Here is a 70,396-nt window from a genome sequence, read left to right on the forward strand (position 1 = left end):
TGCCTTAGCGTAAAACTGAGAAAATTAAACCAGACCAATGGATGATGATGGAGAATAATTAGACTAAGAGTTAAACCACCTTTGTACTAGGGAACTCCATTTGAAAAGAGTCTGGAGTCAGTTAGCAAAGATTCCTCTGGAAAAGGAGTTTAAGCAGGAAAAACTGCTCTACCGAGGAATTGTGAAAGGTTGTACCCCTGAAGGGACCACGAGTAACAAAACCTTTGGAATAGCAAGAGAAAAATCCTTGCTTGCAAAAATTGCAGAGAAAGCGTTATCTTTTGTTCACCCATTAAAGTTCGCATAGTTAAATGGTAAATTCTCTCAGCTGAGATTTTTTCAGTTTGTTTTCTCAATTTAAAAAGACCTTTGAGGGAATTAGCATTACAATCACGGTTTTTTCCTAGCAACAGTTAATAGTTTACATCTGTGTTGGGCTCAGTCATTTAAAGAGCCCATACCTGGAATTCTGAACTCTGACAATTACCATCCTTTGCCTAGCAAGAAAAAGGGTAGACAACGGAAGCACTGCCCTTACCACATTAAAAATTATTTTGGTTGTACATAAAAAGGAGGGTAAAGGTAGCAGCCCACATAGCTTATGCTCATTGGAGTTCTTTTCACTCTCAGACAGAATGAAAGCCTGGTTATGTACTGCATTGGGGTCGAGGTTTTGCCCATATTATTACAGAACATCAAGAAAAGCAGTGGCTACCAGTCCCCTGGATTAAGCCTCAACACGAGCAGGAAACCTTACCAACACCTTAATAAATTTGTTTTCACTGACCTCTTGTCTATTCGCAGGACCTTAGCTTAGATAATTTCATAATGGAGAAATCCTGGATCAATCTCCTCTCTGGGAACTCTAGCTGCCTCTCCCATATCACTGTCCATTCTCAGCAAGAAGCAGTTAAGAGCGGTCAGCACCCCTATTCCCTAAGAGGCAGCGGGAACTTCTATGCAGAGTGGGAAGATTTATATAGGATTTCATTATTTGAGGCTGAATGTCAAGCCCCAGGTAAGCTTAGGATGCATCTTCTAAACCTCGGAAAAGTTATGGCAACAAAGACCTCAAACAGCAGGCTTAAAGGTTATTCTGGTATCAGCAAGGTAAGAGAATTTTACTTGTTGAATTTGTTTCTGTTTCAGGTGGGCACCTGATCTTTACTTAAAGTTATACTGCTCTTTGGGAAGGGTCTGAGTTTGCAGCCCTTTCCCCACCTAACTTACCTTTGAGTGATGCTTAACACTTCCCATGGAAGTGTCATGAGCCCAGTAGATCAGCCCATAGCACATAGTTGAGTGATGATTAGCACAGAGGGGACAAGTTTTCCCCTATGCCTAGTTTGGCTAAATAAGTTTCCTTCTTAACTGGATTAGTTCCGTTGGTGTATTTTTATTATTACTTATATACTTTTCTGTTTCTTAGCAGGAAGGCAAGCTCCTCAGTAAGGAGAATGGCAGCAATAACCAGCTATATAGACTTTCTCCCTTGCCCATCCAGAAATGTCTTTAATACACTAGAGGGGGGAAATGTAGGGGATGCTAATAGCCAGATGACATCTGAGCAAGATGATCTGCAGCTGAGGGGTGGACCCTCAGGCCATTCATCCACAGGAGCTCCTTCTGGAGAAAGAGCCCATGCCTTCAGCAGGCAGTCATTGTCAATTACTCCCCTCACCTGTATTATTCTGTCTCAATAAAAAGCTAGTGTGGAGGTTGCTTGGGGCTACCCTGCAAGTAAGGGCTAGCCCGTCTCCCACAAGCTTGTACTTCTAATCTGCCTCCTGCCTGGTTTCTTCCTGCAGTAACTGAGACCAGGGACATAGGGGCCTGATGGGTCACGACAGACCTCTATAAAGAAAATTATGAAACAGTAAGAAAAGAAATAGCGGAATATATTAACAAATGGAAGAATATATGATGCTCCTGGCTGGGAAGAATCAGTACTGTCAAAATGTCTGTACTTACTAAAGCAATCTACAGATTCATCCCTATTAAAATACTATCATCATACTTCAAGATTTGGAAAAAATAGTTCTTTGTTTTTTATGAAACCAGAAGAAACCCCATATAGCCAAGCCATTTCTTAGCAATAAAAAAAATCGAAGGTATCACCTTACCAGACTTTAGGCTATATTACAAGGCCATAGTGATCAAAACAGCTTGGTATTGGCACAAAAATAGAAACATTGACATTCAGAACCAAATAGAAAACCATGAGATGAAACTAACCTCTTACAGCCACCTGGTCTCTAATAAATCAAACAAGAAAATACAATTGGGAAAAGGGAAAAGAAATCCTATTCAATAAGTGGTGCTGGGAGAACTGGCTAACCACATGTAAAAGATTGAAACTGGACCCCCACCTCTCACCACTTACAAAAATTGACTCAAGATGGATAAAAGATTTAAATCTAAGGCATGAAACAATCAAAATTCTCAAAGAAAATCTGGGGAAAACATTTGAAGATATCATCTAGGGGAAAGATTTTATGAAGACTTCCATAGCAATTGGAACAACAAAAATAAACAAATGGGGCTCGGCGCCTATAGCTCAACCGGCTAAGGCGCCAGCCACGTACACCTAAGGTGGCGGGTTCGAATCCCCAGCCTGGACCCGCCAAACAACAATGACGGCTGCAACCAAAAAATAGCCGGGCGTTGTGGAGGGCGCCTGTGGTCCCAGCTACTTGGGAGGCGGAGGCAGGAGACTCGCTTGAGCCCAGGAGTTGGAGGTTGCTGTGAGCTGTAATGCCACGGCACTCTACCCAGGGGGACAGCTTGAGGCTCTGTCTCAAAAAAAAAAATAAACAAATGGGACTTAACTAAAAAGCTTCTGTGTAGCTAAGGAAACAACCAGAGAAAATAGATAACCTTTGGTGGGGAAAGATATTTGCATATTATGAACCTGAAAAAAGCTTGATAGCTAGGATCTATAAAGAACTCAAATTAATCAACAAAACAAATCCAAAAATCCCATATAACACTGGGCAAGAGAAATGAATAGAACCTTCTCTAAAGAAGAAAAAATGAATGGCTAACAAACCTGAAAAGATGTTCATCATCCCTAATCATCAGAGAAATGCAAATCAAAACTACCCTGAGATATCACCTGACTCCCGTGAGAATGGCTCACGTCACAAAGTCTCAAGGCTGCAGAGGCTGTCATGGATGTGGAGAGGAGGGAACACTTTTACCCTGCTGGTGGAACTGCAAATTAATACAACCTTTTTTGAAGGAAGTATGGAGAATCCCCAAAGAACTCAAATTAGACCTCCAATTTGATTCTGCAATTCTATTACTAGGCATCTACCCAGAAGAAAAAATTCCTTTTATCATAAGGACATTTAAACTAGACTGATTATCACAGCTCAATTTGCAATTGCCAAAAGGTGGAAACAACCTAAATAAATGCCCAACAACTCAGGAATGGATTAACATGCTGTAGTATATATAAAAACCATGGAATACTATTCAGCCATTAAAAGAGATGGTGACTTTACATCTTTTGTATTAACCTCAATGAAGGTGGAACACCATTCTTCTTAGTAAAACATCACAAGAATGGAAAAGCAAGAATCCAATGTACTCAATTCTAATATGAAGCCAGTAGATGAGCTAATACAAGTGGGGGGGGGTAGGGGAATGAGATAGCAGGGAGAGTAGAGGAAGGAGGGGGTTAGAGGGTTATGGTGTATGCACACCTCTTGGAGGAGTGACATAATTATAAAGGGAACTTTAACAAATGCAATCTGTGTAATCTAATTCTTTATACCCTCAATGAGTCCCAAACTATAATAAAAAAAGAAAATTGCAAATAGCCCCATTCATAATTGGGAAAGAAATAAACTTTTCTGAAGATGACAGATGAATGACCAACAAACACATGAAAAAATACTCATTATCCTGAATCATCAGAGAAATGCATATGAAAACCACTTTGAGATATCACCTAACCCCAGTGAGAATGGCCCACATCACAAAGTCACAAAGCTGCAGATGCTGGTATCGATTTGGAGAGAAGGGAACATTTTTACACTCTTGGTGGGACTGCAAAGTGATACAACCTCTCTGGAAAGAAGTATGGATAATCCTCAAAGAGCTAAAAAGTAGACTTCGATTTGATACCTCAATCCCATTACTAGGTATCTATGGAGAAGAAAAAAATCATAGTACCATAAGGACATTTGCACTAAAATGTTTATTGTAGCTTCAATTAATAATTGCAAAGTTGTGAAATCAACCCAAGTGCCCATCAATTCATGAACATATTAATAAACTGTGGTATATGTATACCATAGAATACTATTCAGCCACAAAAATGATGGAAATTTTACATCTTTTGTATTTACCTGGATGGGGTTGAAGCACATTCTTCTTGGTGAAGTGTCACAAGAATATGAAAGCAAGTATCCAGTGTACTCAATACTAATATGAAACAAACAGATAAACAACTACATACCCACATAAGAGAAAAACACAATAAAATTCAAATCAGGGAGAGGGTAGGAGGGATATGGAATCAGGGAGGCGGAATGGGTTTGGTAAGCTCTTACCTAGTGGGCATAACGTAAGGGTATACACCAGACCCCCTGGGTGAAGGGCTCAACTACAATTTGAACTTTACCTAACAAATGCAAACAACGTAACCTAATCATTTCTACCCTCACATTAATCTGAAATTAAAAAAAAATCAAAACGAGAAAAATTAATCAGTCACTGTGATAGGCACCTATACTACCAACTACTCAGACAGCTGAGGCAAGAGGGTCACTTGAGCCCAGGAGTCTGAGGTTGCTGTGTGCTAGGCTGATGCCACAGAATTCTAGCCTGGGCAACAGAGTGAGAATCTGTCTCAAAAAAAGAAAAAAAAAGTATGAAGAAGAAAATGACTTATCACATACAAGATAACTACAGTGAGATGAACATCTGACTGCTCATCAGAACCCATGGAAAGCAGAAGGTAGTGAGATGATATACAGAGAGTGTCAAAAAATGTATATACATTTTAAGAAAGGAAAAACTACTAAAATTGTAATATTTAAGTCACATTTACTAATGAAATTACAAAAGGTACACAATATGATATACAAGAATACAAACTACTGGCATATATTAAGTACAAAAAAAAATATTTTTTGAGACAGAGTCAACTCTGTCACCCTCAGTGAGTGCTGTTACATCATAGCTCACAGAAACCTCAAAATTCTCAGCTCAATGACCCTCTTGCCTCAGTCTAACAAGTAGCTGGGACTACAGGTGCCCGCCACAACACCCAGCTAATATTTCTATTTTTTTTTTAGGAAAGATGGGGGGTATGACTCTTGCTCAAGCTTGTCTTTAACTCCTCAGCTCAAGCAATCCACCAGGCTCAGCCTCCCAAAGTGCTAGGATTATAGGGATGACTAGTATTACAATTTTTAATACAATTTTTTTCCTTTTCTTACATTAGAAAATTTTATTGTACTACCAGTTTTCTTAGTACATACAAAACGTAATCTAAACAGTGAGTTCTTTTTGATGTTTTAAAGAATTTTTAGGACTCCGTAGAAAGTTGGGAAAAATATGAAGTCACTTGTATGTGTACTTACATAGACCAAAAGTTAAAAATTGTAGCTTTCTTGCTGACATGGAGCTAGGTTGAAATACTATATGTGTGTGGTCTTTTCTGGGCTGACTCCTTTGCATTGGACCCACAGCAGGTCTAGACCTGTTTGCTTTTATAGACATTTTTTTCTTTGCTGATAGAACTTTAAAAATTGCTTTGCTGGTAGAACTTCAAGTATTACTTTGCTGATAAAACTTCAAGAATTATACATTGTTAATTTTATCCTTAGGTATGGAGAGAAAAACAATGCATTCATTGTTGCTAGCTTTGAAAATAAAGATGCAAACAAGGACGTGATCGCCATGAAATTTACCAGGGCTGTTCATAGTTACCTCTGATTACTATTCAGGATCCTCTTCCTCAGACCAAGAAACAAGTAAGGAAGTGGAAGTGAAACCCAATTCATTGACTGCAACATGAAGCCCTGTGCAACAGGTAACCAGAAAATACCTTTGTATTGAAGAGCATAAGCAGAGCTTGCATGAATTATTCCAGGTATCCCTGCTCATGTTGTCCAATGTTTCTGATTTGAGATGCTGGATTACAGTTCTTGCCTTTCCCACATTAAGGGAAAGCTGCTTCTTTGAGATGTAAACAAGCATCCCGAGTCATTTTATCAAAGGTCTGCTTCACCATACAATAATTAGGGTAAATATATTTCAAAAAATGTGGCAAACAAAAGTCATGATGATAAAACATTCCTAATATTTTAAAATTTATTATTTTATTCAAAAATACAAATTTATTTTATGTAGTCTTCAACATTTATATTTTGTATCTTTGGGCTTAACTTTCTTCTACTCCCCCTTTCTATGATAAAGAGAAACTTCACTAAATTATATTTTGGTTAATTTTTTGCTCCAATTTGGCTAATTTTTGCTCAGTTGCAACAATGTCTCCCTGTTTGCTTTAATGGCTGAAGAGAATCAAAAGACTAATGAGGCTTGATGCCTATAGCTAAGTGGTTAGGGTGCCCGCCACATGCATTGAGGCTTGTGGGTTCGAACCCAGCCCAGGCCTGCTAAAAACAAAAAATAGCCAGGTGTCATGGAGGGCACCTGTAGTCCCAGCTACTCGAGAGGCTGAGGCAAGAGAATTGCTTGAGTCCACAAGTTTGTGGTTCCTATGAGCTATGATGCCATGGCACTCTACCAAGGGTGACATAGTAAGGCCGTCTCAAAAACTAATAAGCATGTATCCACAGATTTATTCACTTATTCATTATTTTGTCTGCCTATCAAAGAATGTTTAATATACTTTCAAAAATTCTTAACTAAACAGCATTCCTCAATACAAGAGGTATTTTAAAATCTAAATGATTTAAAGACGTCTTTTAAATTGAGCCTTATTCTGTACATACAGTTATCACAAATATTTAAAGTCACCTATTTTTATTAATTTGCTACCTGTTTTTATTAATTTACTTTAGTTATACATAATAAAACAGTATATTTATGAAAGAATTGAATAAATGATGGAAATTTAGACCTATTAAATAAGAAACAGAGTATTGGAGTTGTGAATATGAGAAACTAAACTTTTAAATTCAGCATGTATTAGTTTTTTCCTTTCTTAAAATATGCATATATATTTTTGGCATCCTATGTATTGAAAGTGCTGAAAGAAAAATACCCTGCCAATCAGGAATCTTACACCCAAAAAAGTTATCTTTAAAAATAAGGTGAAATTAAAGGCATTCTCAGGGTGGTGCCTGTGGCTCAAAGGAGTAGGGCCGCCAGCCCCAAATGCCAGAGGTGGCAGGTTCAAACAAGCACCAGCCAAAAACTGCAAAAAAATAAAAAATAAAATAAAAAATAAAAAACAATAAAGGCATTATCAAATAAACAAAAACTGAAAGAATTTGTTGCTAGCAGACCTGATTTACAAGAAATGCTAAGGGAAGTTCTCCAAGCTTGAGAGCAAGTGACTCCAAACAAAATTAACTGGTCTTAATACCCATTATAAATACAAACACAAAACTCTTCCATAAAATACTAGCAATCAGAGCCAGATTCACTGGTGCATCATGGTGAGACAGAGGATCACTTGAGCCCAGGAGTGAAACATCATCTCAAAAAACAAAAATCAAAAACCCTAGTAATATGGATCTAGCAGCATATAGAAAGCATTATATATGATAACATAGGGGAGCTTATCCTAAGAATACAAAAATTGTTTAAATATGAAAATTGATCAATGTAGTACATCTTATTAATAGAATAAAAGAAAAAAGCACATAACTCTCTCAAGAGAAGTAGAAAAGTATTTGAGAAAATCAAATATCCTTTAACAATAAAAAACACTCAATTCATCAGAAGTAGAAGGGAATTTACTCAATCCAATAAAAAGCATCTTAAAGAAAAAAAACAGGTACCATGTTAAATGTTGACAGACTGAAAGATGTTCCCCTAAAGTCAGAAACAAGATAAGGATTTCCCTTTCACCCTTTCTATGCACTATTATACTGAATGTTCTAGCCAGAACTACTAGGCAATAAAATGAAATAAAAGATATCAAAATTGAAAAGGTACAAGTGAAGCTATCTCTATTTGCAGGTGGCATGATCTTTTGTAAAGAAAATACTTGAAAATATTCCCAAAAAATCTCCTAGAACTGGCCTGGTACAGGGGCTCATGCCTGTGATCCCAACACTTCGTAAGCCCAAGCCTAGAGGATTGCTTGAGCCCAGAATTTAAGGCTACAGTGAGATATAATCACACCAACATACTCCAGCCTGAGAAACAAAGTGAGACCCAACTCTAAAACAACAACAATGAACCCTACAACCCCTAAAACTAGAGTTAATACATGAAATTAGCAAGGCTGCTTAATTGTGGAATTCCAGATCAATATATACAAATCAATTGTACTTCTCTTTTGTAGCAATGAATAATCTAAAAATGAAATTAAGAACATACTTCCTGTTTCAAGAGCATCAAAAAAATAAAATATTAGAGAATTGATTTAATAGAAGAAGATCAAGTCTTGTACATTGAAAACTGCAAAACACTGTTGAAAGAAATCAAAGAAAATAAGTGGAAAGACATTACATTTTCTTGTATCAAAAGACATATATTTTTAAGATGGCAATAATCCCCAAATTGACCACTGTTTCAACACATTAATCATCAAAATCCCAGCTTGCTCCTCTGAAGGAATTGACAAGTTAATCCTAAAAAACATATAGATATTCAAGGAATTCAGAATAGGAAAAAACATCTTGAAAAAAAGTACAAAGCTTGAGGAATCACATTTCCTAATTTCTAAACTAACTACAGACCCTACAGCTCAATAATTAAGACAGTGTGGTACTAGCATAAGAATAAGCATATAGATCAATGGAATAGAATTGAATGTCCAGAAATAAACCCTCAAATTTATGTTAAGTTGATTTTTGATAAGAAGGCCAAGACAATTCAACAGAAGAAAGTATGTTTCAAGAAAGACATGCCCTAGGACAGTTAGATATTCACAAGCAAAAGAATGAAATTGGAGCTTTTCCTTACAGTATACACAAAAATTAACTCAAAGTGGATCAAATACAATGACTAAAACTATAAGGCCTTTAGAGGAAAACACAGCAGAAAATCTTTGTCACATTGAATTAAATAATAGTTTCTTAGACTTGAAACCAAAAGTCCAAGCAACAACAACAAAAAGAATAAATTGGACTGCATCAAAATTTAAAACTTTTGTGCTTCAAAAAATGTCATCAAAAAATTTTAAAAACAATCCAGATAATGGGATAAAATGTTCACAAATTATATATCTGATAAGGGACTGTATCCAAAATATATAAAGAAACTCTAATAACTCAACAACAAAAGATAGGTAAGGTAACTCGATTTAAAACCAGACAAGTAGGCTCAGCACCAGTAGCTCAAGCAGCTAGGGCTCCAGCCACATACACCAGAGCCGGCAGGTTCGAATCCAGCCCAGGCCTGCCAAACAACAATGACAACTACATCCAAAAAATAGCTGGGCATTGTTGGCAGCATCTGTAGTCCCAGCTACTTGGGAGGCTGAGACAAGAGAATCACTTAAGCCCAGGAGTCAGAGGTTGCTGTAACCTGTGATACCACAGCACTCTACCCAGGGTAACAGCTTGAGGCTCTGTTTCAAAAAAAAAAAAAAAACAGGCAAGTAATTTGAATAGCTATTTCTCCAAATAGTATATATGTAAATGGCCAGTAAGCACATGAAAAGATGCTCAACATCTTTAGTCATCAGGGAAATGCTAATCAAACCCACAATGGGATACCATAGCCCACTCCCAAAAATGGCCATAGTAAAAAAAGATAAAAAGTGTTAGGGAGGATGTGTAGAAATCAGAAAATCAGAACCTTCATAAATTGCTGATGGAAATATAAAATGATACAACCACTTCAAAAACAATTTCATAGTTCCTCCAAAAGTTAAACTTATGACCCAACAATTCCAAGAGAAGTGAAATTCCAAGAGAAATTAAAATATATCCCATGCAAAAACCTGTGTACAGTGTTTTTAGCAGCATTATCAGTAATATCTAAAACGGTGGAAACAACACAATTGTCCATCAACTAATGGGTGGATATACCATATGTGATACATCTATACATAGGAAAATTATTCAGCCATAATAATGAATGAATTGCTGATGCATGCTTCAAATAGATGAACCTCAAGCACATTATGTCAAGGGAAAGAAGCCCTACACAAAAGATCACATATCATATGATTCCATTTATATTAAATAAGTAAACAAATCTGTGAAGAAAGATGGCAGATTAATAATTGCCTAGGGCTGTGAAAAGGGAGGAGGGAACAGGTAGTGATTGCTAATTAGCATGGGGTTTCTTATTGGAGTGATAAAAATGATCTGGAATCAGTGGTAATGGTTGTACAACACTGTGAATATAGTAAAAACCACTAAATGCTTTAAAGTGTAAATTATATGGCATATAAATTGTATCTCAAACTTTTAAAAACACACAATGAAATATCAATTATGATAAGCAAAATAATGCTTCCCCAAAATGTCTACATCCTAATCTCTGGAACCCATGAATATGTTACCATAAATTGTAAAAGGGGGATTTCTAGATATTACTACATCAAGGATATTGAGCTGGGGAGATTATCCTGGATTACCGGTATACAGTCAATATAATCAACATGGTACTTTTTATTTATTTATTTATTTTGATACAGAGGCTCACTCCATCACCCTCAGTAGACTGCCATGGCATCACAGCTAACAGCAACCTCAAAACTCTTGGGCTTAAGTGATTCTCTTGCCTCAGCCTCCCAAGTAGCTGGGATAAAAGGTGCCTGCTACAACGCCCAGCTATTTTTTTGTTATAGTTGTTTAGCTGGCCTGGGCTGGGTTTGAACCTGCCACCCTTGGTGTATGTGGCTGGTGCCATAACCACATCAAGCCCAGGGTACTTTTAAGATGGAGATAGGAGTCAAAAGTAGATGTTCTATGTTGAATAGAAACTCTTAATTTTAGCACATTGAAATTAACCAAAGATTTGCTTTATGTTTTGCTTTTGAGATTTTAAGTTCTTCCCCTAACCCATTCCTTCCTTAAACACAAATATAACTCAATTTATATTAACATATAATGTAACTTCTATTAAAGTTAGTGTTACTGCTATGGTTTGAATATTTTCCCAAAAGTTTCTGTGTTGGAAACTTAATCCCCAATGCAACCATGTTTAGAAGTGGGACTTTTAAGAAAGTGGGACTTTTTCTCATGAATGGACTAATGTTATTGCATGCTATTTGCACCAGAATGTTTACTGAAGCCCAATTCATAATTGCTAAGTCATGGAAGAAGCCAAGTGCCCATCGACTCATGAATGGATTAATAAATTATTGTATATGTATACCGTAGAATATTATGCACCCTTAAAAAAGACAGAGACTTCACCTCTTTTATGTTTACATGGATGGATCTGGAACACATTCTTCTTAGTAAAGTATCTCAATAATGGAAGAAAAAGTATCCAATGTACTCAGTTCTACTATGAAACCACACTTCCATGTAAAAGATATAACACAACTACAGCCTAAGATGAAGGGGGTAAGAGGAGGGGAAGAAGAAGGGAGGTCAGAGGATTGGTGGAAGGAAGGTAATCAGTGGGACCACATCTATGGTGCATTTTCCAAGGGTATGTGTCAAATCTATTAAATGTAGAGTATAAATGTCTTAACACAATAATTAAGAAAGTGAAATGAAGGCTATGTTAACCACTTTGATGTAAGCATTCCAAATTGTATATAAAACAAGCACATTATGCCTCATAAATGCATTAATGTATACAGCTATGATTTAATAAAATAAAATTTTAAAAACACAATAAAAAATAAAAGGAGCTGAGCATAAAAAATAATAATAACGTTATTGCAGGAGTGGCAATAGAAGCACAGATTTGCAGTGTTGTGCTTTGAAAGTGGAAGAAATGGTTACACATGAACTAAGGAATGTAGGTGAAAGATGAAAAAGTCAAGGAAGTAGAGTCTCCCATTCAGCCTCCAGAAGAAATGCAGTCCTGCCAGCACCTTGATTATAGCCCCATAAGACTCGTTTTGGACATCTTATTTCTAGACCTCTAAGACAGTACATTTGTTTTGTTTTAAGCCACTAAATAATTTATACAGCAGCAATAGGAAACTAGCATACCATTTCATATCCAATAAATAAATAAATGACTGAAACAAAATAAATTGACCATATTAAGTGCTGATGAAGTACGGCAACCAGGAAATGTAAACTAGTATAACCACTTGAAAAACAGTTTTGTAGTTTCTTAGAAAGGTAAAACATACATCTACCATATGACCCAGGTATTACTCCTAGATATTTACCAAAAAGAACTAGAAACATATGTTCATACAAAGACATATACAGAAATTTTCAAGCAGTATTATTCATAACAGCCAAAAAGTGAAATCAACCCAACTGTCCCTTAATATATTTGTGTATAAACAAAGCACGATATGCTTACTCAATGCTAAGTAAAACAAGTCAGAGAAAAGGAGTACTTACCTTTCATTCCATTTATATAAAACCCTCAGAAATGTAAAATAATCTAAAAGTGTGACAATGGTTGCCTATACACAGGGAATGTAGCAGTCAGGGGTTAGAAAGTGGGGAGAGTTGGGGTGATACCTGTAGCTCAGTGGGTAGGGCACTGGCCCATATACCAAGGGTGGCAAGTTCAAACCCAGCCCTGGCTGAACTGCAACCAAAAAATAGCCAGGCGTTGTGGCGGGTGCCTGTAGTCCCAGCTACTCAGGAGGCTGAGGCAAGACAATCACTTAAGCCCAGGAGTTGGAGGTTGCTGTGAGCCGTGTGAGGCCACGGCACTCTACCAAGGGGGATAAAGTGAGACTGTCTCTACCAAAAAAAAACAGTGGGGAGAGTTAAGAGGAAGTGATTTAAAAGCAGCATCAGGAAACTCTGGAGTTGATGGATATATACCTTACCTTGATTTTAGGGCTTTGACATATGAAGGTATACATATGTCAAAACTCATTTATATGGTAAATCAAATCTAAAGATAAAGCAAATCTTTAGCAAATTTCAAGAGATATATATATATATATATATATACACCTTCTCATGGGTATACAACAGTCAGAAGCCTAATTAATGCTTATAAAATCAATTAGTACCACATGAATTAAATAAAACTGAATCTCTAAGAAAAATTACATACAAAAGTGGACAACAGATAGATTAGAAAACTAAAAATGAAAGATCACTGTCTTAGTTAATTTTGTACTGCCATAACAGAATATCTGAGACTGGTTAATTTATAAAGAACATACAGGCTATCCATAAAGTTCATGTCATAAGCAATTTAAAATAGACAACTATTTAAATTGCATGGGAACTTTATGAACACACTGTATATTTCTCACAGTTCTTGAGGCTGGGAAGTCCAAGGTCGATGGGCCTGCATTTGGAGAGGGACTTCTTGCTGCATTATTCCATGACAGGTGGGAAAGCAAGACAGTACATGTGGGGTGGCAGCTATGATTCATCCACCTCTCACCCACTCTACAGAGGGTGACAAAGTGAGACTCTATATCTACAAAAAATAAAAAAAAGACAGTACATGTGTGCAAGAGAGAGGAGTGAGGGAGAGAGAGAGCATAAAAGGGTGCCTAAATTGGTTTTATAACAACCCATTCTTGAGTCGACAAACCCATTTGTTCAGTAACATTAATCCATTCATGAGGGTATAGCCTCTTAAAGCTCCTACTCCCAGCACTGTTGTATTGGGAAATAAGTTTCCAACACATAAACTTCGGTGAAAATATTTAAACCATAGCTGTAACACTATATGTTGTAACTTCAATAAAAGTTATATTATATATTAATAGAAGTTGTACTAAATTTATAACTAGCGAAGAGGGTGGATTGAGAGAAGAACCTCTTTTTTTTTTTTTTTTTTTGAGACAGAGCCTCAAGCTGTCCCCCTGGGTAGAGTGCCGTGGCATTACAGCTCACAGCAACCTCCCACTCCTGGGCTCAAGCGAGTCTCCTGCCTCCGCCTCCCAAGTAGCTGGGACCACAGGCGCCCGCCACAACGCCCGGCTATTTTTTGGTTGCAGCCGTCATTGTTGTTTGGCGGGTCCGGGCTGGGGATTCGAACCCGCCACCTTAGGTGTACGTGGCTGGCGCCCTAGCCCGTTGAGCTATAGGCGCCGAGCCGAGAGAAGAACCTCTTAAACAAAATCCCAAAAGTGAAACCATAAAGCAAATCTTTAGTAAATTTCAATATGGTAAAATTAAGAGTTTTTAGTCACCATTAAACATCACAGACATTAATAGAAAAAATGATAAAATTGGAGTAAATATTCTTAATGTCTAAAACTGATAAAGAATTAATACCTAAAATATACAAGAATTCTGGCTAATTAACAACAAAAACTCAAACTCCAGTAGAAAAATGGGCAAGTGATAAGTATAGGTAATTTACTAATAAGCATATGGAGAGATGCTCAACTCAATCCCAATCACAGAAATGTAAAATTTTTTAAAAATGATGAAATATCACTTTGTACCTATTAAACTGACACAATTTAGAAAGCAGCATGATGCCAAGGGCTGATAAAGACTAGAGCTACGGGAATTCTCATGCAGCTAAGAGCACAGATCCATGATCATTTCAGAGAACTAACCAGAAGCAATTTGTTAAATTTGATTCATGCTCCATGCCTCAGCAATTTGTTCCTTAGAAGGTACCCCAAAGAAATTCTTCCATAGGGGCCAAGCATGGTGGCTCATACCTGTAATCTTAGCACTCTGAGAGGCCGAGGTGGGTGGATTGCTTGAACTTACAGGTTCAAGACCAGCCTCAGCAGAAGCAAGATCTCATCTCTACTAAAAATAGAAAAACTGAGGCAAGAGGTTTGCTTGAGCCCAAGAGTAGGAGGTTGCTGTGAGCTATGACGCCAGGGCACTCTACCCAGGGCAATAGCTTGAGACTCTGAATCAAGAAAAAAAGAAAAAAGAAAAGAAATTCTTCCATAGATTCAACAACAGGTACTGCAGGTACAGGTACTGCAGCATGGTTTGTAGTGGTGGAAAGCTGGAGATACTGGGAGAGTGTATGCACATCATGGTACTTCCTGTGCAGCAGAAAGAAGCAATGGGCTAGATTGGACATATGGACATAGCAACATGAATGGAACTCTTCGACAGTGCTGAGGAAAAAATGAGATATACAACACAATGCCATTTACATACGTTGAAAAATCTACACACAAGATCATACATAGTTTTCAAGAATAACTATAAATTAAAGATGCACATTAAATACATTAGAATAGTTATATTTGGAATGGGAAAGGGAAATGGGAGTCAAACATGGGGATGGAAAGGAGTAATTAACAAGGATGAGCATAGTCCTTACCAATAATAAAGTAAAAAATAAAATGCCAGAATATAAAATAATCCAGCCAGGAAGCAATAAAACTAGCCAGTATGTATATTTCAAGAACTACAAAGGTCAAACTTCTGACTCTTCAAAAATCTATAGGATAAGAACAGATGATAAAGTGAGTGGCTTAGCCTAGAAGCTGAACTAAGAAAACTATCTAGGCAGTGCCCATAGCTGAGTGGGTAGGGTGCCAGCCACATACACTGGGGCTGGAGGGTTCAAACATGGCCCAGGCCTGCTAAAAAACAACAATGACAACTGCAACAACAAAAATAGCCGAGCGTTGTGGCAGATACCTGTAATCCCAGCTACTTGAGAGGCTGAGGCAAGAGAATCGCTTAAACCCAAGAGTCTGTGGTTGCTGTGAGAGCTGTGATGCCACAGCACTCTACCTAGGGTGACAGCTTAAGACAGACAGACAGACAGACAGACAGACAGAAAGGGAAACTGTCTAGCACTAATGTCCTAGCAAGAGTTAATGATGCTAAATTTTGAGGTGACATGATTTCTTTTGTTTTAGGGATTTTTTCCTATCTTCTCCACATCTGCATTTACAGACAGGAAATATTTTGAATCTAGAGCCATATACTTGTGGTGTTGAGAGTATAATCCCTGTTTGTTGAGGCCATGAATTTTGAAACTTAGATGCAAGATTTTTTTTTTTTAATTTACTGGTTGTTTGGTTTTTTTGGTTTTTTTTTTTTCCTTTTTGAGACTGAGTGTCACTATGTCTCCCTGGGTGGAGTGCCGTAGCGTCACAGCTCACAGCAACCTCAAACTCTTGGGCTTAAGCTATTCTTTTGCCTCAGCCTCCCAAGTAGCTAGGACTACAGGCACCCACCACAATACCTGGCTGTGTTTTGGTTGTAGTTGTCATTGTTTGGCAGGCCTGGGCTGGGTTGAAACCCACCAGCTCCAGTGTATGTGGCTGGCACCCTAGCTGCTGAGCTACAGGCTCCAAGTCAGAATTTTATTTTTTTAAGAAAAGATTACTTAACACTTGTCCAAATAATTGGGGAAGTTGTTTCACTGACATCTTAAGCAGGAAATATTTTTCCAGGTCATGGTTCATATGATACTTCCATGTCTCTACCAAATCTGACTATCACTTACCTGACTTATCCCATGAGTGATCATTTTGAGACTACTCCACTAAGTGGAATATACAGAATAAGAAATAATGTAATTCCTTTTAATTCAATGTTTTGTATAGATCAGGAAATAGAAATAAGGAAGTATCATACATTCATAGATAATTCATCATTTGTATTTATTATAAGTAAAGAACAACAATAGATATGACAATGTGCTTGGGTAGGTGCTCAGATGCTCAGTGGTCACTTCTAGACAACCCGTTTTTCAAGGATTGACTCTACAGTTGGTCACATATTTCAAGATAGATTATATTTGGAAATCTCACTTACATAGTATTCAGTATAATACTAGCAAACATTGAAAATATCATATTTCTAGATTCAGTTATTTATTCATGTAACAAATGAATACATACTCAGTGTCTGATACATAGTGATGAGATTGTGATTGAGTAAATAGATTAGAGACTGTGAGTATAAGGGTACTGTCTTTGCCAATAGTTTAAGAAATACACAGGACAGGGTAAGAATGAAGTCATTAGCTTTTGGACCAGAAAAGTTATTTTTTAATGAAAGTATCACCCAGGATGAAGGAGGTAAGAGGAGGGGAAGTGGATGGGAGGAGGTAGGTTGGATGGAGGGAGGGTAATCAGTGGGACCACACCTATGGTGCATTTTACAAGGGTACATGTCAAATTTATCAAGTATAGATCATAAATGTCTTAACACAATAGTTAAGTAAGTGATGTGAAGGCTATGTTAACCAGTTTGACGTAAGCATTCCAAATTGTATATAAAATCAGCACACTGTACCCCATAAAGTGTTAATGTATACAGCTATGATTTAATAAAAGTAAAATAAAATAAATAAAAATAAATTCTAGAATTCTCATGGACTCTTATGCCAGTCCCCACACTTCCTTCCTCATAATGGTATCCCCTACATCTCCCCGCAAAATGCAAAGTATAGGATTTTTAGCAAATATCATTCCCAGTGTAAGAGCTAATATGATTAAGAGGCCTCAAAGTAGATTAGGGTATCAAAGGTTTTAATTATTTACAAATAACACTGTCTGGTTAATTTGAAAAAGGAGTAAACCTGGGTCACATGAGGCCTCACTAGTGCGCTCTGCTATTAAATATTTGCTGAGAGTGGGGATCCTGCTACCAGGACTTTGATGTGGGAGATTTATAGGGTTTGCTGATGAGCAAAGAAGATGTTAATCCAAGGTTTGCTACATGGTGCTTTGGATTTTAATGCTGACATTTTATACCTTGACAGCCTAATAAATACGTAAAAAGTCAGTAGTATTAATGTGTCCCCAGATATGGCCTCCAATGGGTTATCATAATGAGGTAGTATAAATTCAGTTAGTCAATCTGCCCAGATTTCTAAACTCCACACCATACTATGTAAAAACTACCTATAGGAGATCTCAGAATCAGTAATTCTCTATCAGAGGTTTTGAGAAGCTAAAAAGCCCTACCTAGTTCCTGCTGTGTCTCTAAGCCTTTTTTTTTTTTTAGCAGTTCTCAACCTGTGGATTGTGACCCACAGGAACTGTATTAAAGGGTCACAGCATTAGGAAGGTTGAGAACCACTGCAAGGGAAGACCAGAGTCATGATTAGGCCTCAACCCATTTCTTCAACTCAGCTGCTGCTATAATTAAGGATAAGCCATATCTGCCTTTAAAATATCCCCCCCGCTTTCCCTGCCTTCCTTGCACCATCATAACTAATTAAAAAAATCAAATCTTGGCTTGGCACCTGTAGCTCAAGTAGGAAGGGCACCAGCCACATACACCAGAGCTGGCAGATTCAAATCCAGCCCAGCCTGCCAAATAACAATGACAACTACAATAAAAAAATAGCCAGGCATTGTGGTGGGCACCTGTAGTTCCAGCTACTTGGGAGGCTGAGGCAGGAGAATTGCTTGAGCCCAGGAGTTTGAGGTTGCTGTGAGCTGTGATGCCATGGCACTCTACTCAGGGTGAGGGGTTGAAACTCTGTTGCAAAATAAATAAATAAATAAATAAACAAACAAATAAATAAAAGCATAAAGGGCTGAGAATAGATCTTTATCCTGTCCTATTTCTGATATCAAATGTGTAAATCCTTCAGCTCTGCTGTCTGATTCTGAAGAGACTGTTCAAGTGCTTTTCAATAATTGAGTGGTTTGAAGGGTTTTAACACTCATTCTCTCTGCGGCACCTGCTGAAATTCAGGTGGCATTCAGTTTTCATGCAGAGTATGGAGGTCTGGAGATGACAAATGAAATATCCTTTGAAAGATTTGTGAACCTTTTCTACTTGTCATCCTCCCAATAGGAAAAAGTCCTTGTCACTTTGGCTGATTTGATACTGGCTGCAACAAGAGGAGCTAGAAATAACCCATTCACCAGTTGCCCTAGTATGTGACTATTTAAATATTTTCGGTAAAATACCCAGACAGGATAATTAGTAGAACCATAGAAAAGTTAGACCCAATCTCACCCAAAAAGTGTATGAAAATAATTGCTTGGGCTGAAGTGAAGAAATTTGACTGGTATGACCCCCAATTTTTTTTGAGGCAGAGTCTCACTTTGTTGCCCCTGGTAGAGTGGCATGGCATCATAACTCACAGCAACCTCAGACTCCTGGGCTCAAGCAATTCTCTTGCCATAGCCTCCCGAGTAGCTGGGACTACAGGCACCTGCCACAATGCCCGGCTGTTTTTAGAGATGGGGGTCTCACTCTACCTCAGGCTCAGGCTAGTCTCGAACTCATGAGCATGGGCGATCTGCCCATCTTGGCCTCCCACAGTGCTGAGATTATAGGCATGAACCACCACACCCAGGCTATCCCAATTCTTTAATGGCCAGTCTGTACCCTTAGACTTAGCAAGTACAAAGCACTGTTTCTTTCCCAACATAAGGCAAAAGGTCCATAGCACTTCTCAAAAACCTGCCACTTCACTTTTGTTTTCTCATTACTGATGAAAAAGAAATTGGTATATTTAAATATGCACACCCACATAGGCTTATATGTATGCATATGCACGAGTGCAGTTAGTCAACATTTATTGAATGCAGAACACTATGTACCAGGAAGTATCTGGGGAAATTAAAAAAAAAGAAACAATATTTGCCCACATGATAGTTACAGTCTAATGGACAATTTGTAATGCATAGGAAGATGAGTAAAATTGATTATTCTAGAGATAGAAGTTTATCTCCCTTCTGTAACATTTATTTTTATTTTCCTGAGTATAAAATTAATGCATGTTTCTTGCAAAAATCTTAGAAAATAATCACCTATAATATTAGCACCCAGAGGTCCAGTCGAACCCCAAGACTCCACAAGCACTGGCGAGTGTGGGCCTATGATAGCAGGCAGTCTGAACACTCACAGGTCAAATGCTATAGCTTTTGTCTCAGAAAAAAATATTTTTCTGCCCAGGGGGAGGAGGCAAGATGGCCGATTGGAGCCAGCTTTCCATAGAGGCTCCTGTCCAGCCGTCCAGAAGGAAAGTTAAAGGACAGAAATTTATCAAGTAAGCTGATAGTTTGGAGCTGAGCCAAAAAAGAAGATTGAGGAGTGCACATCACCCCTGCTGAGGTGAGCTGTGACCCCAAGGAAACAAACAATAGGTACAAAACACATCACAAAGAGGACAGGAGTCCCCTCCCCCATGAGAACAGCTCACAGTATACCTTCTACAAAAAAGCAAGCAGAGTTCAGATCTCTTCTTCTTCTATTCCATGGGAGTGAGCTGCTAAAAACCAGATCTTCCCCAGAGAGGACCCAATAGTGTGCCATGGCACTCTCCTGCCAGGCATAAAACTGAACATAAACTCTACTTGCAATTCTGAACTCCAGGGACTCCCCTCCACACCCACTCTGAGGTCTGGAAGCCTCCTCCCCTCAGAATCCAGACTCTTGGGCATTTTCTTGGGAGGTATGAACAAGGTGTGGGCTGTTACATGTCTTTACTGAATCAGCAGCACAGGTGTAAAGCAGGAACTGTGGTGTGAGGGAGCCATACAGGAAAAGGACAAATAATGCGCCATGGCACGGTACAGGGGCAACAGTGGCTGCGGGAACAATAGGGCTTATAGCCCTGTAATGATTTGGAGAAACACTTCCCATCTGTCTTAGCAACCAGAGGGAGCCAGGCCCCTACTTCAGTGGCAGTCACAGAAACACAGGCCCCATGAGCAAAGGGTATGCCTGAGGTGGTACCTGCACAGGCTGGGCATACAGGGGATAGAGACAAGAATACACATGTACAGAGGTAGCATACTCCCAAGGTGGGGCTGAGTCAGAATTGGTGCTTGTGCTAGCCCAAGATGCACCTGGCTCCCAGTGAAGCATAGCTGGGACAAAGGCAGGCATGGCAGTAGCATCAGCTCAGGGAGGGGAAGGAACTGAGAACCCTTTGTGAGCTGTAACCATGCCTGCCCCAACACAGACTGCAGGAGAGACAGAGACACCACCTCTGTGAGAATTGGCGCAGTAGCAGCAGCAGCAACACAGGGAAGGGCTGAGTCTCACTTTCTGTGAACTCAAACAGCACCTGGCCTGTACTGGAATACAGCCAGGACAGAAATGCAAATACCACGAGAATATAAGTGGCAGTAACATCGATCTGGGCAGGGCTGGAACTGAGTGACACTCCCCAGCTTCCATTTAGCACCCAAGGTACTCAGGCTTCAGCTCCCCCTGCCGGCTTGTGGCACAGTACAGCAATCTGGCCAAGGAGACATAGATTTCCCTGTGACTCAGGCAGGTACAAAACCCTGGGGCATCTGCTCACTGGAGGGAACTGGGCCACAGCCTTGTGGGGTTACCAGTGACTGAGTGTGACAGAGGTGCAAGGTGGAGAAGGAGGTATCAACCTCCCCAGACTAACTCATTTGCTGGGTGGGCCCTTCTGACTCCATGAAGCACTGGAGGGAGCCACACTCCAGCTGCCAGCAGACCCCTGCTATCTAGTTGCTGTACACCTTGTGAACTCTCCCACTTAAGACTTGGGACAATTGATTTGGAACTCTTGACCTGAGCCAATCACCTGAGGACCATCCAAGGTAGTACCCTGGGTGTGTGGTAGTGGGAAGGTTTTATTTTTCTTTTCTAGTTGTTGCCTATGGGGGTCAGGGTGATCCAGTTGCTGGTATTTCTCCACAGCAGAGACTTCAACCCAGAATTACTGATTCACTAAGATTGGACAGAGACCAGCTGAAAACAAGACAGAGCCACCTAGCCCCACCACACCAAGCAGGTACCCACTATCTTAGGCCATAGCACTATACGGGTCCTTTGCAAAGCTCTAGGGGAAAAGGTACAGACACCAGTCCCAACTCTTGAGCAAAGGGCTGGCTAATCCCTACTCCAGGAGCCCCCAAACCAACTTCAACTTACCTGCTAATACAGCCAAAAGGTGCAAAATAAACATGGGGCAGAATCAGTGGAAATACTCTAGCAACATGAATAATCAGAGTAGATCAACTCCCCCAAGGAACAACAAGGCAGACACACCAGAAGATCCCATTCGTAAACAAATAATTGAGATGTCAGAAATCAAGTTTAGAATTTAGATGGCAAATAACAGAATGGATGTAAAGGTGGATGTAAATTCCTTAAAAATTTTAGGAATAATTCAAAAGTTGTCTCAAGAATTCAATGTATTCAAGGACAAAATCACCAAAGATTTTGACACATTCAGAAAAAACATTGTAGGCCTATAAGATATGAGGAATACAGTAGAATCCCTAAGTAAAAGAATGGAGCAGGCAGAAGAAAGAATTTCTGACACTGAAGACAAAGCTTTTGGAGGCTCCCAAATGTTAAAAGAGGAAGAGAAGTGGAGAGCAAAAATGGATCATTCTCTCAGAGACCTGTGGGATAATTCCAAAAACACTAATATTCACCTTATAAGAATTCCTGAAGGCGACAAGGTGGCTTCAAAAAGCCCAGATTCTCTAATCCAAGAGGTAATCGAGGAGAACTTCCCAAACATGGCAAGAGATCCCAAAATTCAGAGAGCAGACAGTTTCAGAACCCTATCATGACTCAATCCAAATAAAGCATCTCTCAGACAAATTATAATTAACTTCGCCAAAATAAATATGAAGGAGAAACTTCTGCAAGCAGCCAGATGTAACAAAACCATAACATACAATGGGAAGAATATTAGAATGACTGCAGATCTCTCTCCTGAAACTTTTCAAGCTAGAAGATGATGGTCATAGAACATTAACCTCCAAAAAAAAAATAACTTTTAACTTTCAACCCAGGATCCTGTATCCAGCTAAACTGAGTTTGATTTATGATGGAGAAATTCAATACTTAAATGACATTAACATGTTGAAGAAATTTGCAATAACTAAACCAGCTCTCCAGGATATTCTCAGACCCATCCTCTACAATGACCAGCACAATGCTCTACCAAAATAAACTCACTGAGAAACTTTTTATCAAATTCCAACATCCACAGTGGAGAAGACTAAAAATGTCCATTGGACTTTCGAAAAACTCGATACCCAAAATTTTACCAGGCTTATCAATATTCAAATTGTTTTCTAAAGAGGCACAGGTAGGCTCACTGGATACAAAAACTCAGGCCAGATATCTGCTACATACAAGAATCTCATCTTATCTTAAAAGATAAATATAGACTCAGGGTGAAGGGATGGTCATCTATATTCCAGGCAAATGGAAAGCAGAAAAAAGCAGGAGTTGCAATTTTATTCTCAGATACAATAGGCTTCAAACCAACAAAAGTAAGGAAAGGTAAGGATGGTCACTTCATATTTGTTAAGGGTAACATTCAACATGACAAGATTTCAATTATTAACATTTATGTACCCAACCAGAATGCTCCACAATTTATAAGAGAAACTCTAATAGACATGAGCAACTTGACTTCCTCCAGCACCATAACAGTCAGAGATTTTAAAACTCCTTTGGCAGTGTTGGATAGATCCTCCAATAAGAAACTAAGTAAAGAAATTTTAGACTTAAAAACAAAAACCTCATAAAGAATGAATGAAGCTAAATACATTCAAAAAGAAATCATACAATTACTGCAACAAAGTATTATGCAATAATTATAATAGTAATGCAAAGAAAGTAACATTCACATTGTCAAATAAGACATGTTGACATGTCAAATAGACATATCTATTATATAATGTTTTGACTCTAAGGTTCAGTAAGGAGTCATTAATTAACTTATTTTTTTTCCAAAGTCTCAAAAAATAGACAATTTTTTCTAGTCCTTATCTTAACCATTGTTATATTGTTAAATTTTAAGCCTTTTTAATTTTGTGAAGGCAAAAAGTGGAAACCTAATAAACACATGTATATGTAAAAATAAAAATAAATGAAATAAAATAAAATAAATTTTAGACTTAAACTTAACCATTCAACAATTGGACTTAACAGACATCTACAGAACATTTCATCCTAACAAAACCGAATACACATTCTTCTCATCAGCCCATGAAACATCCTCCAAAACTGATCACATCTTAGGTTAGAAAACTAACCTCAGCAAATTTAGAGGAATAGAAATTATTGGGCAGTGCCTGTGGCTCAAAAGGGTAGGGTGCCAGCCCCATATGCAGGAGGTAGTGGGTTTAAATCCAGCCCCAGCCAAAAAAAAAAAAAAGAATAGAAATTATTCCTTACATTTTCTCAGATCATCATGGAATAAAAGTTGAACTCAGTAACAACAGGAATCTGCATACTCATACACAAACATGGAAACTAAATAACCTTATGCTGAATGACAGCTGGGTCATAGATGAGATTAAGAAGGAAATTACCAAATTTTTGGAAGAAAACCATAATAAGGATATGAATTACCAGAAACTTTGGGATACTGCAAAGGCAGTCCTAAGAGGGGAAATTATAGCATTCCAAGGCTTCCTCAAGAGAATGAAAAGAAAAGACAAAGCTTTTGAATGTTCCCAAATGCTCAAAAAGGAAGAGAAGTGGAGAGCAAAAACGAATCATTCTCTCTGAGACCTCTGAGATAATTCCAAAAATGCTAATATTCACCTTATAGGAATTCCTGAAGACAACTAGGTTGCTTCAAAAGACCCAGATGCTCTAATCCAAGAGATAATCAAGGAGAACTTCCCAAACATCGCAAGAGATTCCAAAATTCAGATAGCAGACAGTTTCAGAAACACAGTATGACTCAATCCAAATAAAGCATCTCCCAGACACATTATAATTAACTGTGCTAAAGGTAATATGAAAGAGAAAATTCTGCTGAATGGGACATCTCAAGCAACTGGAAAAGGAAGAACATTTCAATCTCAAACCAAGCAGAAGAAAAGAAATAACCAAAATTAGAGCAGAATTAAATGAAATTGAAAACAAAAGGATTATACAACAGATCAATAAATCTAAAAGTTGATTTTTGGAAAAGGTCAATAAAATAGATAAAGCTAACCTAACCAGAAAAAAAAAGAGTAAAATATCTAATTTCATCAATCAGAAATGGCAAAGATGAAATAACAACAGACTCCTCAGAATTTCAAAAATTCCTTAATGAATATTACATAAAACTCTATTCTCAGAAATATGAAAATCTGAAGGAAATATAACAATACTTGGAAGCATGCCACGTTCCTAGACTTAGCCAGAATGAAGTGGAAATGTTGAAAAGGCCTATATCAAGCTCTGAAATGGCATCAACTATACAAAATCTCCTCAAAAAGAAAAACCCGGGACCAGATGGCTTCATGTCAGAATTCTACTAAACCTTTAAAGAGGAACTACTACCTATATTACTTAACCTTTTCCAAGATATAGAAAAGGAAGGAATACTACCCAACACATTCTTTGAAGCAAACATCACCTTGATCCCCAAATCAGGGAAAGGCCCAACAAGAAAGGAAAATTATAGACCAGTATCTCTAATGAATATTGATGCCAAAATATTCAATAAGATCCTAGCAAACAGAATTCAGTAACACATCAAACAAATTATACGCCATGACCAAGTATGTTTTATCCCAGGGTCTTAAGGCTGGTTCAACATACATAAATCTATAAATGTAATTCATCATATAAACAATTAAAAAACAAAGACCATACTATTCTCTCAAATGATGCAGAAAAAGCATTTGATAATACCCAGCATCCTTTCATGATCAGAACACTTAAGGAAATTGGTACAGGAGGGATATTTCTTAAACTGATAGAGGCCATCTACAGCAAACCCACAGCCAATATCATATTGAATGGAGTTAAACGGAAATCATTTCCACTCAGATCATGAACCAGGCAAGGTTGCCCATTGTTTCCACTGCTTTCTAACATTGTAATGGAAGTCTTAGCCATTGCAATTAGGGAAGAAAAGGCGATCAAGGGCATCCACATAGGGTCAGAGGAGATCAAACTTTCAGTCTTCACAGATAATATGACTGGATATCTGGAAAACCATAGAGATACAATTACAAAACTCTTAGAAGTGATCAAGGAATATAGCAGCACCTCAGGCTACAAAATCAATACTCACATATCTGTAGCCTTTATATATACCAATAATAGTCAAGCTGAAAAAACAAGAACTCTTTTCCTTTTACGTTAGTGCCAAAGAAGATGAAATATTTGGGAGTTTACCTAACAAAGGACGTGAAATATCTCTATAAAGAGTACTGTGAAACTCTAAGCAAACAAATAACTGAAGATGTTAACTAATGGAAAAACATACCATGCTCATGGATGGGGGGAAGAATCAACATTGTTAAAATATCCATACTACCCAAAGCAATATACAAATTCAGTGCATTCTCTATCAAAGCACCACTGACATACTTTAAAGATCTGGAAAAAAATAGTACTTTGTTTTATATGGGAGCAGAAAAAAACTCAAACAGCCAAGACATTACTCAGAAATAAAAACAATTCAGGATGAATTATGCTACCAGACCTCAGACTATACTATAAATCAATAGTGATCAAAACAGCATGGTACTGGCACAAAAACAGAGAGGTAGATGTATGGAACAGGATAGAGAACCAGGAGATGAACCCAGCTACTTACCATCATTTGATCTTCGATAAGTCAATCAAAAACTTTCATTGGGGAAAAGACTCACTATTTAATAAATGGTGCTGGGTAAACTGGCTGGAGATCTGTAGAAGATTGAAACAGACCCGCATCTTTTACTATTAACAAAGATAGACTCTCACTAGATAAAAGATTTAAACTTAAGACATGAAACCATAAAAATTCTAGAAGAAAATGCAGGGAGAACACTTGAAAAAATCAGCCTAGGAGAATATTTTATGAGGAAGACCTCCCCCCGGGCCATTGAAGCAACACCAAAAATACATTACTGAGACCTCATCAAACTAAAAACCTTCTGCACAGCCAAGAACACAGTATGTAAGGCAAGCAGACAGCCCTCAGAATGAGAGAGGACATTTGCAGGTTATGTCTCCGACAAAGGTTTAATAACCAGAATCCATAGAGAACTTAAATGTATTAGCAAGAAAAGAACAAGTGATCTGATCTCAGGGTGGGCAAGGGACTTGAAGAGAAACTTCTCTGTAGAAGACAAGCACACGGCCTATAGACACATGAAAAAATGCTCATCATCCTTAAAAATCAGAGAAATGCAAATCAAAACTACTTTGAGATATCTAACCACAGTAAGATTAGCCCACATCACAAAATCCCAAAGGCATAGATGTTGTTGTGGATGTAGAGAAAAGGGAACACTTCTGTACTGCTGGTGGGAATGCAAACTAATACATTCCTTTTGGAAAGATGTTTGGAGATCACTTAGAGATCTAAAAATAGACCTGCCATTCGATCCTTCAATTCCTCTACTAGGTATATATCCAGAAGACCAAAACTCACTTTATAACAAAGATATCTCCACCAGAATGTTTATTGCAGCCCAATTCATAATTGCTAAGTCATGGAAGAAGCTCAAGTGTCCATCAATGCATGAATGGAATAATAAATTTTGGTATATGTACACCATGGAATATTATGTATCCTCAAAAAAAGATGGAGACTTTATCTCTTTCATGTTTACATGGATGGAGCTGGAACATATTCTTCTTAGCAAAGTATCTCAATAATGGAAGATAAAGTATCCAATGTACTCAGCCCTACTATAAAACCAATTTATAGCTGTCATATAAAAGCCATACCCCAACTATAGCCCAAGAGGAGAGGGCAGGGAGAGAAGGTGAGGATGGGTGGGGGGGTAATTGGTGGTACCACACCTATGGTGCATTTCACAGGGTACATGTTAAATCTACTAAGTGTAGAATATAAATGTCATTACACAATAACTAAGAAAATGTGATGAAGGCTATATTAACAAGTTTCATGAAAATATTTCAAATTGCATATAAAACCAGCACATTGTACCCCACAATGGCATTAATGTACACAGCTATGATTTAATAAATTAAATAGATAAATAAATATTAGCCCCCAGAAATATATAATGTACTATATATAAATTTAAATGTATTAAATTATAACATTTAAATATATATCCTTCAGACATTTTTATGTTCATAAAATATCTTTAAAAAAAAAATCGAAATCAGGTGGTGCCTGTGGCTCAAAGGAGTAGGGTACCAACCCCATATACCAGAAGTGGGGGGTTCAAACCTGGCTCCAGCCAAAAACTGCAATAAATAAAAATTAAAATATAATAAATAAATAAAATAAAATTGAAATCATCCTATGCATATCATTTTATAAACTAACTTTTCTCATTTGACAATGTCATAAACATTTTCCATGTCATTAAACTTTCTTCTAAAGTATTTAATGATACTAAGTATAATATTTTAAATAAATATGCCATAATCTACTAACAAATACTCTAATTCACAACAATGTGAATATATTTAACACTACTAAACTGCACACCTAAAATCAGTTATTGTGGTTAAAAACAACTTTGCAAAACAAACCAACAAATATCCTAATTATTAAAGAAAGTTAGAGCATTTTAACTTTTGCCTTAATAAATAATTTCACAATGAAAAATCCTTAAGTGTTATTTTTGTACATGTGCATGTTCCTTTATTATTTCTTTGGGAAAAAATCCTAAAATTTGAACTGCTAAGTTAAAGGGTATGAACAAAAGTCTTTATTGCTTTTTACTATTACAAAAATTATGCTTATAAATTTTTAAGAAAATGTTGAAACTTATAAAAAAGAAAATAAGAATTATCTTTCAGAGATAAACACTATTAATATTTTGGTGAATATCCAGACTTTTTCTGTTAATATATATTATTATACATAGTTAACATAAGATCATATTATATTTGGTAATTTACATTTTCATATTACAGTATGTCATAAATATATTCCCATATGAATAAATGTAGACATACATAATCATAATTCATTTCTATTTTTTTTAAGAGACAGTGTCTCACTTTGTTGCCCTCAGTAGAGTTCTATAGCATCACAGCTCACAGCAACCTCCAGCTCTTGGGCTTAGGTGATTCTTTTGCCTCAGCCTCCCACGTAGCCAGGACAATCAGCACCCACCATAACGCCCAGCTATTTTTTGTTGCAGTTTGGCCGGGCCCAGGTTTGAATCTGCCACCCTCGGTTTATGGAGTCAGCGCCCTACTCACTGGGCCACAGGTGCTACCCCATATTTCATTTCTATAATACAGTTTCACTGTACAGATGTACCATAAGTTATGTAACCATACTGTATTTTTGAACATTTAGATTTTTCTGATTTTGCATTATTAACAATGTTTTGATGACCAGTCTTATATATATAGCTTTCTATACTTCTGTGATTATTTCCTCAAGATAAAAAGTCCCAAATGTAGAATTGCTAAGTAAAAGTTACACACATTTTAAAAATTAATTTAATTTTTTACTGATATGTAACATTTGTACATTTTGGTATGCCCATTTTTAAGGCTTTGGGGATATAATGCTAAAATGAGTGAACCAATGTACACTTTCACTAATTAGAGGAGTTTTATTTTTATACAACATGGTTTTATTCAAATGAATACTATTTGGGACTTTTTGGTTCAAAGCTAACTAATTATCTAAAAAGTACTGATTAAAAAGTAATTTAGTCCAGGTGTGGTGGCTCACTGCCTATAATCCTAGCACTCTGGGAAGCCAGGAGGGAAAATTGCTTGCGGCCAGGAATTAAAGCTCACCCTGAGCAAAAGTCAGACCTCATCTCTACAAAAATCAGAAAAATTAACCAAGCCTGGTGGCACACTAATAGTCTCAGCTACTTGGGAGGCTGAGGCAGGAGGATCACTTGAGCCCAAGATTGCAGTGAGCTATGATGACATTATCACATTCATCCTGGGCAACAGAGCAAGACCCTGTCTCAAAAAAAAAAAAAAGTACTTTTTTATTCAGTTGAAAGTAGTTTATTATTAAGTTGATTGGAAAAGCCATCTTTATCAGATGCTTACTTGGAATATTTATGTATGATTGGGGTTTCTATCCCCCCCACAATCTATTTGTTCTTGTATTTGGCGCTATTTCCTTGAAATTCTATGACAGTAATCATAGTACATCTTATCTGTTCCCAAAAGTTCTTCTTTAGTTACAGAGAATCAACCTTGCCTGTTAACAACTGTCTACAAGTACCATCAAGCACACCCACCTGAAAATATCTTCCCCACCAATGTGATCTGGCTTCCTAAAAGACCTCCCTTTTGGTTACATCAAAGTTCCCAAACAGGATGCACATTCAGATTGCTTGGTTTTTTTAATATAAAAATACAGATATCTTGACTCTACCCCCAGAACTACTGAATCAGTAAGTCTTGCTTAGATTTAGAGCTGTGGAAACCGTTAGTTTCAAGAAAAATAAGCAGTAATTATCTCAACAAAGCTATAGTTAAAACTCATATATATTACCTGGAGTCTCTTCTAATTTTCTCTCCTAAACTGGAAATTGTTTTATTAAATGTGAGCTAACTATCACTTGGGAATAGGCCACCAAGGAGACTTAAACCATAAGAGGAAATATTATAGAGCTGGCTTACTTTGGAAAGGAAGGAATATAATGTACTAACTTCTGGACAGCAATGGGTTCCAGGATGGCTGGTCAATCCATAAAAACTTTCCCTTGCTTATGTTAGTTAGCATGTGAAGTACAGTTAGCATGACCTTAGGTACTATTCAGATGAACATTCTGTATTTTAGTAATTATGTATTGATTTTTCTGACTATCCTCCATTTGTGGCAAGTGATCCTGGTTTTCCATTTATAATAATGATACGCCTAAAGATACACCTAAAAATGTGAGTCCAATTCAAGCCCACCCTGCAAAAGCGAGGTAGGGTATTTTAAAAAATAAGCAAGCAGATATAACAAACGTTATAGTTAAACATGGTTAGGAATAACTAGGATTGGGTAAACAATGATTGGGAAATTCCTAGGGTAAATACTTGAAAGATGAGTTAGGGGAAGAAGGCCAAAAAGACAGCCAAAATAAGTTTTGTCCATCTGGCAACTTTGCTCAGGATCAGAGCTAGTATTAACTATATTGGTGTCTCTTAGGTTCCCCACCTGATCTTGTATTGCATTTATTCAATGGGCAGCATGTCAAGCTGTACAATTTCAACTCCACAATAATGAAAAATGACCAATCCATCTTTGCTGCTGCTTAAGTCTGATGTTCTATTTATGACTCTAGACTTCCTGCTGAGTCAAGTTCTGGACCAAAGAAGAAGGTAGGAAACCTAATGAGGTGCCTTAGTATGATGATATTTGTGTTACTGTGTATCTCTCTGTAGAAGATTTTCTTTAAAAAATGGAATAGTAATCTAATACTAGCATCCATGATCAGAGAAACTCTTTACTCTGTTCAAGAAATACACTCACCTCTATCAAGGAAGGCTTATAGGTGTTCAAAATCAGGCAGATTCAGGCAATAATCCTTCCTTCAAAAGTGTAAGTATGCCTTCCAATGTGGGAATTACTGAGCAGTCATGATGGAGAAGAGAGTGCTCTGAGTAAAAAGGAGCATCAGATACTTCCTTTTCTTTGCTCAGTGCTCAAACCAGTGCAAGTCAGCCACCATTCAATATGAAAGGACTATAAAGAACATGGAAGAATTTAACATTTGAGAAATGAATGCATCTGTAGACCCAGTTCTCATGGAGAAAACAAAAGCATCCAAAATAAAAATACTCTATAGTGCTCCCTATTCTGAATCATGTGGGTGTGACTTTTTAATTACCTATGTGCAGCTCTTTTTCTATGTAACTACAGAAATGGTTGGTTTGTTGAGGGTTGATAGAGTGCGTAAGCACATGGTTTATGTCCCTGGCTTCTCCACTAACTAGCTGTATTGTCTCAATAGTTACTTTAAACATCAATCTTCGTAGCTGTAAAATGGGTATAATAATACATATGCCACAGGCTTATTGTGAGCCTTAAATAAGGTATTTAGTATAAAACCTGACACATTTTAAATGCTTAAAGAATACTTGTTCTATTACCTACTTATATATGTAGGTAGTAAGGTGTACTTTTAAACAGCATTGTATTTTCTCCTTGAAATATAGAGTTATGAAAGATTGAAAGCCATTTTCTCACAGGTGTATTATCTAGAGTGCTTGAAAGTAGTGATTTAAGCACTGCCAGTGCTCTCTTGAAGTCAATGACTACATCCTTTTTCCAAGCACTTCCAAATGCTTTTTTTCTAAGGAAGAAAAGTAATGGATCTAGCCAAATAGGTGATGTTGGCTGATTTCTGCAATAAAGTGAGGGAGAGGAAGAGGAGTGGAGGTGGGGGTTGAAAAGGGGAGTGAGGCCAGGCATGGTGGCTCATGCCTGTAATTCTAGAACTCTGGGAGGCTGAGGCAGGTGGACTGCCTGAGCTCACAGGTTTGAGACCAGCCTGAACAAGTGTGAGACCCCGTATCTAAAAAAAGAAAAAAGCTGGGCATTGTGGTGGGAGCCTGTAGTCCCAGATATTCGGGAGGCTGAGGCAAGGGAATCGCTTGAGCCCAAGAGTTTGAGGTTGCTGTGAGCTAGGACATCACAGCGCTCTACTGAGGGTGACAAAATGAGACTGTCTCAAAAAAAAAAAAAAGAAGAAGAAAGAAAAGGAGAGTGAGACAGAATTTATATTTGAAACAACAATGCCCAGTCAAAATCTTTAGTATTATAAGATATACAGCATAGAACTTCTGAGGAATGAAATTGCCAGCCAGAGCCATGTTTCCATCTTTTAAATCTTTAAGAAAATATTTACTGGCTCGGCGCCTGTGGCTCAAGGGGCTAAGGCGCCAGCCAAATACACCTAAGGTGGCGGGTTCAAATCCCCAGCCCGGGCCCGCCAAACAACAATGACGGCTGCAACCCAAAAATGGCCAGGCATTGTGGCGGGCGCCTGTAGTCCCAGCTACTTGGGAGGCTGAGGCAGGAGACGCACTTGAGCCCAGGAGTTGGAGGTTGCTGTGAGCTGTGATGCCATGGCACTCTACCCAGGGGGATAGCTTGAGGCTCCGTCTCAAAAAAAAAAAAATTTTTTTTTCCTGTTTTTCACTGCTTTGGTATTCATCTTCCTCACTACAAAATACTTATCCTGCAAGGTTGTTTTTCAGAGCATGTGAAAGTTAAATGAGATAATGTGACTATTTCTGACACATAATAGGGACACAATAAATGGTGGCTATTATTGTTTTAACTATAAAGCTCATCCTCCAGCACTTTTCTGCAGGTAGCCTGTATCTTAATAATCTGATTTTATTTAAAATGAAGATTCCTGAGTGCCACCCTAAAACGTCTCAATCAGAATCTTTGCATAGAGCCTGGAATCTGTATTTTTTTGAGACAAGATACACTGCCCAGTCTAGTCTTGAACACAGCTTTAGCTTCCCAAGTATTTGGGACTACAGGCATATACCTGCCACTGCTCCTGGCCTGGAATTGGTATTTTAATTAAGCTTCCTTCCTAAATCCCCTTCTGTGTTTGAGATATGAAGGATGTTAGTCTTTACTTGAATTTTTTTTTTCTCTGCAAGTCCTTCGAGCGGATGAGGTCTTTTAGAAGCTGGCACTTTTCAATCAAAATGGTGAGTAGAGTCTACCAAACAGACTAAGAACAGTGAGCAAAGTATTAGTATTGAATGCATGGTCTCAGAGTGTTCAGTGGATAGTGTTGGGAGTGTGGAGAACAGTGCAGATGGAGATAGAAGTGGATTTATAGCTGACATCTACAGATATGAGAGTTTAGGTGGGTACAGGGCTGAATAGACTTGAGGTTTTTATAGTGACTATAGAGGATCAAGATAAGAAGCAGAAGTGGAGACATTTTGTCTCCAGGGAAAAACTTGGTATGAAGTTGTTTGAAGTCAGAGACACTGTAAACTTTTCATTCTTCACAGTTTAAAACAGCGGTTCTCAATCTGTGGGTCATGACCCACCGGAACTGTATTAAAGGGTCATGGCATTAGGAAGGTTGAGAACCACTGGTTTAAACAATTCAATGGTAGAGAACCTATTTATTAAAAGAGACTACTACAATAATTGGAGATAAGATAGTAATATTATATCTTCGCTAAATCTATGACTTTGACTTCTCCCTGTTATATTGCTCTTAATTCATTACAAGAAGATTACTATCTAGTTTCTTTGGTATAAGTTGGAAAGCTGCCCTGTGCTTTCTAAAGCAGAGCATCTGAAATCTTTATGATTGGATATGTAAGGCACTTGATATTGCTTCACTGGGCAGGTTACTTTATATTTCCAGGAAGCACAGAATGTAAGAAGCCTTTCACTGAAGCTGTAATAGCTGTGGGTGGGGGGTGGCGGGGGTGGGAAGACATGGAAGTAAAGTTGCTCTGAGTTTCCTTGATATTAATGTAATTAACCAGGCATGAATACATACTTTGTTTTTAATATGTCTGAATATTTGCCATAATACTTCCTATTTCTAGAGAATATTTTACTAGGATATAGCACCTCCAGTTAATTAAGTTACAAAGCATTTGTGGGAAGGTATGTGTACCAAAATATACCTTTTTCAAAGAGATAAAGTGAAATCTAGAGAAACTAAAAGGTTTTCAATAACTATGTCAGTATCAACAAGACATTGTGCTGCCAGAAACAAAAGATTGTAATCTTTTCTATTCATCCTAAAGTGAAAATACAAGGTGCTGTTTTAAAGACTTTTAGGTTAAAAATACTTTGTACAGAAGGAAAGGAATAAAAGAGCTTTACTCTTATACTTTGTTGCTTTACTCTCTAATCTTTCATTTATTTTTAAGACCGCTGACATTCTATAAATACAAACTTGTGAACGAGACTTCATAAAGAGTGCTACCTGAGCAACCTACAATAGAATCTATGCATCAGTTTTAGGTAATTTTTACTTTAAAAAAAAAATGGTGGTAGATGAAACTACATCCTTCCAGGATGCATCTCTTCTCCTGGTTTGTGAACCTCAGACAAAGATTATATCTTTTATATCTATACCCCCAGGGCCTAGCAAAGAGCTTCAGCCCACAATAAGTATTTGTTGAATGAATGACTTAACTGAATGAATGATGAATTACTGATTATCTTTCACTTGTCTCAATCTTGCTATTTCTTTTGCAAACAGAAAAAAATATGCAGAATTCACTCATATCTTGAATTTTATTGTCAATTACTAAAGGAATGAACTTTGGCAAAACGGAACCTCCAAGAACCAAGAGGCAGACATTAGTTCTTTGGTTAAATTGATTTGGGGTGGTGATTCTGATTCAAAAGATAAAAAACAGTTTTACTGACATTAGAGGCAATATCTAAACTAAAAAAACATATTTTGTGGGTGTCTTTATTTAAAAACAAAACCATTCAAGTTTCTTAAAGATAAAGGAGGACTGGACTCTTAAAACATTGAGGTTATCCACTATAAAGAAAAGTGCAGTTTCAAACATATAGCAGCCAATTGCGGACTTAAAGACCTTTAAAAAAAACCAAAACTTCTCATCAGCTCATACGACTGTTCTTTCTAAAGCTCTTCAACAACTTCCTATTGCTCTTAGGATAAGATCCAAAATCTCTAATTTGAACTGCAAGCTAATTTGCTGAATCATTCAAGAAACATTGATTAAGTGCCCATTAGATATTTTAGGTTAGGAAATTACAGCAATGAAAAGGTGGGGCAAAGCCTCAGTTCTAATGGAGTTTACCCTCCTTCAGGGTGGGGGGACAGTGGAAAGAATGACAAATTATAAACATATAAATAAAATCAATAAACAATGTAAATTCCATTCTGGTAAATGCTATGAAGAGAATAAAATAGAGTATTTGCTAGAGAAAATTCTTTGACTTTCCCAGTCTCCCCTTTCTCACTCCAGAGAATGTGTACAAGTTATTCCCTCTCCCAGGGTTACTCCCTCCTATTCTTCCCACTCTGAACCATTATTCTTCCTTCAGGCCTCAAAAATGGCAGCTTCTTTTGGTTAAATGTTCCTTTTATATACTCTGCATTGGACCTGCATGTCTCCTTTGTAATGTTCCTTACATTTAAGTATCTGTCCAACTTCTGTCTTGCCACACATCAGGATCTTCCATTCTATGATTTATTGATATAGCTAGTGATATATCCCCAGCAACCAGCCATAGTAGACGATCAATACATTTTGTTGAAATTAAAGGAAGATTGTGAAATTCTTGTTCTTTTATCCACTTCATAGGATCTTTATCAATACCTAATGTTATCAATTTTTAAATCTTTGACATTCTAATAGGCAAAGAGAGAATTCATTGTTTTTTATTTCATTTTTGATTGCAAGTGAGTTTGATTTTTGTGTGTGTGTCGGTCAAGTGTTTCCTCCTTTTTTGAATTATCTATTCACGTCTTTTGCACATTTTAAACATGGGGCATTTATCTTTTAAAAAATTAATTTATAGGGTGGTGCCTCTGGCTCAGTGAGTAGGCCAACGGCCCCATATACAGAGGGTGGCAGGTTCGAACCCAGCCTGGCCAAACTGCAACAAAAAATAACCAGGCATTGTGGCTGGTGCCTGTAGTCCCAGCTACTCCAAAGGCTGAGACAAGAGAATCATCTAAGCCCAAGAGATGGAGGTTGCTGTGAGCTGTGACATCAAAGCACTCCACTGAGGGCAACAAAGTGAGACCCTCTCTCTTAAAAAAATTAATTTATAATAGCTCTTTATAGAATAGTGATATTAGTCATATGTGTTTATCTTATATGTAGCATTTTTGCCAGGTGTCATTTGTGTTTTATTATAAAGATAGCACTCCTTAGATGTCATATGCCATGTTGAAATTTTTTTTCAGTTTGTCATTTGTCTTTTAACTTTTGTAGCCTTGTAATTTGACGTGCAGAAGCTTTACTTTTATTTGTGAAGTTGTCTTTATCAGTCTTTCCCTTCATGGATTTTGTATCATGTTTAGAAAGTTCTTCTGCATTCCCCAAACTATATTTTCTTACACTTTTATGATTTTATATTCTACATTAAGCCACATATGCCTCAAAAATATATTAAGAAGTGGGTAATATTTTGCCATAACCTGAATATTAGGCTTAATGAAAATTACAGACCCTTGAAAAATTCAGTGTACACATTCTAGGAAAACACGAGTATTCTAGTACACGATTATGTAAAATAACAAAAACCGAGTTGAGACACAACACCTAAATCATGTATCACACTATGGAAAATGACAATATCAGTGAACCTGCTGGGAAGCTGAATAGTTATTAATAGTATTAATTGCTTAAAGTGAAATATTTTACTTACATTCCAGGCTAATATAACGTCCATCATGCTGAGGGGGGGAAATTCTCTCAGAATACATTTGAGGGCTTCCTATCTGTTCTTTGGGGGACCCTAAGAAACGAAATACAGGTTTACTGCTCAAAATAATAACATATTTTTCGGAGTAAATGCTTTACAGAAAATTAAGCAGGTAAGGTAAAGGGTTGGGGGAAGTCGTTATTTTAGGTAGGATGGTCAGAAAAGGCTTCTCTAGGGAGGTGATAATTACGAGGCTTTGAAAGCAAAGATATGAAAGGAAAATATTCCAGTCTGGCTAAAGTAGGTGAGGTGGGAATAAGTTACGTTTTTTGGAAAAATAGTAAGAAAGGCAGCATTGCTGGCATGTTATCACAAAACAGAAAAATGGGAAAAGAAACAAAGGACACCCTAAAAACTTGAGTAGGGTTGTTTTCCTTTAACTGTGACAATGGGCGTGGCATGCTGTGTGGCGCATTCCCTCGATTCTTTCAGGCTTTACGGTTTAAGAAAGGCGTTTCTTAACTGGCGTTTTGCAAATTCCAACATTATCAGATTTTCCCACCCTTTTACACTTACCGACCTATTTTCAAAGTACTTTTTAGGTTTACGGCCTCAAAGAGATAGTTTCTTCCTACTCTTCTAAATGTAACAGTCCCCGTTTGTCCCTACAGTGCACTCTCCCGTCCCTCTCTTCCTTGATTTTTCTCCCTAGTTTTATCACGTGATATATAGTTGTTTTTTTTAAAAAAATTGTCCCTTGCCCTTAGTACATTATAAAAATCTATGAGAACTGGAATTTTTATCTATTTTAATTTCTTATTTAATATCCTATTTAATTTTGGTCTCTATTAAAATCTCTGTTGACATACAGTTGTCGCTCAATAAATATCTTGAATGAAAAGTAGAATGCTGTATTAACTGAGCTGGCCTGATTGCATGAATCCATGCCAGGTAAGACTAATATCAAATTTCTCGCTCTCTGAAAAAAAGCTTCAAGGAGTCAGATGGTGACGTCCTTCAGCTTTCAAAATGGGAAAGCAAAGATTCCCACAATTCTCAGAACGCCAATATCTCGGCATAATTCAAAATGGCGGAGGAGGGTGGGGCCTGTCACGTGGTGGGCGTCGCAGCCGCTTTCCTTTTCCAAACCGTGGCCCGCCTAGCCGCGTCCTCGGCCGTCCTCTTCCTCCTCCCTCCGAGGCTTTTCGAGGAATCGACTGGGATTGGCTAACAGGCTGGGAGTGGGGCTGCGGCGCCGACGCGGCATCATCACTTCCTGTTGTGGGCAGTCGTTTCCTGTTGCTGCTTGGTAACAATGGGGAAGATAATGGCTGCCTGAGCAACGTCTCCGAGCAGGTGCTGGGTTAGAGGCGGGTCTCAACCAGCGATTTCTCGGAGACGGGCTTGAAAGCGGCGGCAAGGGAGGCGCGGAGCAGCCTCGGCGGTGGCGGCCGAACCGACCAAGTCGGATCCTGATCCTAAAACTGAGTAAGTGAAGACTTGGGAATCCTGTGAGAAATGGGTATAGAACGAAAGGAAAACAGGAGCCGCGGCTGCCGCGTTCTCTCAAAATGGCCCAAGTGACGCGTCGTGGCGGAGGCTCAGCGCTGCCTCCGGCCCCCAGGCCCGTTACTGCTGGGGGCTTCGTGGCATAGTCGCCGCTGCCATTTTAGTTGGGTGGTATAGTGAATGGGTTCTTTGAAGAAGGGGAAGGAAGAGGGTAGTAGTTCTCCTCCATGGCCGCGAGAGCTGCGGTCCTGGCCTTCTAGAGCCGTAGGAAATCAGGCAAGGCGATTTCCTAGTTAACTGCCTGAGGCGTGAGAATCTTAGACGATCTCAGGTTTTTTACTCCTCTGGTCTCGGGAGACTTTTCTCATCTCTCCGCGTTTTATGTGGTGGGCTCGGGTTTGGGAAAAGAGGAAAAAAATCAGGCTGCCCTAAGCCAGAAGCTAGGAACTCCTGGGCCTTTAGATTTCTCAGAATTTGCAAAACCCCATTTTGAACTCTTCTGCAGGGAATTACCAATTAGGCGCTCCCTGGGGCCGCGATGACATTTTCCCTGAGGATTTGAGGCAAACGTGGTTTACTCGCTTTATCCAATAACTCTGGCGTATCCTTTACCAGATATCCCTGGAAGGATTCCCTCCTCTCCCGCTGCCCCTCCGGGAGGGAAAAGCCGGAGGGAAAACGGGAGGGAAAAGCCGTTGCTTGTTTGTTGTTTTTTTCCCTGGGTAGGGGTGGGAGTTGGGCCAAATTATTTTCAAGTTAATTTCCGCCAGCTACCCGGCCCTTAACTTCCTAGGGGAAAAAAAAAAAAAAAAGCTTAAGGGTCTCTGCTTCTGCGGGCGGTACCTGCCACGTACGCCATAGCTTAGTAACTAGTATTAACCGGTTGGGCTTCTGCTTCCTGAATACTCAGTCTTTTTTTCCCTTATGCTGATTAATTTCAAGATGGAGGAGACAGCCACGTTCCTTCTCTAGACAGTTTCACCATACTTATTCCACAGGTTAGTCCGGGAATCGGAGGTCTAGCAGACTTGTTTTTTAAGTAATTTTTGTCGTTTTGGGACAAGAAGAAGCTTTTATATCAGATTTGTCATTCACCATTTGCAAGGCCTCGAGATATATTTTATATATATATGTGTGTGTGTGTATTTTTTTTTCCCTGAAAGTGAAGAGTCTGAATTTCCTGAATCAGAATTAACCGCATTGCTTTTGGCTGATTGAAAAGGGGAAGAAATAATAAACATACTGCTACTGATCATTTCTTTCGCTCTTTGTAATTACAGACAAAATAGCTATTTCATATCACCCCATCAGGTACAATTATGTCTGTCCTGGAGGCGTTGAGGCCAGGCAGACACAATTGTAGGCCCTCCCAGTCACTTTTCCAAACTGTAAAAATACAGATTACCTAGAAAGACCAATCCAGAACTTTCAAAATATCATTTTAGGATACTCTCCTCTTAACTGAAAAATGTTACAGCCATTCTTTAGCATAAGGTGTCCTGATGATTTTTAATACTTTAGTTCCTGCCTTGGGCTCATCAGATGAGTCCTTGAAAGTGACTGTCAGAGTTTGAAAATAATTTCTAGTCTAATAAGGAAAGCCCTCTTTTAACCAAGTTTATATTAAAAGATAGATTGGCTCTCAGCATTTAATTTTTTATCTGACTTCTGGTCCCCTCTGACCTCCCTGGTCTCCCCATATGCTCATACTAATACATAATTTGGCTGGGTTATGGTGTGTGTGTCCAAACTAAAATACATAGGATGTGCTTTTTTTAGGATATATCTGTTTCAAAAAAAAAGTATGTCTTATAAAAGAAGGAGAATAATGGATTTTTTTTTTCCTAGAGCAGAGAGTGAAGAAAACTAAAATCCAGTTTATTGTATTTCAATACTATGTCATAAAAGTCAGGTAATTTTTTTTTGTTGCGTCTCCTGATTTTTATATGCAATGCATGTTCACAAATATTTATTGTTCTGTTTTATAGGCTCTGTAATTGGATAGGCTCACTGATATATTAGTTGGTATTGGGCATTCTTCATGATGGGTACTTTCTCTGAGAATTCAAAGGGTAATGTTTCTAAGTACCTGAAACTTACCACTGTTTTGTGATTTTTAGTCATTAAAACAGGCTCGGAGCCTATAGCACAGTGGTTATGGCGCCAGCCACATAAACCCATGGGGGCAGGTTCCAAACCACCCCAGGCCAGCTAAAAACAACAATGACAACTGCAACAAAAAAATAGCTGGGCGTTGTGGCAGGCGCCTGTAGACAGAGCTACTTGGGAGGCTGAGGTTAAGCCCAGGAGTTTGAGGTTACTGTGAGCTGTGATGCGATGGCACTCTACCAAGGGCAGCAGAGTGAGACTCTGTCTCAAAAGAAAAAGAAAAAAGAAACATGAAAAGTCTTCAGTCAAACCTGGACCAGTGATGTGCTAGAATTTTGGACCGCTGCCTAGAACAGGAACAGTTTTCTTTTAGAGGTCCTGTTCCTTAAGTTTTTGTATAACAGAAAAATACCCCAAGCCTACAGACCCCCAAAACAGATAAATACACACATACCTATAGACCACTGATTTCCAGAGTATCCAATTAGCATATGTGGTAATACATTAAGGTTTTGATAACCAGTGTAAGAAATAATATTTCTATGTCCATTTTTTTCCTTTATTTTTTTTCAACTTTGGACGTGGAAGTTTCCCAGATAATCATTTTGTTTTTCCTTTCATCAGGTGAGTTATATTTTTAAGATACACTTCATTTATGGGAATATATTTATGAACTTTAGGTTTTCATCCTGAAACATATAGCTGGTATTGGTATTTTTGCTCCAGATTGTCTCATGTTTTAGTGCTCCAACCCAAGATTTTAATTTCATTAGTCATAATAGCACCTACATACATAGGGTGCAAAAATATACACATATATTTTTAAAAAGGAAAAAACTATTAAAATTATAGTACTCAATATACAAGGTCAGGTAGTTAAGTTCACAAACTCATCCTAGAAAAAGTGCTACATATCTCAATGCTTAATATTCTAGTTAACCCTTAAGAGCAATTTTGCTTTTTGTTTGTTTGTTTTTGAGACACAGTCTCAAGCTGTGGCCCTGGGTAGAGTGTTGTGGCATCACAGCTCACACTAACCTTAAACCCATGGGCTTAAGCCTCAGCTTCCCAAGTAGCTGGGACTACAGGCTCCCACCACAATGCCTAGCTGTTTGTTGTTGTTGTTGTTGAGGTGTCATTGTTGTTTAGCTGGCTGAGGCCAGGTACGAACCTGCTAGCCTGGGTGTATGTGGCCTGTGCCCTACCCACTGTGCTACGGGCGCCACCCCTTCAGAGCAGTTTTGGAACTCTTTCTGGAATGGCCATCAGAACTGTCGTTATATAAGGTTTGACAATTAAGTTCACAAACTCATCCTGGATAACTTGCTGCATACTTTATTGCTGAATATCATTACACTAGGTGGCTAAGAGGAGTACTTTGAAGTTGACTGTAGTGATATTCAGCAACGAGGTTTTATGTAGCACTTTTTCTTGGATGAGTTCACAAACTTTAGTTGTCCAACCTTGTAATTGAATATTATAGTTTTAATATATAGAGTTTTCTTAAGATGCATATACTTTTTTTTAGTACCCCATGTATAAGTGAGACAAATATCTGTAGGTAGTGCTTGGTGTATTTAGATTCATGAACCTCTTGCAGTAATTTCATAACTATACTTTGGGCTGTTTGCTATTACAACAGTCCAATAGTGTTTGCATGGTGATGAATGTGATACTTCCTGGGAGGAAGGAAATATTTGTGTTTAGTGTTTTTAATTTTGTATATAAGGAGAAGTTCCTTTTCCTCATGATCTCTACTTGACTGTTAGAAGAAAAGAGTTAACTGCAACTTTCATTTTATGTTGACCAAAGTTTTCTTTAGTGTCAGTTACAATAAAGGTGACCACGTAAATTATCCAAACTAGGGAATTTTTAGTGTAAAAGGGAGCCATATTATTAATTACTCCAGCACCAAGTGTAAACCATGACTTCTCTGGGGAAAAAAAAGATAACATGGTCACCATCCTTACATAATTTCTGTTTAGGAACTCTGGTTCAGGAAGAACAGTTGTCAGTGTTTGGTCTTAATACAAAATTGTTTTCCTGAAATAATATAGCAGTGATTGGTCTTTTATGGTCACGTGATTTTTTTTAATTTTAAAAGTTGGTTTCACTCTTTAAGAAGTTGATTTTTTTTTAATTTTTTTTTCTCCTGTGGTAAGAAGTTGATTTTTTGATGAAAAAAATGTTAAGTCCTGGGCAGCTCCTGTGGCTCAAAGGAGTAGGGCACTGGCCCCATATGCCAGTGGTGGTGGGTTCAAACCCAGCCCTGGCCAAAAACTGCAAAAAAAAAAAAAAAAAAGTGTTAAGTCCTTAAAATAGTAGCATAGTTACTGATGAACACAAACATTGTCAGTAATCAGTGATTTTACATTATTTTTAAATTTAATACATGAAGCTGTTGCTATCTCTTTTTTTAGACATCTTGAGAATGGGAGAAGCAAGTCAAAATGAGTTTATGTATGGATAAGAACAAATTCTAATTTAGTGACATAGCTCAATAATAAAGGACATCAAATGGGTAATTGAAAATTAAATTCACTGTCTTTTTTTGGGGGGGGGGCAGGTTTTTTTTTTTTTTTTTTTTGGCCAGGGTTGGGTTTGAACCCACCACCTCTGTTATATGGGGCCGGTGCCCTACTCCTTTGAGCCACAGGCACTGCCCTCAGTGTCTTAATTAAAATACTTAAGTGAGGCCAGGTGTGGTGGTTCATGCCTGTAATCCAGCGGTTCTCACCTGTGGGTTGCGACCCACAAGAACTGTATTAAAGGGCCATGGCATTAGGAAAGTTGAGAACCACTGCTTAATCTTAGCACTGAGAGGCCAAGGTGCATGGATCACTTGAGCTCAGGATGTTTAAGTCCAGCCTGAGCAAGAGTGAGACCCCTGTCTCTACTAAAAAATAGAGAAACTAGCCAGTGCCTGTAATTCCAGTGACTTAGAAGTCTGAGGCAAGAGGATCACTTGAGCCCAAGAGTTTGAGGATACTGTGAGTTATGATGTTGCCATGGCATTCTACGCAGGGCAACAGAGTGAGACTGTCTCAAAAAATAAATAAAATACTTCAGTGAAATGAGATGTCATTGTGACGGTTGCTAACACTCCTATTTATATAAAACTTCATCTCTTACTGCTATAATAGTGTCAGTGGCAGGTGCCCTGGTAGTGTCCTCTTTCAAATTACCTACAAATTGGTTGGTGAGAGGTGTACTGTGCAAATGGAAAGGTCTGGAAACAATCCTGCCCTGTTTGTTTTTGAAGACTGCTTTTTTTTTTTTTTTTTGAGACAGTGTCACCATGTTGCCCTCAGTAGAACACAGTGACATCACAGTTCACAACAACCTCAGACTCTTGGGCTTAAGCGATTCTCTTGCCTCAGCCTCCCAAGTAGCTGGGACTACAGGTGCCTGCCACAGTGCCCAGCTATTTTTTTTTTATTGTTGTCATTGTTTAGCAGGCCCTGGCCAGGTGCATATGGCTGGCACCCTAACCACTGAGTTACAGGTGCCAAGCCCACTTAATTTTTTCAAAAAGATAAAATAGTCACATAAAGGGAGATAGAAGTACATGTGTGAAATGGTAGTAAGAAAATCAAGCTTCTAAGATTGTATCCTAGTTATTTATGTTGCTTACTAAACTTTATTTTCTGACTTAATATTGAACAATTACCTAGATTATATTTTATTTACAATCACAAAGTCATAGGACTAGAAGGTACCTGGATGACTTAACCCAATACTCTAATATTGATAGAGATTCTTCTGTGGCACTAGAGGTTAAATGAAGTGGCAAAATTAACGTGCTAAATTACAATCAAAACTCTAGAATTCAGTATCACCTTCTCCTTTCACATAGCTGAATTCCACCAGCTTACTCATGTATTAACCATTGATTGTCTGTTATGCCATACATTCTTAATTAAATATTATATGTGTAAAGAATTCCTAACACTTGGTGTCTACTTTATAATGATACTTAATATTCTGACCGCAAATTCAGCATCTTTGTGATGTAACTTGTCAAAAACTGAATAATTTTTCATTTTGGTGATGGTCTTATTTAACATTTTCTTCCTTGAGAAGGATCATGTGTCATTAATTCTTATCTCCTTTGTGAAGTTTTTAAACCATTTGTTACAAAATGGTTTGCCCTTATCACTGTGCCATATTTTTATGTTTATACCCTGGTTTTTAAATTTGCATATTCTGCTTTAGAACTTTATTGAATTTGGAGCTTGAATAAACATGTATGCAAAGGGAGAAAATATTTAACATTATTTAGTATTGGTTAATGCTAGGGTACCTTAATTCTTCCTTCCCAGCTACCAAGAAGTAACTTCTTCCAGATGTATTAGAGATGGCTCACTGTTTAAAGATGATAAATAAGTTCCTTAATTGTGTACTGTGATGTTTGTCTATGGAATATAATACGTGTTTGTCCTTTGCACCAGATTTCCTGACCCATTAGTACTAATCAATATGTTTTAAGTCACTTTTTGCCATAACATAACAAAATTAAATTTTTTTAAATGATTATTATACATGTGTTAGGAGAATCAAATGAAATACTTCTTTTAGCAGTGGTCAGAAACATAGTAATTTGCATAATCTATATTAGTATATGATAATGACTGTAGAAGAAGTTTGAGATTATGAATAATGGTTTAAAGTTCTCAAGGTGAATAAAATATGTTTTAAATGACCTAATTACTGAGTAAATTTCAGGATTTGTGTTCTGGCTGCCTTTTTCTCCTCAGTTAAATTTACCTCATAAAGTCCTGAAATGACTAGATAAAATTTCAAATTTGGCTGCTTGTTTCCAGGAATAGATTTGGATATATTGGCATGCAGTACTCTGAAAGGCATAATGTTAATAAAATATGCTATTTATCTAAGGGCAACTGTATTTAAAACAAAAACACTAGAAGTTGACTTACTTAAAAATAAATCCATCTGGGTTAGTGCTGCTTATAAAAGGTATTTTGTCATTTTTAATTTTTCATACAAAGGCATTACATATGAAGCTCACAATGAGATTGAATTTTTAGTTGAGCCTATCAGGATTGAAGGAGTGTGTTTTAAAGTCTATATAGTTTTGGAATATATTGGGAGGTACTTGTCTTTAGTGAAAAGTTGACTGGATTTAATTATTGACTGTTTCTATTTACTAGCCACGTGATCTTTTTGATAAATCACTTCCTCTCTGTGCTTCTGTTTCTTAACTGTAAAGTAGAGGTGGTGATTTCTACCTTATGGGATTGTTGTGAGGATTAAAGGAAATAATTATATTTTATTTTCTAAGTACTATATTTATTGGTAATCTCTTCATGGTAATATTTAGGTTTAAAAATGGCTGATGCTAATCAGATACTAAAGCCAAAATTTCTGACTTACATACATGAATATTATAATTTGTAGAAGGATAACTAAAGAAATAGATTAAATATCCTTTTCTATGATGAAGGAACTCTAGGTGTACAGAGATTTTTTTTCCTCTTACTAAATTGGAAATGTGCCATGTTGTTGTTCACCACAAAATAGAATCTAGAGACCTGTTTTGTTAACATAATTCTTCACTAATGTATTCATGCCAGAATGAAGAGTCTGTATTGGATCATTTGGACTATGATTCACTGACATCTTTAGCATGATTTACCCTTTATAAAATGTTCTTTTTCACTTACCAAACAATAGTGGTATAACATCTACCTGGGGTGGAACTTCTTTATAGTTTAGATATATTACATTACTTCATTTTATGCTAGTTAGATAGTGAAGGACTATTTAAAATGAGACCAGCTTGGCGGTGCCCATAGCTCCGTGGGTAGAGCACTAGCCGCATAAGCCCAAGCTAGTGGGTTCAAATCCAGCCTGGACCAGCTAAACAATAATGATAACTTCAACAAAAAAAAAAAATAGCTGGGTGCTGTGGTGGGCACCTGTAGTCCTAGCTACTTGGGAGGCTGAGGCAAGAGAATTGCTTAAGCCCAGAGTTTGAGGTTGCTATGAGCTGACGACATGGCACTCTACTGAGGGTGACATACTAAGACACTCAAAAAAAAAAAAAATGAGACCAGCTCATTAGTATATGAGAGTAAGATTAGCTTACAAGGCATTTGAGAGCACTGCACTCAGGATTTCTTTTTTCTTTCCAAATGTAATTACTTCTAGTCCAGGGACCTCTGCAGTTGTTGTAGACCTAACTCACCCCTTAAATGCTCCTGTAAGGTAGAGGTACCTTGCTGGTACTGAAATCTTTTGACTCTTAACTCCAGCTCAGGGGAAATGCAGAAATAAGACAGAAAGGATGGAGGCTTTGGACAGTAGTAGGGAAGCAAATCATATTTTTCTCTTTGTTGCCTAACCAACTACAGAGAACAAACGACTTTGATGGAAACATCAACCTTGGCAAAAACATTTGTGTTCTGTTTAATGCCTGGGAGTTTGGTTGCAGTTTTGAAATAAGTGTTTTGTGGAAATACATGGGTAAAATGTTTTCCTTGATTTTCTCTGGCATGCATATGGGATGATAAGGGAAAAGGAGAAGAGCATATTAGGGAAGTAGTAGTTAACTTGGATTTGTTCTCACGTTGCTTTGTGAGTGTGTCTCTTTAAATTTTTGAATTAAAATAAAAGTATGTCTTACATGGAATGGAATCCAAGCTCATCAGGCAGAAGCTATTTAGGATTCAGCAATCTCTGAAATCAGAGTGTCAGTAAAGTTTTGAAGCAGGGCTATAATTTTTTGTCTCTAGTTTCCGTAAAACAGAATTATCTATCCCGTGCATATTTGTACAATATTCAACATGTGTCTGTGGCCAGCGCCCTAACCACTGAGCTATGGGCACCAAACAATGCTCAGATTTTTAAAATTATGTATATGGTTTGTGTGGTGTTTCTTTTGGATAATGCTGTTTCAGACAGTTACGTTATTAAGGGAAAACAGCTCAGTATTCACATTGGATTTGGTTCAGTCATTTAAATATCCACAGAGTACAAGGCGTTGTATACTAGCAGCATTTGGGGGGTGTTAAAGAGACTATAAATTTGGGTTTTTTGCCTAGAGCAGCGGCTCTCAACCTGTGGGTCATGACCCCTTTGGACTGTATTAAAGGTTTGAGGCATTAGGAAGGTTGAGAACCACTGGCATAGAGGAACCTACTTGGCAGGAAAATTAATTTAAAAAACACCATGGAAGGCCAGAAGTGCCATTATAGTGAGTGGTATGAACAAGTGCTGTATGCAGAGATGGATGGAAAAATTGCTAGCCGAGATAGTAATAGCTTCTTGGGAGGAAAGATTTCATTGAACCTTGAAGGGCGAATGAAATAGGGAAAGACTAAGAAGGGGGTAAGGGAATAGCAGTAAAGTGTAAAGGTTAGTAAAAAAAACAAGGTATGTTGGAGGATAGGGTGGTGCAATCTAAGTAAATTGGTCATGCAGAGAAAGTGGATGTGTCACTGGAATATACCTTAATATGATCGTAGGCCAGGAAGAGAAGAAAGGACATTTTAATCAAAGGGTCTTTTGAGTCTGTTCCAACTCCTCCCACCTAATCTCTTTAACATCTAGCTTCTGCTTGAATGTCTCCAGAGACAGTAGTTTGCTTGCTTCAAGAAGCTGGTTGCATCTCCATTTTCAAACAATTTTATTAAACTTGTATTACAAGGAAAAATTATTTGCTTCCATATTTCTTCAATTATTGGCTCTCATTTGACCCTCTCTAAATATTTGAAGGTTGTAATCATGTCCACTTTTATTTAGTCTTTCTTCAGACTAAATATTTCCAGGTAATTCAGCCATTTCCTTTATGATGTTCCAGGCGTCTTGCCATCTTGGTTATTCTAGAGCAGGGGTTCTCAAACTTTAAACAGGAGGCCAGTTCACTGTCCCTCAGACCATTGGAGGGCCAGACTTCAGGCCCTGGGATGAGTTGGCTGCTAAGTAGGACAGGCAGCAGCAGCAAAAACACCTGATGAGCCAGATAGATGTCCTTGGCAGGCTGCAGTTTGAGGAAGCCTGCTTTAGCCCATCCTCACAGTCAGTGGATAATTCAGAATATTATTTATCATTTACACCTTATCTGTGCTAACTCACAGCCTTGAGTTGTTTGTACATTTGTTTAGCATGTCTTGGGCAGATTAATCCAAATGATAGTTCACAGAGTTGTTTTCAGGTTAACATTTTCCCATAATCTTATTTTCCCCATAGTCTTCGAAGGTGGCATTCAACAACTGTGAATTATTGAACTGTAGTGTCATCAGGCTTCTTACTGCTCAAAATGTGATTCTAGGTTCAGCATCAACTAGAAGTTTATGTTAAGGATATAGGTTAGGCCAGGCATGGTGGCTTATGCCTGGAATCCTAGCACTCTGGAAGGCCAAGGCCGGTGGCTTGCTTGAGCCCAGGAGTTCGAGACCATCTTTAGCAAGTACGAGACCCCCTTTTAAAAAAAATAAATAAAAGTAGCTAGGCATTGTGGTGGCCACCTATAGTCCCAGCTAATTGGGAGGCTGAGGTAAGAGGATCACTTGAGCCCAAGAGTTTGAGGTTGCTGTGAACTGTGATGTAACAGCACTCCTCTACCAAGGGTGTCAAAGTGAGACTCTGTCTCCAAAAAAAAAAATAGATTAGTGCTAAAGTGAAAAAAAGTAAAAACTGAAAGACTCTCTGGCCCTACCCCTAACCTACTGAATCAGAATCTGTATTTAACAAGATTTTCACATCATTCCTGTGTATGTTACAGTTAGAGAAGTACTGATTAATCCTACATTTCTTTGTAATGGTAGGGAGAGAAACTTCAGATTCTGTGCAAAAACCAAGGTGCAAGGCAGCAGTTTCATCCCACTGTCCCTATCAAAGAGGTTCTTAACCTGTAGAAATTTTAAAATACCCAATGTCTGGCCAACCCCAGAGAAAGCTCTCTAGGTGATTCTGTTGTGCAAGCCAAAGTTGATAATCCCTGTTTTAAGGAAATAAAGTTAATTCGGTAGTTAACTCCACTTCTCATGGAATGTTGTCTTCTTTGTGCTTGAAGTTTATCTCATAGTCTGTTACAGTTTTCCTCTAGATTTATTTTTAGATTTTACTTCTCTTTAGTTTGTACACTGTCTCATCCTCTATAGTACACTTCCCTGTTTTGGAAGATGAGATCATTTAAAATTCCAAGTTCTTCAGCATTTTTCCTGTTTTCTGTGTTATCTCAAACATTATCATTAGAAGTTATGCAGTCTTGGCTTTTGGTTCTCTTTGAAAAGTGTATTTTTCCTACTCTTTGCAGTTGGAAGTTGATTCTTATTATTGAACAAAATAGAAGTTGAGTGAGTCTTACCTTCCATCTTCTGTAATATGCCAGATTTCCTACTATACTGAGTATGAGGCCTCTTTATTGTTTAAGATTCTGTTTTTTAAATGTCCCATGTTCTGGCAAGTTTCTCTTCCTGCTGGGCTTTAATCTCCCTGGTAACTCTTTCTTTGTTTCTTTCTTTTTCTTTCTTTCTTTTTTTTTTTTTTTTTGAGACAGAGTCTCACTCTGTCGCCCTTGGTAGAGTGCCATGGCATCGCAGCTCATAGCAGCCTCCAACTCTTGGGCTTAAGCAATTCTCTTACCTCAGCCTCCTGAGTAGCTGGGACTACAGGCACCCACTACAACGCCCAGCATTTTTTTTGGTTGCAGTTGTCATTGTTGTTTAATAGGCCCGAGCCCCGGCTTGAACCTGCCAGCTTCCATGTATGTGGTTGCCTGGTGCCCTACTCACTGCGCTACAGGCACCGAGCCCCTGGTAACTCTTCTTAAAGACTTTGTGCCACTGTTGTAACTGTTGTTGGCATGTGAGTTTTCTGTTATCTTTGGTTTATGTCTTTTAAAGTTAGGATTTATCAGATGGCATTGCCTTCTTTAGAAGATTTATATTTTTCAAGCCTTTTAACCCTACAATTATTGTTAGAACTATTTACTGATCCTTCACAAGTAGATTTTGTTCTAAATTCCATGTATTAGTTTTCAAAATATTAAGTGCTTTAAGAACATTAGCCACATGTTCTTAGCCAATTTGAGAAATTATAGCTCAAGTTTCTGCTCATTTTCTGTATTTTTAAAAATCAGCTGCTTTTTACCATTTCCAATACCAAATTATATTACTTGAGATACATGTGGGAAAATTTGGCTTCTTTTGTTTGTTGATTAGGGTATATTGTTTTGTTTTGGTGCTTTGTCCATGTAACTTTTATGAGTGTTTATTTAAGTGTCTGATTTCTAGCCTTTCAAGTATCATAAGATCAGAATTTGTCAGAAATTTCTATGATTTAGTCTTATCAAAATTAGGGAATGTTAGTTATGAGACAAGAAAAATATTTCCAAAAATACTATTTTCTCCTCTCTTCCCTTCCTTGACATCCTCATCTAATTTAAACAATGATAGGACAGTTCTAAGAATAATGATCTGAGGAAAACGGAGATCTGGGGTTGCCCATTCTACACTAAAATTTTGAGGCTGGCAAGGAGGCAGTTTGACAAGATAAAGTTTGTGTTTTCGTATCTGGAAGACAGTTTGTTTTTCTCTTTAGAATTGATTTGTGAACATTCTGGTATATCATGCATTGCATGTAGGGGTGTGTGGGGTTAAATTTTAGCATACAAATACAGATTACCTTTTTTTCCACAAATCAATTTTGTATAATGTCCTAGTCAGCTTGAAATACTGTAATGAAACACCATAATCTGGGTGGCGTATAAGGAACAGAAATTTATTTTTCACAATTGTAGAGGCTAGAAAAATCCAAGATTAAGGTGCCAGTAGATTCAGTGTCTGATGAGGGCCAGGTTCCTCATAGATGGATGTCATTTCACTGTAACCTCACATGACAGAAAGGGCAAATGAAGGGGGACTGTTTTAAAGCCTGGAAAAGGCTCTCTGGGGACTATTTAATAAGGGTAGAGAATGGACATTTTGTTTGGAGTTTTCCCATACCTTAGATTGTTTACTACCATTATTTTTCATTAGTGTTGTTAATTGAGAGTGTGTGGAAATCTGCTAATATTCTAATTTCCTTAAGCTCATACAATTAGTGAATGATAAATAAGAATTTTTAGCTGATTTTACATATTGCTTACAGTAGGGTTTGGCATACTTTATCTGTAAAGGTCCAGATAGTATTTTAGGCTTTGCAGATCAAAAAGCAAAATTTAACATGTTATATAGTTAACGTATATAAAAAGAGAAACCAAATTCCCATGAAGATTGCTTGATAAAACTCAACAATAATAATTGAGTATAATTAGGTTTACTAATGTGAGAGGAGAATGGCATTCTTTTTGGGGATAACATTTAAATTGATATTCAAAGGTTCCTTATTATTTGCACATGTTTATCTATAATTGCTGACTTGAAAGATTTTTCATATTTCACCTTTGAAAATGTCCTTTTATACATGTAGGTACTGCTGTCTTAATCCACAAGCATGTTATTTTGATCAAGAATATTTATCTTTTAGGGGGCATTTATTGAATTGTTAGATTCTTTTCTTAATATTTATCTTTTAACATATTATACTGCATAGTTATCACTTCCAGTAGAGGGTTAGATGGAATGTTCCTCAATTGCACGGTAAAATGAAGTGCGAAATAAGGAAATTTCCTTTTCACTTGCATTGGGGGTCCACAAAATGGTTCTTGAACTATAGTTTGAGCTTAGAAAATATGTCTGCTATAAGTTAGTATGTGAATGGAGGCTTTATTTGTACAAGAAATGCATAAAACCACTTGACATTACTTTTGATACTAGTGTTAGTAATTACTGAAATGACTTTACCATAGTATGTCCTGTAGAAAGACTACCCAGTGTAAGTGTTGGATTTAAGCAACATTTACTTTGTTATTTTAGGTTAAATTCATTAAGCAACATTATCAAGGATGTAGCAAAAGCTTTTTTCAAACTATTTATTGTTTGATAATAGTAAATCAGGGCAGTTCAAACTCAGAAAAAAGATCCATCTTTGCTTTGCATTCAACATATCACCACAAAACTTTACGAATATTAAGCTGTCAAAACATTTTAAACAGTATAGCTTTTTAGACCATAGTTTTCCTGTGAATTGGAATATTATGACTACTGTTTAGTAATGTCAGTGTATATTGTATTGTTTCATCATAGAAGTATATAATATCTCTGTATAATAAACAATTCTTGCCATCTAATCTGATAGCAAAATTTATTTTCTGCTGTGCCTTTAAACGTGACATATTCAAATGCATTTTTCCTTTATTTGACATGATGAGTATGTATTGGTAGTTTTTCAAATGTCGCTATATAGTGGCACTTGAAATACTGTCCAGTTATAACCTCATCACTGCAACTTAGAGGATACAGAGCAGCAGTGCAAAGCAATGAGTGCCACATGCATTCTCACAACTGTTGAATTCTGCCATTACAACATAGAAGCAGCCATAGATAGAATGTAAATGAATGTGTATGGCTTTGTTCCAGTAAAACTTAATGAATACTGAAATGTGAATTTCAAGTAATTTTTGCCTATCACGAAATACTCTTTTTAAAAATCCTTTAAAAGTGTAAAAGGCATTCTTAGACAGAAAGGAGAATAAAAACATGCAGCGGGGCTGGATTTGGCCTCAGAGCTAGAGTTTATTAACTCCTAATCTCGGCTTTTCTTAGTATAACAATGCTCTTCAGGAGCTTTTTTGTTGGGAAGCTTTATTCATTTGAGGTCTTGACCTACATTCTGGATTTTCACATAATTAAAAGTGTTGTAAAGAGTACATAGTGACTTCAGTTTTCAAAGTTGGTCTCCCTTCTCCCTTTAGGTAATTTTCCACTTGTTCATCAAGATGGAAAACTCAGATTCTAACGACAAAGGAAATGGTGATCAGTCTGCCGCACAGCGCAGAAGTCAAATGGACCGATTGGATCGGGAAGAAGCTTTCTATCAATTTGTGAATAACCTGAGTGAAGAAGATTATAGGCTTATGAGAGATAACAATTTGCTAGGCACCCCAGGTATGTTATGTGTAATTTAAGGATGTATATATGTAAATTCCTGCATTTTTAAAAAAATGCTTTAACCTGTTTTAAAAATCAGTTTTAGCCATTATGCAATACATTTATTTAATATAAAGGCAATAGGATGACATTTGCTATTGTATTTACTACCTGATTCTATTTATCCATATATGGAATTATACTATGTCAGATAATTTTTTTAAATTTATTTATTTATTTTTTTATTTTGCAGTTTTTTGGCCAGGACTAGGTTTGAACCCACCACCTCTGGCATATGGGGCCGGCACCCTACCCTTTTGAGCCACAGGTGCTGCCCTATATCAGACAAACTTTTAAGTTGCTATATTATTAATTTTTAGTGAACTTAATTGAAAAGAATGGAGCTGAAGAATCTTTTTAGTTAGCTTTATTTAACTTACAGATCCAAATGTACAATAGCTAATGGGAACTTCATTCTTAGGACAGACTTATCTCTGGTTTTCTGAACATATCCCAATTTTAATTTCCCAGAGCTAGCTTTGAGTAAGATAGCAATTAGAATTTTTTTTTTTTTTTTTTTTGAGACAGAGCCTCAAGCTGTCCCCCTGAGTAGAGTGCCATGGCATCACGCTCACAGCAACCTCCAACTCCTGGGCTCAAGCGATTCTCCTGCCTCTGCCTCCCAAGTAGCTGGGACCACAGGCGCCCGCCACAACGCCCGGCCATTTTTTGATTGCAGCCGTCATTGTTGTTTGGCGGGTCCGGGCTGGGGATTCGAACCCGCCACCTTAGGTGTACGTGGCTGGCGCCTCAGCCGGTTGAGCTATAGGCGCTGAGCCAGCAATTAGAATTTTATTCACATTTTCTTTTTCCTCACTAAGTCCTGTTTTATCTTAGTTAAAACTCAGTGTCTGTCTTCCTCCTGATTTGTTTAATTCTGCCAACCTTTAGGTGATTGCTTAAATTTAAAAAGGTAAGGTTTTAACATGACTTTTAAGACAGGGAGTGGGTTTTGAGCCAACAGTACCAGACTTGAATAAGAATGCCTTAGTTGGAGTTCTGGCTCTCTTGTTAATTAGTGTGGCTTCTGGCAAGCCAATCACTCAGTCTGTTTTCTTATTTTAAAATGTAGATAACAGTATCTCTCCTCAGAGTTTCAATTTTTTAAAATAAGGGATTGTATACAGAAGTACCTTGTAAACTGAAAAGACCCTTGTAAAGATGTAGTACATTTCCAAAGAAGTGTATTTTTCTCAGGTTCCTCCTCCTTGGTTTTCATCTAAGAGTCACTTTTTTTTTCTTTTTTTTAATTTTAGTTTTAAAAATTCTCTCTTAAGCTATTTTGAAATATAATTTCTAATCATTTTGCGTCAGATCAGATAAAAAAGTATTTGGTTGTCATGTCCTTAATCTCATCTTTGCCCTGTGGTGTATAAAGGTTCCTGGTTTTCATTTGTAATTTGGGAAACATTTTTAAATTTTCAGGTGAAAGTACTGAGGAAGAGTTGCTAAGAAGACTACAACAAATTAAAGAGGGTCCACCACCACAAAACTCAGATGAAAATAGAGGTATATTTTGCTTTATGGGTTGGTGGGTAGAGGATGGAATAAGAGCTTTTTATAATAGTAAATGTCAGCCAGAGATTATCCAGAAATGGCACAAATTAATTTGATACTAAATAACTGCTTATAAAAAGAGCACTGGCATTTTCTTGATAATTGGTGAGGATGTCAGCATGTTTTTTTCCTGCCTTACCTTTGGGTTGTTTGTGTTAATTGCGCGATGGCCTATTTTAAATGGGATTTTTTTTCTTGGTTTTTTATCTCCCTTGAAATTTCCTCCTACTTAGTTCTTTCTTTATAAATATGTGCCTTCTTTAGATGCAAAAGGAAATGTTATATTCTCTAACCCAGTGGTTCCTAATGCAGTATAATTTTGTCTCCCTCAGAGGCACTGGCAAGGTCTGGAAACAGTTTGGGTTGGTAAAACTGGGTGTTTGCTTCTGGTTTTTAGTATGTAAGGGGGGGCTGTTAAACATCCTGATACCTTATAATGCTGCAGGCAGCAGCCCTAGGGCACAGACAGTGGCCTTTTGGGAACCAGACCATACACCGTCTCTACTTGAGCCTCCACCACCTCTCCCATCCTTACCCCCACAGGAAAAATTGTCTTCCATGAAACTGGTCACTGGTGCCAAAAGATTAGGGGTGGCTGCTACTATAATGCACAGCACAGCTTCTACAACAAAGAATTAACTTTCAAAATGTTGATAGTGCCACTATTGAGAATTCCTACTCTAATCTCAGATCTGGTGTTTCCCTCCCAATGTGATGGCTAGGGATTATGACTGTATGACCCAAAAAAGTCTATGATGCTAGTTTGGCTTGTGAACCAACCATTATGTACACTATGCAAGGTGCAGGCTACTTATTTAATCTGATCTTCAATTATGTGTCAATTTAAAATCTTGGTAACATTAAGATATATTCAAATACTTGTAAATTTTTTTTGGAATAGAGTCTCACTTCATCACTCTGGGTAGAATGCCATGTGTCATAGCTCACAGCAACCTCATACTCTTGGGCTCAAGCAATTCTATTGCTTCAGCCTACTAAGTACCTGGGACTACAGGTGCCCATTGCAGCGCCTGGCTATTTTTTGTACAGATGGAGGTGTCACTCTTGTTGAGGCTGATCTCAAACTCTTAAGCTCAAGCAATCCACCCTAGGATTGCAGATGTGAGCCACTGTGCTCAGCATACACTTTTAAAACCTTGTTTATATTTTTGTTATGGCTACAGTAGTCCTGTATTTTAAAACAACCTCATGTGTTATCAAAGGCATATAAAGGGCACATAAAGGCCTAAAGTAATGTAAACAAATGAAAATTTGAACAAAAACACTAGTATTGTACCCTAACTAGCATTTGTTTACCTAGTTAGATTATATTAGTGTTTTGACAGTAGACTTAGAAATGTTTTCTGATAGCTCCGCAGTGCTATACTAGGCTCTGTACATGATGAAATACCCAAAACAGACTTCTTCCATATTCCCCTTTAAAAATAATGTTCTAAAGTTTTCTCTAGAATTAACTTGTTCTTTTCAAATGGAATTAAAATTTTTTTGACTTTAACTTAAAAACATGTACAGCATAGTTTGCAAAACTCTATAAACATGAAATGTGTTCAGAATTTAAACTTTGCTTTAATACAAATATTGATTGTCTTAATTTTAGTAGTTTCTTTTTCTCCCTCTTCCCCTTCTTCATTTTAAACAGGTGGAGACTCTTCAGATGATGTGTCTAATGGTGACTCTATAATAGACTGGCTTAATTCTGTCAGACAAACTGGAAATACAACAAGAAGTGGACAAAGAGGAAACCAATCTTGGAGAGCAGTGAGCCGGACTAACCCAAACAGTGGTGATTTCAGATTCAGTTTAGAGATAAATGTTAACCGTAATAATGGGAGTCAAAATCCGGAGAATGAAAGTGAGCCATCTGCAAGACGCTCTAGTGGAGAAAATATGGAAAACAACAGCCAAAGGCAAGTGGAAAATTCACGATCTGAATCTACATCTGTAAGGCCATCTAGATTAGAACGTAATTCAACTGAAGCATTAACAGGAGAAATCCCACCTACGAGAGGTCAGAGGAGGGCAAGAAGCAGGAGCCCTGACCATCGGAGAACCAGAGCCAGAGCTGAAAGAAGTAGGTCACCTCTGCATCCAGTCAGTGAAACTCCGCGAAGATCTCACCATAGTACCTCATCTCAGACTGTGGAGCATTCTTTGATAAATGAGACTGAGGGAAGTTCTAGAACCCGGCACCATGTGACACTGAGACAGCAAATATCTGGACCTGAGTTACTAAGTAGAGGTCTTTTTGCAGCTTCTGGAACAAGAAATGCCTCTCAAGGAGCAGGTTCTTCAGACACAGCAGGCAATGGTGAATCCACAGGATCAGGACAGAGACCTCCAACTATAGTCCTTGATCTTCAAGTGAGAAGAGTTCGTCCTGGAGAATATCGGCAAAGAGATAGCATAGCTAGCAGAACTCGATCTAGGTCTCAGACACCAAACAACACTGTCACTTATGAAAGTGAACGAGGAGGTTTTAGGCGTACGTTTTCACGTTCTGAGCGGGCAGGTGTGAGAACCTATGTTAGTACCATCAGAATTCCCATTCGTAGAATCTTAAATACTGGTTTAAGTGAGACCACATCTGTTGCAATTCAGACCATGTTAAGGCAGATAATGACAGGTTTTGGTGAATTAAGCTACTTTATGTACAGTGACAGTGATTCAGAGCCTAGTGGCTCAGTCCCAAGTCGAAATACGGAAAGGGCAGAGTCACGGAATGCAAGAGCAGGTTCTGGTGGTAGTAGTAGTTCTGGTTCCAGTTCAAGTTCCAGTTCTAATTCCAGTTCTAGTTCCAGTCCTAGTTCCAGTTCTACTGGTGAAAGTTCAGAATCTAACTCAGAGGTGTTTGAAGGAAGTAATGAAGGAAACTTATCATCAGGCTTATCAGGTACCAGGCGAGAGGGTCGACATAGGGCCCCAGTCACATTTGATGAAAGTGGTTCTTTGCCCTTCCTTAGTCTGGCTCAGTTTTTCCTCTTAAATGAGGATGATGATGACCAACCTAGAGGACTCACCAAAGAACAGATTGACAACTTGGCAATGAGAAGTTTTGGTGAAAATGATGCATTAAAAACCTGTAGTGTTTGCATTACAGAATACACAGAAGGCAACAAGCTTCGTAAACTACCTTGTTCTCATGAGTACCATGTTCACTGCATTGATCGCTGGTTATCTGAGAATTCCACCTGTCCTATTTGTCGCAGAGCAGTCTTAGCTTCTGGTAACAGAGAAAGTGTTGTGTAATTAAGATTTGAACTCTCAGCTATGTAGCTGGTATAGTGATGGGCAAACAGGAATCCCTTGCTTTTATGTCCACTTTTTGAGTGGTACTTAAATGTAAAGAAACAACCTGAATTGAGTCATTGCTTTCTGAAGAAATCATTGTCCTTTCTCCAGTTTTTCTTTTAGAATAAAAGGAAATATTTAAAAAGTAATGTTTTAGGATCTAAAAATCCTGATTCCAATACCAGGTGAATTGGTAGCAGCTCTGTTACTGATAATTTATCATATACACTTGTCAGTTTCTCCTTTGTTATCTTAAAAGATCTGCCTTAGCAATGGCTCTTGTCTGTTTCATATTGATCTTTAAAGTTTTCCACGCCATAGGAGAGAGGGGCGGAGGAAATTCCCAGTTTAGACTAAGTTACAGTCCCTGTTTCATGAGTGATTACTTAGAGCTGTATCATTCCCAGTTACTAGTTGATGCACATTCAGCCACATTCTGAAGATCATTTATTCACTTTTCAGACTAGATGATATCAGACATGTCAGTGTAAATAACACTAAGTTTAGGATCTTCTAAGTGTATAACTGTTTCCTAAGCCCATCACTAAGGCGCACTGTAGAGTGAGCTTGTAGTTTAATTGAGATAATTTATCTTGTGGAAATATTAAAAAACCTATGCTTGTGTAAGTGAAAAAATTACATTCATTTGTTTAAAAATGTAAAGCTATTTTGTAGAGGCTCAGTACTTTTCCAATGCACTGTTATATTAATGCATTAAAAATTGTAAAGTACCATGCTTAGAAATGAGAAAACTGCTTTTTGTGAGCCAACATAGTAAAAAACACATCAAACAAAGTACAAAGCTGCTTTTGTAAGTGTGTAGATGTCAAGAGCAGAACATATCTATGATATTCAATGTATATGAACAGCTACTGTGACATGCAAAGGAAAGGACAGTGCAGAATCAACCTGCATTAAAGACCAGTGGAAATTGTGTATTTTAACTTGGATTTAGGCAGGAAGTGAAAAATGGGAAGTAAAACTGCTCTGAAGAATTTATAATTTTTACAAAGATAGAAATAATGCAGACATGAACTGGTTTCATATGGTGAGAGCAGCAGCAGCAGCTTGATCTATTATTCTATCTGAGTAGATGAAGCAAAAGATCCGCAAATTTGGCAAGGATTTGATTTAAGAAAAACCACTACCACCTAGCACAAGTAAAATTGATGTTTTTATAAGTCTTCTCCTCAAAAAAAAAAAAAGTAGAGGAAAGAGACTATAAACCACTTTTAGCATACAAATTACAGTTGGTACAGATGTGTGTGCTAATAGGAAAATCTCGAATTTGTTTTCGAGATTTATCATTTAAGGTACCAGTGCACACTTGCTAATATTTTTATTTCTATCTAATACTTAACATCTCACATTCAAAGATCAGTTGAAGATTAAAGAATTTTTATCCTTTGTTTGAGATGAGTCGTGTTGTGTTATTTGAAATTCAAATTTTTAATTGTGCTGCCCATATTTGAAGATGAGGCTGCTGACTCACTATCTATGGACATGCACTTTATATTGTTTCTTAGTAGTAAGAATAGCTTTGTGATAACTCTAGTACTCTCACCTAATTTCTCTTTTGAGGCCAGTTGGGGTTAGGATTAGCCTGACTGTGGAGTAGATACTTGTTTTTCTGGGAAAAGCTAACAAGCCAAAAGAGGAATTGAACAGGTCCTTGGCCTTTAACAAAGCAAGCTAACCACCCAGACGTGGTCAAATATTCTACAAAATAACACAAGTATGGTTATCTTCACTGCTATCAACTTTGCTGTAAAGATTATTTCAAAGCTCATTCTTAAATGTTTTCTTCTGGCTTTCAGTCCTACCTAAGCATCCAGGAAGTTAACTTGTAAATATGGTAGTTGTTTACTAAGGATATGTACTGCTCTTGCAAGGAAATAATGTCCAAACAAAGCTTCACTTATTTTTTTTTTAAATATAAGCAGATTTCACTGTTTATGGCGCTTATGTAATACATTTTATCTTTTAAAAAAAAATGTCCATGTAAAAGTCAGGATTCCTTTATATTTGTGAGCCTCCTTGTCTCCTTTCCTAACGGTGTAATCTATAGTTTTCAGATCTGCAGGGTAGTCCTGATTGGCTAAAAACAAATCCATTTTCTTGGCATAAAATGGTTATTTCAGATAGTTTAAAAACAACTACAGTACATCTTAAGCAGTTGTTGACAACAGGCACCACCCTAACCTCCCAAGATGTATTACTCATTTGTGAAGTATTAAAGTAAGATTGGTAACTCAAACAGAATGCTGGTTATGAATGTAGATATTAAAGCTTTTCATAAACACTGGAAGTAGAATTTTAAGCTTTTAGCCATTAGTAGAACGCACATATTGGACATGTGCATGTGGACACCTTTTTCAATAGCACTCGTTGATTTCCATTGGATTGTGTAGAATGAATACAAGTATTTTAGTGGAATTTGCTACTTTTTTTATTTTGTGAGGTCCATGACTAATATATATGTACTGTTGTTGTGGACATTGAAGACAAGGTCATATGTAGGTGGCAGATCTACAATGGAGAACAATCTTTTTTCTTCACCAGCATCCAAACACCTATTGAGGGAACGTTTTCTTGCAAAAAGACTTTACATTTCACTTCATATCTTTGCACTTTTTCTTTATTACAGAAAGATTCTGTCTCTAAGACCTAGTTTGAACTTCATGCAGTAATAAGAACAAGAGAAAACAATGTTGGGAGTTTGCATTATTCAAAGCATAGGGAAAAGTACTAAAACCTGAATTTTATTAACTATTTCAGATGTTTTTACAAATTCACCTACTAGTCTAAAATGTTTAAAGTCATTTGTTGTTTAACTCCAAGCGGCTACAGACAAGGTTGAGATTTATTAGTACTATTAGAAACAAAATTGAAAAGTTAGGTTAAAAGTTTGCAGACTTTATCTGTAGCAACATCAGAAGAGAGCCATGTTGTTAATTTGGGATTATTTGCTCTAAAATGAACACAAATTTATACCTCAGTGATGTTAATGGAGGTGGGGATTGAGAAGAGTGTTCACATTAGTGTTGGAATGTACGTAATAATTGTATAGTCATAGGAGAACCTTTAGTGCCAGGAGATTCATAGGTTCATTTGAGCCTGTAATGTATACACACAGTCTTTTAAGAACATGATTATTGAAATTCATCCAAACTTTAGGAAACTGGTTTAGCTGTATTACCTCAAGTAATGTCCCCACCCCTGGGAAAACATCTTTTCTGTGCCAAGTATTCTCTCCTAGGCAGTGTCTCTGATTATATTTATGGAGGGTTATCACTTAGTATACTTTGTATTTAACCATCTGCCTCCCATGTGTCCACCACATGAAATGGGTCAAGCATCAGCATTGACTTTCACTTCTCCAAATACCCATGTGACAGGGAGGTAAATGTTGCAAAATGCCTCTAAAAAGGTTTATACAACTTGCTAGGATTCAGTGGCACCTTGTGGTTATTAATATATTCTTTTAAAGATGGAGGATATTTTTATTCTCCCTTTTCTCCTTTGTTCTTTTGTGAATGAAAAATTCATAATCTGCCTTATTTGATTTTTTTTTAAGTTTTACTGGCTTCCCTGTGAAATGTTTTACCAATATTAAGTACATAGAAGCCATGTTTGCAGGGCACTTTTATTCTTTCCTAGTCTTACAAGACTATGCTAATTGCTACTTTTCTGAAGTATTCTATACTTTAGTAATGTAAGAGATTGATAAGGCACCTGTTAAAATGTCAGGTGGGTTTTTTTTTTTTTCCCTTAAGTATAGTAGAATTCTTTAGTATGTTTACTATTCGTTAGCAATGTTTTTGTAAATTGTGTGCTTTTGAAAATGTAAATGAGCATACATGCTTCATTTGGAAAGTTAAAAGTCCAAGAAACTAGTATTTCACTTATTTTTAAATCAGATTTTTAATAAGCAACTAAGAACTGCTGTGAGTTCAGTACCCACCCTTTAAAAGTTTTATTAGCATTTTAAAGTTAAGAATTTGTTACCTTAACTGGAACAGTTCTAAATTATTATCTGATATTTCCAACAAGTGATGATCTCATTTGAGTAACCCTAGTTACTAGTATCTTAAATTGTACAGCATTAAATAGAGCTGTTATTGGGGTGTTAGAATTCTCAAGTGATCTTGAAACAGTTTGTATTTTATGATTCTTTTCATGTCTCCATTTAGATCTGAATGGAACAGGCATACTCTTCACTCTAAAAATAACAGTGAGATACTTGTTTTTTATTAATATTTTGTTTACTAAAGTTCCTCAAGCTTCTTCATAGTCACTTGAGTTGAGTAGTAGTTATCTTAAAGACATGCAGTGAAATCAGATCCTGTCATACCACTGTGCCTCTTTATTTCAAGGCTCCTCCATCAGTTCCTCATCTTGCAGATTGATTCCAATACCAAGGTATGGTTGAACCAGCTTCCCAACCTTAACTCTACTTAGTGCCCCATTACTACTGTTTGAACTGATCTGTATGTGTTTTAACTGTCCAATATTTGGTTCTTACCTCTTGATAGATCCATTTGTCCCTGGTGCTGCTTTTAAATATTTAGGGCCATGTGATGATCAGGTATTAAGTTGAGTAGGTACACATTTGGCCTGGATATGTATCTGTGCCTGTTTTATCTTCTCCCAGGAAGAGTTGCTTTGGTATAGATGTTTACTTGGATTCATATAAAGAACCGGGTGACAATCTAGGAAAGCTTTCTGAAGCCTTTAAGAACCTGAAGTTTTGGAGGGGAGGACAGTAACAAAGGCTGCCTTTATGTCTTTGAACACAAAGCACATAAACATATGTTGTGTAAAGACTTAAGTGATTATTGTACCAGGGCTTCCTGACCTCTGGGAGAGATCTAAGAAGCAGAGAGGAGCACAAAGTGAAGTGAATGTGGTTGGCTTGCTTTATCTTGTTTCTCATTTTCTTTCAGTTTAAACTTAAATATAACACCCTTTTCCAATATCTGTCCGGGAGATTCCTGGTTGGGAAGCCCTGTATTAAATTTTGAGAATGTACCCAGTTTTCTTTTTGTACAGTGCTTAAACTTGCTAAAATTTAATTTGTTCAATGCAAAACAAGACCTTGGAAGGTCAGTCATATTAAAGCTGGTTTGATTATTAATAGTTCTCTTTTAGGAAGAAGCCTTTTCCCTATGTAAGATGTCATACTGCAGATTTAAAATATAGACTATCAATAAAATGCATGAAGTGATTATTCGTGCTTGATCATCTCGCTTTGGGTTTTTCTTTAAAAGGGGGAATCTTCTAAAGGTTCTGTTGCTTCAAACCAATGTCAATAGACTTGATTTTTAGAATCAAGTGGGATTACAGTTCAACCTTGATTTCGATTCCCCTCACTGCTGCGAGTATGGACAGGTACTGGTTTATCTGATATAACTTCCATTTTATCTGTGTTGTGTAGTTTAATGGCTAAATCTTTGATAAAAGATTAAAAGTATATTCTGATACAAGAATACGGGAAAGTTTTACGTAAGTAACATTTTAAAAGGTGCGTCTTTGCTCTTTCTCGTATTCTCACCATTTCCCTGATCACTCCCTTGCTTGACCTCTATATATACAAAACTTGGAGGTAAACGTGTGCTTATATAGCTTCTGTCTTCCTTCTATCCATACTTCCAACCTCTTAAACATGTGCTTTAGCCATTAAGATGTCCTTGTTTCAAGTAAATCACATTCTGATAACCTGGAAGACTTCCCCTTAGTGTTAATTTCATTGGTGGTGAATTTTACTATACTTTCCTTTCCTCTGGTGCCTACAGAGCTGCTCTCATTGGCATCGTAACTCAGTTTTTCAGGATAGTTTTGGTGGTCAGCTCTTTACCTTATGATCTTCCCAGGGTTTTAATTTTAGTATCATTTGTGATTATTTTATTTGAAACTCAACACCACTGATAAGTTTGTGCTCTATAGACAATGGAAGGTAATGTGCAAGCATCTTGTAGGTCAGTAAAAAGGACCCAGGTATTTAGAACAAAGGATTTGGTAAATCTGGGTGGATTATAAACTGTACTCTTGTGTTTAGAGACAAGGTCTTATGGTCACCGAGGCTGGTGTGCAGTGGTGTCACCACACCTCATTGCAGTGTCAAACTTGAGCTCAAAGCAATCCTATCTCAGCCTTCTGAGTAGCTGGGACTACAGGCCCATACCACCATTCCTGGATATATAAACTGTACCCTTAATAGTCATTTTAAAAAATGAAAGCTAGGTTCTGATTCCTTTGAAGTATTAGATTTAGGCATGATTAAGACCTTGCAAATGGGTTATAATAGCTATATTAAAAATAAGTTAAACTTTTCTGGTTGCTGTTGAGCTGCTATAGAACTTATTTAATTCTCATAGTGAGTGAGGTGCAAGTGTTACCACCTGTTTTAAAGGTGGTGCAGCTGAGATACAGACATTTGGTAATTTGCTCAGGAGCATATAGTAAGTTATAGACCATTTCCACTCAGATCATTGATTCCAGAGTTTATCTTCCTTGTGCTCTTAATCCTGCTGCTATATAACCTCTAATTTGTTTGTTAATATTTATCCCATGCCAGGTCCGTTCCCGTAGCACAGTGTTTATGGCAGCAGCCACATACCCTGAGGTTGGCAGGTTTGAACCCTGCCTGGGCCTGCTAAACAATGACAACTGCAACCATACCCCGGCATTGAGGCAGGCGCCTGTGGTCCCAGCTACTTGGGAGGCTGAGGCAAGAGAATTGCATAAGCCCAAGAGTTGGAGTTGCTGTGAGCTGTGATGCGACAGCACTCTACCAAGGGTGACAAATTGAGACTCTGTCTCAAAAAAAAAAAAAAGAAAAGAAAAATTATCCCATATCCTAGACTAGATACTTAGGAAGTATGATAAACAGTTCTGGCTGGTTTGGGAAAATAAATTAAAAGGCCAAATTATTTCTTCGGGGGAGGATTAATCTGCTAATATTGTAAATTCAGTAAACACTATGGAGATTACCAAATAAACCTGAGCACAATGAATAAATTGAGGCTTCATTTTCGCAGATTACATGTACTCAGTGTTTCATTTCCAAAAGTCTGCATATAGGCTGGAATAAAAATCTTAATGTTTAGTGGTCATCTGGGCCCCTTATTACATGTTCTATTGGCTCCAATTATGATTTTAAAACAGCATGAGCTACTGAGGAAGCAACCCTATTCAGTTGTTTCACTTTATTTGCCACCCTTGAAATGAATCTTTGCCGTTTCCAAGGATTATCTTTTTCTCAATGGATAGCTGCCACCCTTAAGCATGTTCAGGAGTGTACTATGCACTCTAATGGCAATAGCACATCATTTCCAAATAATAGGCGCAGTAGTATTTAGAATAAGTGGATGCTGAGATGAGTATTTTTAAAAAGATTACCACATTAGGCTTGGCGCCTGTGGCTCAAGTGGCTAGGGCGCCAGCCACATACACCTAAGATGGCAGGTTTGAATCCAGCCCAGGCCCGCCAAACAATGACAGCTGCAACCAAAAAATAGCCGGGCGTTGTGGCGGGCGCCTGTGGTCCCAGCTACTTGGGAGGCTGAGGCAGGAGTCTCACTTGAGCCCAGGAGTTGGAGGTTGCTGTGAGCTGTGATGGAATAGCATGGAGGACAGCTTGAGGCTCTGACACACACAAAAAAAAGATTACCACATTATCAATATTTGAAGCACAGAGTGAAAGACAATCCTAACCCTCAAAGAAGCCAGCGTTTTGTCAGATGTGTGAGTAGATAATATTACCAAAACCTTAAAAGATATGCATGCTAGTATGACACTTGAAGGGAGCAAGTAAGAGGTGATGGCGCAGCAGGGTTCATCTGAATTTCAAGTTTGTTTCCTTACTAATAATCGTTCTCTTACCATATCCTAGGCATTGTGCTGGTCTGAGGTTTCTCTTCCCTTTGCTTTTGATGGACCTAAAGCCACTGAAATATTGCTGAGTTTCTCAATGGACAATGTTGATGACTGTAGTGTACCTATGTAAAAAAAATTCACAACCGGCCCTTTATATGCACCGAAGTTTTTAAAATAGATCCAGTAGAAATATAATGCAGGTCACCAAATGTAATTTTACGTTTTCTAGCAGCCACCTTATGAAAGGTAACGTGTAAAAATTTAATTTTGGCTGGTGTGGTGGCTCATGCCTGTAATCCCAGCAGTTTGGGAGTTGAGGCAACGTAGCAATACCATGTCTCTGAAAAAAAAAAAAAAACAATTTTAATGTTTTTATTTAACCCAGTAAATATTTCAGTATGTAATCAATATAAAAATTAGTGATATATTTACTTTTTTGTAGTGAATTTTCAAAATTTGGTATTTTATGCTTAAATCTCAATTTAGGCACATTCTAAATCTGTAAGCACAAGTGGTGCTAGTAGCTACTGTATGGCACTATGCAAATCTAAAAACGATATGGAGGAGAGTGATTAAAGTGGGTAGGATGCAAATGGGGATGAGTTTTAAAAGTTCACTTGTGAGTGTGTATAAGCATAAGCATATCACAGTTTCACTATAAAAGAGCTAAATAAGCCTCTTTTAATTGTGCGTCAAAACTGTGGCTTAGAGCAGCCAAGCTTACAAATATATTTCTCTTACCCTTCTTTTGAGGTTAAAAGAATATACTCCCTACAAAAGCTTGAGATCTATTAAGAATTAGTAAAAGACCTTAGCTGGCTGATGATCCTGTGATTAAAAGCTGGGAAGCCCATCCCAACTGCAGCATTGTGTAGCAGCCAATAAATAGCGGTGATTATATTTATTGCAGTAATGAACATCCAAAATTTTACATGGGGCTTCTCTTAGTTCCTAATATATGTTAAAATAATACAAATAAATAATTTCTAAGTACTTCATCTGAAATAGCTGCCTTTGAATATTTGTGAAGATGATGTGGATGTACAATCTGCTTCCACTTTGTATATAGATAGTAATGATATATTTGAGTTTCCTGGAGTGGAAGGGGAAAGGTTGACAAAAGCATGAAGTCTACCAGATCAGACTTTAGCCCAATAAAAGCAAGTATTTCCCAATGCTAAGTCTCTCTGATGCCATTGCTGAAAGTTTTCTTTGGCAACATGGAGTGAAATATTAACAGTCTGTGAAGATTTGGGATTGAGATTTTGGAGAAAACACTCTTTTGGCTTGGCTTGTGTTTTCTGTGTGACTATAACATTTTCTGTGGCCTTTTTATTTAAGAATTTGAAAACCAGTTTAGCAGTCAGGATGGATGTTTGTTTTTAGCATTACTGACTCCAATCTGTCTCTAGTACATGAATCCAACTGTTTATTTGTAAGATGCCACAGACACACATCACCTGGCTTTAAAAAAAATTTCTTTCAGAATCTTGGGTATAGGCCCACTAGATTAAAGGCACAGATTCAAGAAAATTCATTCATTCTCTGTTGCTTTGGCCTTATCCTTTCCTGAGAGAAGGAAAAGAACGGAACAGTGTCTGAGGCTCTGTTAGAATGAAGCTAGGTATATGATTGCTCCTAAGAAGGAGAGAACAACTCAGCCCAAATTCTACCCTATTGCTTTTATGGAAAAGGAGCCGTCCGCTAATAATTAAGCTATCTTCTACAACATCTGAATTAGTTCCTTTTCTCCATATTTAGGGGACCAGTAGCATCTATGTATTTAAACTGGAAAATCAGTCTAATTTGCCCTATTGCTTTTATGGAAAAGGAGCCGTCCCCTAATAATTAAGCTATCTTCTACAACATGGAAATTAGTTCCTTTTCTCCATATTTGGGGGACCAGTTGCATCTATGTATTTAAGCTGGAAAATCAGTCTAATTTGCTAAATAGAAATTAGATTCCAAGCTTGCTATTGAATAGCCCTAGTACAGACATGGACACTGACTGAGCTCTTCTTCTGTCCTAAGACTGAGGTTAAAACCACCTGGAAAAAAAGCCAGAGAGACCTTTGTTCTTTCCCTCCATCCCACTCCAAGGTGTTCCCTTCACTTCATACAACTAGTATGTTTGATTTTAAATGCCTTATAAATTAACTGTCTAGCACAGAGATCCTCAAACTTTTTAAACAGGGGGCCAATTCACTGTCCTTCAGACCGTTGGAGGGCTGGACTGCGGGCCCCAGGATGAGTCGGCTGCTAAGCAGGACAGGCAGCAATGGCAAAAACACCCAGCAGTCCAGATAAATGTCCCCCGCGGGCTGCATGTGGCCCACAGGCTGTAGTTTGAGGACACCTGGTCTAGCATATATTAACCAGGCCTGGCTCAGGCTCTATAATCTGTTCAGAAATGCCAGTTTATACACCAAAGCCTGGAAACTTGAGTGGTCTAGATTGCTATCTTTGACATCTTTTATGTATGACTCAACTACCTACAATTGTTTCAAAAATGTCATTGGACCCACAAGAAAGCATACTGTGATTTACAGCACTCACCCTTTCCAGTTACCCCCACTCTTACACACATTTTGATCTCACTGAAAGGGTAACATTGAACTGCCAGACGGCCCTGAACAGGAGGGGGTTGGGGATAGATAGTTAAGGATTGATGAGTATATTATCTCCCAAGGTGTGTTGAATACACCAGGCCTTTTAATATGTATTCTCTTGTTTGCTACTCATAACAATTGGATATATTGAATTTTATAAATGAAATAGAACCAGAAATTGTTATTTCTTCTCTGCCACTGTTGATCTTTTAAAATATATATTTGAGATAGAGTCGCACTTGGTCACCCCTTGATAGAGTGCTGTGGCGTCTTAGCTCAAATTCTTAGGTTCAAGTGATCCTCTTCAGCCTCCCAAGTAGCTGGGACTACAGGCTCCCGCCACAATGTTCAACTATTTTTTAGAGACAGGTGTCTTGCTCTGGCTTAGGCTGGTCTTGAACCTGTGAGCTCAGGCAGTCCGCCCGCCTCAGCCTCCCTAGTGCTAGGATTACAGGTGTGAGCCACTGTGCCCTGCTAAAAGTGTATGTATATATATATACACATATATATATATTTTTGGAGACAGTGTCTCAGTCACTCTGAGATTGAGTGAGTACCTTGGCATCCTAGCTCACAGCAACCTCAAAGAGATCCTCTTGTCTCAGCCTCCTGAGTAGTTGGGACTACAGGTGCCAGCTACAGTGCCTGGCTAGTTTTTCTATTTTTTTCTTTTTCTTTTTTTTAGAGACAGAGTCTCACTCTATGGCCCTCAGTAGAGTGTCATGGCGTCATATAGCTCACAGCAACCCCCAGCTCCTTGGCCCAGGTGATTCTCTTGCCTCAGCCTCCAGAGCAAGTTTTTCTATTTTTAGTAAAGGCAGGGTCTCCCTTTATTCTGACTGGTCTCAAACTCCTGAGCTCAGGTGATCCACCCACCTGGGCCTATCACAGTGGTAGGATTACAGGTGTGAGCCATGGTGTCTACCCCCATTTTAAAAATATTTCCTAAAATCTAGGGGTGGTGCCTATGGCTCATAGGAGTAGGGC

At 37.7% G+C, this 70,396-nt stretch overlaps 1 protein-coding gene across 3 annotated transcripts; it reads left to right on the plus strand.

Annotated features, from left to right (window-relative positions):
- Positions 1-38,702: 38,702 nt before the first annotated feature.
- RLIM (ring finger protein, LIM domain interacting) lies at positions 38,703-59,662 on the plus strand. 3 transcript variants are annotated; one of them, XM_003802226.3, is made up of 4 exons: positions 38,703-38,871; positions 53,822-54,014; positions 55,482-55,565; positions 57,274-59,662. In XM_003802226.3, exons 2-4 carry the CDS (start codon positions 53,846-53,848, stop codon positions 58,878-58,880), a joined length of 1,860 nt encoding a protein of 619 aa, XP_003802274.1. In that variant the 5' UTR covers positions 38,703-38,871; positions 53,822-53,845; the 3' UTR covers positions 58,881-59,662. The 3 variants fall into 3 exon arrangements, with proteins under 3 accessions (XP_003802274.1, XP_023364063.1, XP_023364062.1); XM_023508295.1 differs by lacking the exon at positions 38,703-38,871 and adding an exon at positions 39,701-39,890; XM_023508294.1 differs by lacking the exon at positions 38,703-38,871 and having other exon boundaries at positions 53,632-54,014.
- Positions 59,663-70,396: the final 10,734 nt, after the last annotated feature.

This window comes from Otolemur garnettii, unplaced genomic scaffold, assembly GCF_000181295.1.
Source record: "Otolemur garnettii isolate 467f Iridium unplaced genomic scaffold, OtoGar3 scaffold00239, whole genome shotgun sequence".
NCBI lineage: Eukaryota > Metazoa > Chordata > Mammalia > Primates > Galagidae > Otolemur > Otolemur garnettii.

What these genes read in the sequence shown, in the direction of transcription:
- RLIM (XM_003802226.3), top strand. Translation starts at nt 53,846, where the DNA reads ATGGAAAACTCAGATTCTAACGACAAAGGAAATGGTGATCAGTCTGCC. An exon ending in CAATTTGCTAGGCACCCCAG is followed by an intron (nt 54,015 to 55,481) that starts GTATGTTATGTG and finishes TTAAATTTTCAG; the next exon opens with GTGAAAGTACTGAGGAAGAG. An exon ending in AAACTCAGATGAAAATAGAG is followed by an intron (nt 55,566 to 57,273) that starts GTATATTTTGCT and finishes CATTTTAAACAG; the next exon opens with GTGGAGACTCTTCAGATGAT.